The sequence below is a fragment of the Oncorhynchus nerka genome, linkage group LG23, assembly GCF_034236695.1.
Source record: "Oncorhynchus nerka isolate Pitt River linkage group LG23, Oner_Uvic_2.0, whole genome shotgun sequence".
Classification (NCBI taxonomy): Eukaryota; Metazoa; Chordata; class Actinopteri; order Salmoniformes; family Salmonidae; genus Oncorhynchus; species Oncorhynchus nerka.
The window spans coordinates 58,476,981-58,537,928 of NC_088418.1; the positions used below are offsets into that span (position 1 = coordinate 58,476,981).

General features: G+C 41.9%; 2 protein-coding genes and 1 long non-coding RNA gene across 4 annotated transcripts; 2 read left to right on the forward strand and 1 right to left on the reverse strand.

Moving 5' to 3' along the window:
- The first annotated feature begins 10,398 nt into the window (after positions 1–10,398).
- Positions 10,399–11,425, forward strand: LOC115106283 (uncharacterized). Its single transcript, XR_003860020.2, has 3 exons — positions 10,399–10,722; positions 10,900–11,020; positions 11,128–11,425. It is a non-coding gene; the product is annotated as an uncharacterized LOC115106283 (long non-coding RNA).
- Positions 11,426–20,283: 8,858 nt separating this feature from the next.
- On the forward strand, positions 20,284–28,177 carry LOC115107126 (zinc finger protein 558-like). Of its 2 annotated transcripts, XM_029630542.2 has the most exons (8): positions 20,284–20,637; positions 20,829–21,025; positions 21,832–21,936; positions 22,047–22,142; positions 22,476–22,586; positions 22,764–22,884; positions 22,992–23,273; positions 23,896–28,177. In XM_029630542.2, exons 1-8 carry the CDS (start codon positions 20,604–20,606, stop codon positions 24,954–24,956), a joined length of 2,007 nt encoding a protein of 668 aa, XP_029486402.2. In that variant the 5' UTR covers positions 20,284–20,603; the 3' UTR covers positions 24,957–28,177. The 2 variants fall into 2 exon arrangements, with proteins under 2 accessions (XP_029486402.2, XP_029486403.2); XM_029630543.2 differs by lacking the exon at positions 22,992–23,273.
- Positions 27,277–60,575, reverse strand: LOC115107127 (ras association domain-containing protein 8-like). Its single transcript, XM_029630545.2, has 5 exons — positions 60,335–60,575; positions 43,379–43,552; positions 38,588–39,525; positions 31,470–31,599; positions 27,277–31,185 (listed from the first exon to the last, which is right to left on the reverse strand). Exons 2-5 carry the CDS (start codon positions 43,512–43,514, stop codon positions 31,070–31,072), a joined length of 1,320 nt encoding a protein of 439 aa, XP_029486405.1. The 5' UTR covers positions 43,515–43,552; positions 60,335–60,575; the 3' UTR covers positions 27,277–31,069.
- Positions 60,576–60,948: the final 373 nt, after the last annotated feature.

A 60,948-nucleotide genomic window follows, 5' to 3' on the forward strand; every position in this document is an offset into this window, starting at 1 on the left:
CCCAACATCAGGGATTAGAGACAATCCCAACATCAGGGATTAGAGACAATCCCAACATCAGGGATTAGAGACTATCCCAACACCAAGGATTAGAGAATATGCCAACACCAGGGTTTAGAGACTATCCCAACACCAGGAGTTAGGGACCATCCCAACACCAGGAATTAGAGACTAGCCCAACACCAGGGATTAGGGGCTATCCCAACACCAGTGTTTAGAGACCATCCCAACACCAGGAATTAGAGACTATCCCAACATCAGGGATTAGAGACAATCCCAACATCAGGGATTAGAGACAATCCCAACATCAGGGATTAGAGACAATCCCAACATCAGGGATTAGAGACTATCCCAACACCAAGGATTAGAGAATATGCCAACACCAGGGTTTAGAGACTATCCCAACACCAGGAGTTAGGGACCATCCCAACACCAGGAATTAGAGACTAGCCCAACACCAGGGATTAGGGGCTATCCCAACACCAGTGTTTAGGGACCATCTCAACACCAGGAATTAGAGACTATCCAAACACCAGGGATTAGAGACTATCCCAACACCAGGGTATAGAGACTATTCCAACACCAGGGGTTAGAGACTATCCCAACACCAGAGTTTGGAGATGTGACAATGTGTTCCTGTTTGGGCTATTAACTTCAGGTAGAGAAAGTCAACCTTGAAGCAAAAATTGTGGTACAGTTTATGTATATGGTGTTGGGATAGTAAATTGTGTGTGCCTATGCTGGGCCAGCCTGCCACCTAGAGGATGAACTAGGTAGGACCAGAAATCTGGATCTCTTCCAGCTCCCTATGAGGCAATATTCTCACAAAATGGGTTGACTGGGTTTGTGGGGTATGATAGCATTCCTGTTGTACTGCAAGAGTGCATGTTTGTATTCATGTAATCACTTAAACCATGTCTATTGACTCTAAAAATACTAACTTGTCACAGTATGACAGTGCTCACTTCCCTTCCTAGAATAATGCCCAAATACCAATCCTGTATTGTTAAAACAAATAATATAGATCTATTTTCTATTGGTATATTTTCACTTTCACTCTTTTTGTGTTAAGAAGTGTTGTCAATTCTTCACTGTCACAGGATTCTTACTTAAAGCCGAAACAAATTTTGTGACTAAAACTCACAGCCTATAGTGCCTAATGCTATTTCCAGCTATGCATGGTACTACTAAATGCACAGTATATCATCCCTCCAATCAAGTAGTGAGATGAAGATAACAGCCAGGCTGTTGTTCCACTCTGTTCCCCTGAGGTGTGCGGGATCATTAGATTTGAGACCTCTATTAGAGAAGCAGTAGACTCATTAGATGGAAAGGAAGACTGCCATCATATATAAATGACAAGCAATTACACATGCAGCTCACACACATATACATGCCCACACACACACACACACACACACACACACACACACACACACACACACACACACACACACACACACACACACACACACACACACACACACACACACACACACACACACACACTTGCTAACTCAGTTTCTCTTTCACACAAAAAGCACATTCCCACCTAGACACGCAAGCACCAAATAATCCCATTCTAATGTAATGTGTTCACAGGCACAGTTCTGTCAATGTAAACTATCTAAAACACATACAAACACTTTCTCACAAGCTCTCTCTCCCTCATACACACACCCACCCACTCTCTCTCCCTCATACACACACCCACCCACTCTCTCTCCCTCATACACACACCCACCCACTCTCTCTCCCTCATACACACACCCACCCACTCTCTCTCCCTCATACACACACCCACCCACTCTCTCTCCCTCATACACCCACCCACCCACTCTCTCTCCCTCATACACACACCCACCCACTCTCTCTCCCTCATACACACACCCACCCACTCTCTCTCCCTCATACACCCACCCACCCACTCTCTCTCCCTCATACACACACCCACCCACTCTCTCTCCCTCATACACACACCCACCCACCCACTCACAGAAAGCTCATTATAACTTGACAGGGGATTGGCTTGACGTCCACATCTCCAGTTGATTAATTTGCCTATTATTAAAGATCCTTTAATAAAACACTCACTCTAAAGAAAGATGACCGGCAGCTCCTCCCCCACCCCCCAACTGTGGACATAATTGTAAAACTTCAAACACTTAGAAGGGAAACTTCCTCCAGTGTGAACAGTGTGCTACAAGGATAGTTAATATTTTATTAACATTTATTCCCACACTTTTTCCAACTCTGGCCGTTTAGCCTATCCATCCAGATTTACAATGGCTTTGGCAGTTGTCAAGGCCACAGACAGTCCCTGAGCAAAGTGAGGAGTTCACTTGAGGAGATCTACTCAGCAAGCTTGAGGAAGAGGACTGTGTCGGGTTATCTGTAGTCTAGTGAGATGGACACCTTGGACCGCATTTTCTATTAGAAAGTCGTTTCACATCCAATTGTCACGCCGACGGCCATTCAACTCTCCTGAGGAAACAATTTCTTCGGCGAGAGGGTAGCCCTGTATCCATGGTTACCGGCGTGTCCCATTCAAAAGAACTGGGCAGGATCGATAACATCTTATTTAAGAGATCCCCCTCAACTCCAGGGAACCAGACACTATTATCCTACCTGCCTCCTGTCCTCTGCAAATTGCAATCCGGGAAACATGATTTAACTTTGCGAACTGCAAACCGCCAAGATTTTTTTTTAAAGATGCAGTGACAAGCTGTCAATTAGGACCTCTCTATCTCCATCTCCATCTCTCGACCCTCTTTCTGTCTTTCTATCCGTCCCTCTTCCCCTGTCTTTCTGTCTCTCTGTGTGATTCATCAGCAAGCAGTTTTCACTCTCAGAACAAATATAGAAACCTTTAATAACGGAATAGTTGACCAAAGCTCCACTCTGCTCCACAGTTGAATCCAAACAGGTGACCTATGGTATGGAGGAAGTGGTTAGGGGGTCAAAACATGGCAGACAGATTATTAATTGATAGACCAAGATTTATTTTTTAACTCCCGACTTTCTTTATGGGGTTTCCAAGAAAATACAAATTAAGTAATAGTTTGAATTCATGGAGATCAAAATGTTTTATTGTGGGAAAAGGCCTGCTGACTCAAACATGTCTATGGAGGATAAAAATACACTTTAGTAATCAGATTTAACCAGTAGCTGGATACCAGTTTTTATTGACTAAGGCCTTGACGTTAGTCAAACTTTCTAATTGTTGATTAGAATATGCAGAGATACTGTGTGGGTTATGGGCACATCAATGAGCAGAGGAATACTTTGATATTCAAATGTCCAGATGTCTTGCCAGAGGCTGTCCTTCTTGGTGTTGACAACTCACACACCCTTTTCATAGAGCCTGAAATGTATTTCACTGTACTGAGTTCTGAGGCATGTTTTGAATAAAGCCCAAAAATATCAATACCCAAGAAAAATAACTTGAAATATATCAACTGCAGCGGGGAAGCTTGTAAAGCATCAGTCAGAAGAGGACAATACCAACCATACTCATGTCTATATGTGTAAACACTGGCAGCTTTTGATCCTCAGTTCCGTCCAATAGTGCATGTTTGATTGAATACTAGCCTTAGATTTCACTTAAGTTGTTAATACTTACAGTACGACATTTACATTAAGACAGAGTTAAGAGACAGAGTTAAGAGACAGAGTTAAGAGACAGAGTTAAGAGGTCTGCTGCGGGTACCCTAAAAATGCTTGAGCTGTGGCCAAATCTAGCAGAGACTTTACCGGGGGATCAGTGTGATCCGTAGTTTTCCATCTATCTCCTGCAATTGTGTGTGTGTGTGTGTGTGTGTGTGTGTGTGTGGGAGGGGAGGGGGGGGCTCAGTTGATGAGTTTTTGGCTTCCCTGTAGGGACTTGATTAAAGTCACTGCCCTTTGAAAGGAAGGGGGTTGATTTCACTGAGATTCATTCTAAACCCAATTTTTTCATTAGATGATCAATATATCCTGACAGCAGATGGTGGTGGTAGCAGCTGCACTGGGCCTAAACGGCCAATCAGAGACCAGGCCAGCAGCAACCAGCTTCCCTTCTGCTAAACCCAATAACCACCTGGACATGGTTCCATAGGTCTGTCATAGCTCTCAGTCGAAAACTGTATTAGGCAGGTCAAAATGGAAAGATGGAGCCATTGATTTAGTAGGTTAAAGGAAAATAATAAGGAAAACCACAAGTTGCAGAGAGGAAAGACCTGGATGACTTACACAGGCTTGGGTTTGGATTGAACATGGTTTTGTTTGGTAGACCCACCACACACATAAAATCTCTAATTCTCTCTCTCTCTCTCTCTCTCTCTCTCTCTCTCTCGCTCTCGCTCTCTTTTTCTCACACACGCACGCAAACGTGAACACATACACACACACGTGCACGCAAGCGCAAGTGCAAACACATACACACACACCCATCACCTCCTCCTCTCTGAGACTCACAGGGTCCCTCCCCACTCCAACAGAAGAGGCTATAGGGATGGTGGGCTGCCAGTCCAGCTGTCTCCATCTGGCCAGCTCACTTGGCAGCATGTGACACCACACAACTCCTGCCAAACTGTGTCCCAGCAGCTGGAGGGCCACAGCAAAAACCAATCAACAAACGGAACAGCATCGGTCTCACTGTTGCTGGGCCAGCTCCTATACGCTCTGAGAAAATGTTCACTCTACAGTATACTGTAGGCCTATCCTACCAAAGCTAAAGTCCCTGTTCCATTCAATTATTTCCCTATCCACTACAGGGATGCTCCCAAGTAGCAGACATTGGCTGGGACATTATGTGCTATTTATCAGTGTTGATTACAGCACATACCTGGGCTTGGGTGTGCAGGGAAGAGCACATCTATGGTGGCTTGTTGCCTCAATAGAACCATTAGTGTGTATCATTCATTTAGATAATAATACATTGCTTGTATGCCTAGCTAGGTTATTGAATATTTCCATTGTGGCAAGTTACAACATACTATTTTTTTTTAATTGCTCGGAAGTTGCATACCCACTCACATGTGTGCCCACTGTTCATTATTCATTTGCGTATCAGACTGCTGCATGATCATTCTCCATTTGCCAAGAGACTGCATATCTAAATGTCATTGAGAACATTAATCAGCTGCTGAAATATGAGGGACCCTGTTTTCTCTCGGCTTGAGGGTGTAATAGGCAGATGTCGCCGCAGGTCAGACATTATCATCCCTATTAATTAATGTTGATGGTTGAGAGACAGCTCCCCTATTGTGTCCCCAAAAAACTGCAAATGACTTTGACCTCCGTCTGACAAGGTAAGCAGGTTGGACAAGCCTATAGCACAATGATGAGCGCTCTAACTGCAACAATTCTCGTCCTCACCTGATGAGGAATATGACGGATCGGACCAAAATGCAGCCTGGTACGTGTCCATGTTAACTTTATTCATCTGAACACAAAATAACAAAGGTGAAACAACGAAAAAACAAAACAGTCCTATCAGGTGACAAAACAGGAAACAACTACCCACAAACAAAGGTGGGAACAGACTACCTAAGTATGGTTCTCAATCAGAGACAACGATAGACAGCTGCCTCTGATTGGGTACCATACCAGGCCAAACACAGAAATACAAAACATAGAACAAGAAAATAGAATGCCCATCCCAACTCACGCCCTGACCAAACCAAAAATAGAGACATAAAAAAGGAACTACGGTCAGGATGTGACAGTACCCCCCCCAAAGGTGCGGACTCCGGCTGCAAAGCCTGAACCTGTAGGGGAGGGTCTGGGTGGGCATTTCACCACGGTGGCGACTCTGGTGAGGGACAAAGACCGCGGGCCCCGAACAGGTGGGAGACTCTGACAGCGCTGGACAGGCGGGAGACTCTGGCGGGGCCGGACAGGCGGGAGACTCTGACGGCTCCGGACAGGCGGGCGGCTTTGGCGGCTCCGGACAGGCGGGCGGCTCTGGCGGCGCCGGACAGGCGGGAAAACCAAACACAGAAATACAAAACATAGAACAAAAACCTGCCCACGCCAACTCACGCCCTGACCAAACCAAAAAAAAGGAACTAAAGTCAGGACGTGACACTAACTTTCTTAGTAAGATGGCAGGATGAGAGTAATGGTACTTTTGTTGACATTTGAAATATTAACATGAATAATATTTAATTTGTTATAATTATTTTTGAACTACTGAAGTAGAGCTGTCCAACAGTTAGGAAATTACTACTTGTCTGTTACATTTCTTATGTCTGTAATGTGGCATTTTTTGTTGTGATTTTAGTGGGCAATATTATAAGCCCTCAATTAAACTAAATTATATATTGTAATGACTAGATACAAAAATATTCATATTTGAGGTTCGCATCTTTCTCTTTATTGTGAACAAATTACTTTTTTCCTTTATCCGTAACGGAATTGACCTTTTTTGTATATTTATTTCACCCCCGTCCAATTGGTGGCTCCAATACAGCATCAGTTGTGGTAGGCCATAAAAGCGTCTGACAAAACACATTTCAGTGTATCCTCACTTATTTCCAAGTCAACCTCTGCAGTTACATGCTAGTTGTCATAGAGCTTACGATTTCCTCATCCAATAAACCACTACCGTAACTTTCTGTCTCTAAGTGGTAGTATTCATTACCAATATCTTGGGTGTCTGAGATTTGATTGAGCTGCACCACTGACACTTCCTCATATGAACTCTTGGCTTCATCAGGATGAAAATTAGAACCATGCTCTTTATCCTCAAAAGTATGTCTGAGGGTCTTTGCTGAGCAGTTGATATTCCCTCATTTAAACTCTCCAGAGGCCAGAGGTTTTGAACCTGAGCCTCATTTACATTCTCTATTTGTACCATTTTGTTTCATTTCACCTTGTTGTCACTAGCAATACAATGTATAAATGTGTCAGTCATACAGGTATGACACTCCATCGTTGTTGCAGTCGGCTTCTTAACTAATCATCTGCTAATAATTGGTATTTGGAAAATCCATTAGTGCAAAGCAAGAGTGCATGAAAGTCATGTATGGAATTATTGTATTTCACACCAGGGTAAGCAAAAACAAATTGTTGAGGTGTTTTGGTTTTCCAACTGATATTCAACACAATAACAGTGAATTAATGTATTGCTTTGGAATTAATATAGCATGCAGCATTACAAGAAAGACTGAGAAATAACCAGCAGGCTGTTTGACCCCCCTGAAAAACTGAACATATTTGGTTAGTAGAAACCGGACTGAGAATTTTCCACCCCAGTTTATTTGACACCAGTCCATATTAAATTATATTCATATGCTTTTGGGACACATTTTTGCCACATGTTTGGCGCGGGACTGACAATGACAACATAGCAGTCTAAAAGGGTAGCTATCCATGATGCTGAAATGTGTATCACTACTCAAATATCAACATAAAGCTTCCTATGACCTAGCTTTTTGTTCAAACTCACCTGTTTTGTATTCTAGGGACTCTAGTGAGTAGACTGGACCCTGGTTGTGCGGACACAATAAATCGTTTTTCCTGTACAGTGCTATATTTGTACAGTATATATTGTCCAGACAACCCACTTTAAGCTGTTTGACCAAAATAAAAGGCCAGAAACATATATTATTCAGAGCCTCATGAAATACACTATACAGGCCCTACTGAGTATTCCCCACAATACTTTTACTGAGGCTCCCAGAATAGTTTTTGCTTTATAAGCCAATATGTATTCCATATATAGTGATTCACATTGTGGACATTTATTTGAACTTGGAATATATGTTTTAAAACCCACATTTAATCCAAATGTCACTTAATTATGATTTTTAAAAAAATCATTGTTCATGTTTAGACAATTATTTTTCATATATCATTAATAATCACAGGTTATTGATGCATTTCTACTATTATGTAACGTGAGAGACTTTTATTTGGACGATTTTCGAAATCTTTTTTAGTGTTGCTGATGAGACGTTGGATCTAGCAACCTCTTTAAAAAACTGTTTTATTTAACTTAGCTGATTCGGGTATTGTTAGCTTGAATACACATATCAACCTTTTTAGTTACGTTGCAAGCGCTTTAATATATTATGTGTATACTAGGCTTGGTCGCACTATCTAACGTTAACATCGAAATCTGTAGCTAGCTTGTTTCAGGTGTCTTTTTGCTTTGCAAACTAGCTATGGATAACATTATTGATCCAGCATCAGAACAAGGTTAGTTTGCTGTTTTGTGTTGATAAAAGGATATTAGAAGGGTGAGCCGGTTAAGGATCGATTCAGACCAGGTGTTAAAATTGTACGACAAGCGACAGTTTATTTCAGAGGGAGAATATCTGGTACACGTAAATACGGCTCTTCCGTTAGTTCGTGTTGGAACAGCAGGCAGAGAGAGCGTAAACAGTCAGCACAGCCCTTATATACGTCACAGAAAGTAGGTTGACCCTAGGAAGATCGGATCTCCGGATTGGTTCAGCTGGTTGTAGTCTGTAGTCTTCCGCCATTGGCTCAGTTGTCTGTCCGTCATCGTAGGATCTTCTTCGGGCACACAGTGTTCGGTTACATAGGAGATTATGTGTGTAATGTGGGAGCTATCCTGTAGGGGACCCCACAGGCTTTACTGTGAGTTGTAGCCATGTAATTAGCAGTAAGTTAGTCACCTGCATACGAAATAGCAATTCCTTACATTTGTCATGCATTGCTTATCACATAGCAGTAGCTAAATGTAGAAAAATGATATGGCATGACTCATTTTGTTTTTACATGGATCATTGAAATATGTCCTATAGTCTACCTACACATAGCTTGTAATATTACTAACTAGCTGAGTTATGGGATTAGTCGATTTTGCATGTATTATTTGTTTATCTGTTTAATTGTTAATTTCTCTCTTCAGGTCTCCCTCTGTTCTCCTTGCGTCTCCTGGTTCCACCTCTACGCCTGATGTGGCTTTCATGTGGCAAGTGACACAACGGCGTAATGTGATGCAGTATGGGAAGCTGGAGGAGTTTGTGACTTTGTTGACAGAGATGGTTCCAGAGCTGCTGAGCTCCAGGCAGAGGACCCAACTCATCCTAGGACTGAGAGCAAGTGTGAGAGAGGTGGAAATGTTGAGGGTTGGGATGGGAAGAGTCTTAAGATGGAACAAACTATGGGCAGCTACTAGCTGCAATTACTGTACGTCTGTCCTGGTCTGATTAATCAGGCTGTAATACACAATTCATTGGTACATACAGCCTGCAAAATCATGTAAATGTTCATTACAAGCCAGAATGTTGAATAAAATTCTCTGGGGGATTGTCCTGCTATTGCGCCAAAAGTTTCCACAGGAAATCATTGTTTACCCAACCTTTTAGAGATATGGTTCAGCGCCTTGGTAAAATTAGTTTTACATTGGATATTTGTCATTCTCTCGTCAATAGCTATAGAACCAACCGTTCCAATGTCATGGGAAAATGTATAATCTGAATCAGGGGAGGATGGAGAACAATCCACACCTTTTTGTGTGAATATTTTCATTATTTCTTTCCCCTACAATTCCACACAAAATTCTCCATCCTCCCGATTCAGAATATACAATTTTCATTGTCATGGCAAGATTGGAGAGAAAAAAAATCCAATGTACAATTAACTTTACCTTAGTAGACCCTAGACAATACTTTCCTGTGGATATTTTATCTAACATTTCAAGCATCTGAAGGACAAACCACACAGACAACTGGTAGAGTAAGTAAGAACACTTACACAATTTTGCAGGCATTCATTTCAGGCTGTATGTACCAATACATTGTGTATTACAGCCTGATTAATCAGACTACCCTGGCCCTAGTCCTGCCTTTCACATATCCACCTCTGTTCCAGATGGTTTTAGAGTTGTGTTGCAGTGCGGGCAGAGCTGACCTCCTGACCATCCAGGCCCACCTGGACATAATCCACACTTTGACAGAACAATCCTTACACAAAGAAGTAGGTTAAATAGACAACATTTATGAATGAGACACTGGAGAACTTTATTTCTGAGGGATACACTCCTGTACATTTGTCAGATGTTTTGTTTGCTTGAGAGGGAGCATTTCTTCCATGTCAGGAACTTTCTCTCTAGACTTCTTTATGATCATTTTGCTTGAATATATTTCTTAAATAGGCTACTAGTTGAAAATCATCTACGTAGATTTAAAGGTTATAAGTATCCTTCGTCTGCATTCAGAATACCCTAAAGATCTTGTTAAAGTGGCACTCCAGTCTCCTTTTCACATAATTTATCACCAAATTTACTTAACAAAAGGCACATCTCAACAGGTGGTCCAGGTATAACATAGTACAAGTGTGTGTGTGTGTGTGGGGGGGGGTCAGGGCCTTTTGATTTGATGTTTTTGCTCCTCTTGTTCACACAAGCAAGGGAGGAGGTTGACCACATCAGACCAACTCAACTGCTCGAATGGCCTCCATGAAGTTTGTAGTTGTCTAAAAAACACTATTTTGCTCAAAAGGTTGTTTTTTTTTACCCTTAAATGTGTATACATTACTGTACTTATACTTGGGATATTGTTTCTCAACAGGAGAAGTTCCAAAAAAGCGGGAGTTAATTTTTAATGGAGACATTTGGCACTAGATCCATTTCATACTAAATGGTCTATTTCACAGTAGGTGTTCCCAGTCCACTATGGCCCTCGGTATGACACAGCGCTGCAGACACTGGTGTGGGAGTTCCTCTACAGACTGGAGGAGCTGCTGCCTGTACCAGACCTCACGCAGGTACTGAGGAAAACATCTCTGTTCTAAAAGATTGACGGAACATGGCGTAATGTGGCTCTACAGATGAATTTAATGGTGTATCTGGTCATTTCAAAATGTGTCTAAAACCTCAAGTGGCTGGTACAATGTATTTGAACTCTTTATTATGCTGTATTCCCATTGCCCTGCTCCTCTTAGACAACAGCATGGCTCAGTGCTGCCCCCTCTGTCCTGGAGGAATGTGGACAGACTGTCTTTGACCCTGAACAACTGAAGACAGTGCTGCAGCACCATCAGCGTCATGGAAACCTGAACAAGAGTAAGTCTCCTTCCAGATAATGGCTATGAAGTAAATCGTCCAATTGGACACCTCTTGTATTTTTTACTTGACAATATAGGTGAGTATAACTGATCTCTCCTACCCAGGTCATGTCTCTAAATACACTGCAGATACCATCCTGTCCACACTGTCCCTCCCTCCAAAAATGAGAGTTGTTATTAACTATGAGCCAGACAACTCTGACAATGGGAGGCAATACTCAGATGAATGCATAGATAATGGGGTCTGTGAAAATGAAGACCACAATGAAATCCTGGATGAAAGCACTGATAGATGTTGGGAGGATCTAGGACTGTCAACATCAGAGCAACAGGAGGGTCTGCCACCTGCAGAGACCTCAGTGTTGGTTACTCCAGTACCCTGTGATGGTAAGGAAAATAAAAAAGGTCAAACACTCATCCATTGTTTGACTAATATAGCATCTACATTCGAATTTATATACTGAACAAAAATATTAACCCAACATGCAATAATTTCAACGATTTTACTGAGTTACAGTTCATATAAGGAAATCAGTCAATTTAAATAAATAAATTAGGCCCTAATCAATGGACTTCACATGACTGGGCATGGGCGCAGCCATGCCTGGGAAGCGGTCCCATGGGAGCCAGGCCCAGCCAATCAGAATGAGTTTTTCCCCACAAACAGGATTCATTACAGACAGAAATACTCTTCAGTTTCATCAGCTGTCTGGGTAGCTGGTCTCAGACGACCCCGCAGGTGAAGAAGCCGGATGTGGAGGTTCTGGGCTGGCGTGGTTAGTTGGACATACTGGCAAATTCTCTAAAACGATGTTCGAGAGGTGGCTTATGGTAGAGACATGAACACAATACACCCCTCTCCCCTCTGGCAATAGCTCTGGTGGACATTCCTGCAGTCAACATGCCAATTTCACGCTCCCTCAACATGAGACATCTTTGGCATTATGTTGTGTGACAAAACTGCACATTTTAGAGTGGCATTTTATTTTCCTCTGCATAAGGTGCACCTGTGTAATGATCATGCTGTTTAATCAGCTTCTTGATATGCCACACCTTTCAGGTGGATGGATGATCTTGGCAAAGGAGAAATGCTCACTAACAGGGATGTAAACAAATTTGTGCACGAAATTTGAGAGAAATAAGCTTTTTGTGTACATGGAACATTTCTGGGATCTTTTATTTCAGCTCATGAAACATGGGACCAACACTTTACATGTTGTGTTTATATTTTTGTTCAGCATATATATATACAGTGGGGAGAACAAGTATTTGATACACTGCCGATTTTGCAGGTTTTCCTACTTACAAAGCATGTAGAGGTCTGTAATTTTTTTATCATAGGTACACTTCAACTGTGAGAGACGGAATCTAAAACAAAAATCCAGAAAATCACATTGTATGATTTTTAAGTAATTAATTTGCATTTTATTGCATGACATAAGTATTTGATCACCTACCAACCAGTAAGAATTCCGGCTCTCACAGACCTGTTAGTTTTTCTTTAAGAAGCCCTCCTGTTCTCCACTCATTACCTGTATTAACTGCACCTGTTTGAACTCGTTACCTGTATAAAAGACACCTGTCCACACACTCAATCAAACAGACTACAACCTCTCCACAATGGCCAAGACCAGAGAGCTGTGTAAGGACATCAGGGTTAAAATTGTAGACATGCACAAGGCTGGGATGGGCTACAGGACAATAGTCAAGCAGCTTGGTGAGAAGGCAACAACTGTTGGAGCAATTATTAGAAAATAGAAGAAGTTCACCCTCGGTCAATCACGGTCAATCACCCTCGGTCTGGGGCCCCATGCATGATCTCACCTCGTGGGGCATCAATGATCACGAGGAAGGTGAGGGATCAGCACAGAACTACACGGCAGGACCTGGTCAATGACCTGAAGAGAGCTGGGACCACAGTCTCAAAGAAAACCATTAGGAACACACTACGCCTTTATGGATTAAAATCCTGCAGCGCACGCAAGGTCCCCCTGCTCAAGCCAGCGCATGACCAGGCCCGTCTGAAGTTTGCCAATGACCATCTGGATGATCCAGAGGAGGAATGGGAGAAGGTCATGTGGTCTGATGAGACAAAAATAGAGCTTTTTGGTCTAAACTCCACTCGCCGTGTTTGGAGGAAGAAGAAGGATGAGTACAACCCCAAGAACACCATCCCAACCGTGAAGCATGGAGGTGGAACATCATTCTTTGGGGATGCTTTTCTGTAAAGGGGACAGGACGACTGCACCGTATTGAGGGGATGATGGATGGGGCCATGTATCGCGAGATCTTGGCCAACAACCTCCTTCCCTCAGTAAGAGCATTGAAGATGGGTCGTGGCTGGGTCTTCCAGCATAGCAATGACCCGAAACACACAGCCAGGGCAACTAAGGAGTGGCTCCGTAAGAAGCATCTCAAGGTCCTGGAGTGGCCTAGCCAGTCTCCAGACCTGAACCCAATAGAAAATCTTTGGAGGGAGCTGAAAGTCCGTATTTCCCAGCGACAGCCCCGAAACCTGAAGGATCTGGAGAAGGTCTGTATGGAGGAGTGGGCCAAAATCCCTGCTGCAGTGTGTGCAAACCTGGTCAAGAACTACAGGAAACGTATGATCTCTGTAATTGCAAAAAAAGGTTTCTGTACCAAATATTAAGTTTTGCTTTTCTGATGTATCAAATACTTATGTCATGCAATAAAAATGCAAATGAATTACTTAAAAATCATACAGTGTGATTTTTGGGATTTTTGTTTTAGATTCCATCTCTCACAGTTGAAGTGTACCTATGATAAAAATGACAGACCTCTACATGCTTTGTAAGTAGGAAAACCTGCAAAATCGGCAGTCTATCAAATACTTGTTCTCCCCACTGTATGCACAGTCGTGAAGAGGGCATGGCAGCGCCTCTTCTCCTTCAGGAAGCTGGAAAGATGTGGCATAGGCCCTTGGATCCTCAAAAAGTTATACAGCTGCACCATCGAAGCATCTTGACTGGCTGCATCTCCGCTTGGTATTGCAAATGCACCGCCCTTGACTGCAAAGCACTATAGAGGGTGGTCCGGACAACCCAGTACATCACTGGGGCCGAGCTCCCTGCCATCCAGGACCTCTATATCAGGCGAGGCCAGAGGAAGGCTGGAAAATTGCCAAAGACTCCAGGCCACCCAAGCCACAGACTGTTCACTCTGCTCCCGTCCGACAAATGGTACCGGAGCATCGGCTTTCGGACCAACAGGCTCCGAAACAGCTTCTACCCCCAAGCGATAAGACTGTTAATTAGCCAGACTGCTAAATAGTCCATTAAGTGTACCCAAACTATCTGCACTAACTCTGTCTTGCACTGACTCTATGTACACTCACTAGGCTATACAGTGCCTTCGGGAAGTATTCAGATCCCTTGACTTTTTCCACATTTCCACATCCACAAATAGCCTATAACGACAAAGTGAAAACAGGTTTAGACATTTTTGCAAAAGTATTAAAAATAGAAAACAAATACCTTATTTACATAAGTATTCAGACCCTTTGCTACAAGACTTTAAATTGAACTCGGGTGCATCCTATTGTAAGGGATTTCCTCCTCTTCTTCCGAAGAGGAGAGGCGAGAAGGATCGGAGGACCAATATGCAGCGTGGTAAGTGTCCATGGTTCTTTTAATAAGAAATACTACACATGAACATGACTGAAATACAAAAACAATAAACGTGGAACGAACAAAACCCAAAACAGTACCGTGTGGTGAAAAAACACAGACACAGAAACAAACACCCACAAACAAACAGTGAAACCCAGGCTACCTAAGTATGATTCTCAATCAGAGACAACTAATGACACCTGCCTCTGATTGAGAACCATACTAGGCCGAAACATAGACATCCCCAAATCATAGAAAAACAAACATAGACTGCCCACCCCAACTCACGCCCTGACCATACTAAATAAAGACAAAAACAAAGGAAATAAAGGTCAGAACGTGACACCTATTTCTATTAATCATTCTTGAGATATGTCTACAACTTGATTGGAGTCCACCTGTGGTAAATTCAATTGATTGGACATGATTTGGAAAGGCACACACCTGTCTATATCAGGTCCCACAGTTGGCGGTGCATGTCAGAGCAAAAAACAAGCCATGAGCTTGAAGAAATTGTCCCCTAGAGCTCCGAGAGGGGATTGTGTCAAGGCACATATCTGGTGAAGGGTACCAAATATGTCTGCAGCATTGAAAGTCCCCAAGAACACAATGGCCCCCAACATTCTTAAATGGAAACTGAAATTGTCCACTCACACAGACAGTGTGGTGAAGAAGGCGCAACAGCGCCTCTTCAACCTCAGGAGGCTGAAGAAATTTGGCTTGTCACCCAAAACCCTACCAAACTTTTACAGATGCACAACGCATCACCGGGAGCAAACTACCAGCCCTCCATGACACCTACAGCACCCAATGTCACAGGAAGCCAAAAAGATCATCAAGGACATCAACCACCCGAGCCACTGCCTGTTCACACCGCTACCATCCAGAAGGCGAGGTCAGTATAGATGCATCAAAGCTGGGACCGAGAGACTGAAAATCAGCTCATGGCCATCAGACTGCTAAACAGCAATCATTAACTCAGAGAGGCTGCTGCCTACATTGAGACCCAATCACTGGCCACTTTAATAAATGGATCACTAGTCACTTTACATTGCAATGCCACTCTAAATAATGCCACTTTAATAATGTTTACATATCTTACATTTCTCATATCACATGTATATTCCATATTTTATACCATCTCTTGCACCTTGCCTTTGTGGTTTTTCTTGTTTTTCTCACATGTACATATTCTCATTCACCCCTTTAGATTTGTGTGTATTAGGTAGTTGTTGGGGAATTGTTAGATTACTTGTTAGATATTACTGCACTGTCGGAAATGGAAGAACCAGCATTTCGCTACACTCGCATTAATATCTGCTAACCGCGTGTAAGTGACAAATACAATTTGATTTGATTTGAAGAAGTTTGAAACCACCAAGACTCTTCCCGGAGCTAGCCGCCCGGCCAGACTGCGCAATCCGGGGAGAATGGCCTTAGTTAGGGAGGTGACTAAGAACCCAATGGTCACTCTGGCAGAGCTCTAGAGTTCGTCTGTGGAGATAGGAGAACCTTCCAGAAGGACAACCATCTCTGCAGCACTCCACCAATCAGGCCTTTATGGTAGAGTGGCCAGACGGAAGCCACTCCTCAGTAAAAGGCACATGACAGCCCACTTGGAGTTTGCCAAAGGGCACCTAAAGACTCTCAGACCATGAGAATTCTCTGGTCTGATGAAACTAAGATTGAACTCTTTGGCCTGAATGGCAAGCATGACGTTTGGAGGAAAACTGGCACCATCCCAACAGTGAAGCATCATGCTGTGGGGATGGTTTTTCAGCGGCAGGGACTGGGAGACATGTCAGGATCGAAGGAAAGATGAACGGAGCAAAGGTCAGAGAGATCCTTGATGAAAACCTGCCCCAGAGCACTCAGGACCTCAGACTGGGGCGAAGGTTCACCTTCCAACAGGACAACGACTTTAAGCACACAGCCAACACAATGCAGGAGTGACTTCTGGACAAGTCTCTGAATGTCCTTGAGTGACTTGAATCTGGTTGAACATCTTTAGAGAAACCTGAAAATAGCTGTGCAGCAACGCGCCCATTCAACCCGACAGAGCTTGAGAGGATCTGCAGAGAAGAATGGGAGAAACTCCCCAAATACAGATGTGCCAAGCTTGTAGCGTCATACCCAAGAAGACTCGAGGCTGTAATCGCTGCCGAAGGTGCTTCAACAAAGTACTGAGTTAAGGGTCTGAATACTTATGTAAATGTGATATTTCCTTTATTTATTTATTTTATAAATTAGCAAAAATTTCTACAAACCTCTTTTTGCTTTGTCATTATGGGATAATGTGTGTAGATTGATGAGGGGAAAAACCAATTCAATCAATTTTTTGAATAAAGCTGTAACTTAACAAAATCTTGCAAAAGTCAAAGGGTCTGAATACTTTCCGAAGGCACTGTATATACAAACCATATACACACTCCCACATACATTCACATACATTAAAAATGCACACACACACACACACACAGACCGACACAACGCAAACACACATACATACACATTGCACACACATGCACATTCACACACACTTTTACACTCATCATTTGCTGCTGCTCTGTTATTTATTTTACTCGTGTTATTATCTATCCTGATACCTAGTCCTTGTCTTCTTATCTTGTATTGGGTTATTGAGATACACGATGACTCAACAAATCTGCCAATGCTCAAGTGGCATAGTACAGTAGGATTGTTCAAGATACAAAATTATGTGTGGACAGAAAAGATTGTAGCTTAATCTGATCCTGTCAGTTCCTAATTTCTTTACATTAGGTAATATCATTCATTGAATGAGTCAGCTATGTCTTAATATTATTGCTGCAGGTCAACAAAATGACTTCTTGCAGTCCAAAAGTTCAAATATTGTCTTTTCAAATATTGTCTTTTCATATTTTATTTTTTTCTAGAACAGAGACAAACACAAGAAAGGACAAACTTTCAACACTGGACTAAATGTATTAATTAAGCATTTCATATAATAACATCAGCTTATTACAATGATGCCATAGACGTGGAAAAGCAATTTCTCTCAGATGTTTGTGGGGAAAATTAAGTAGATCATGTCATTCTCATTCACGACAGCTCCGTCCGACATAGAGAGCAACAGTAATGGTGCCTTTTTGTAGGCACTAACTCCGCCATGGTTCGTTGGACAAAGCCTATGGGGAAATTAGTGGAGTTTTTGGAGGGTTTTTGGATAAACGCCTAAATGTTTTGTTCTATGAGATCATCTTCATCAGCTAACGTTACTTTTTGTGAATTTTGAAGTAATTATGTAATCAGAAAAAGGACTAAGCACATAAAGGCTTCATAACTCATAAAGGTCATGTTAAATGACTGATATTATCTCAAAGAACGAAACGTTCAAGATCTCCTAAGCCTGTGTTAACCTCTGACCTTATTTCTGGCATTTATTCCAAAACCCTGTTTTTCCCTATCAATTTTCCCCATGGGAATGGCTGAACGTATGAGAGGTACAGTTGAAGTCGGAAGTTTACACACACCGTAGCCAAATACATTTAAACTCGGTTTTTCACAATTCCTGACATTTAATACATGTAAAAATTCCCTGTTTTGGGTCATTTAGGATCACCGCTTTATTTTAGGAATGTGAAATGTCAGAATAATAGTAGAGAGAATTATTTATTTCAGCTTTTATTTCTTTCATCACATTCCCAGTGGGTCAAAAGTTTATATACACTCAATTAGTATTTGGTAGCATTGCCTTTAAATTCTTTAACTTGGGTCAAACGTTTCGGGTAGCCTTCTACAAGCTTCCCACAATAAGTTGGGTGAATTTTGGACCATTCCTCCTGACAGAGCTGGTGTAACTGAGTCGGGTTTGTAGGCCTCCTTGATGGCACACACTTTTTCAGTTCTGCCCACAAATTTTCTATTGTATTGAGATCAGGGCTTTGTGATGGCCACTCCAATAACTTGACTTTGTTGTCCTTAAGCCATTTTGCCACAACTTTGGAAGTATGCTTGGGATCATTGTCCACTTGGAAGACCCATTTGCGACCAAGCTTTAACTTCCTGACTGATGTCTTGAGATGTTGCTTCAATATATCCACATAGTTTTCCTGCTTCATGATGTATTCTACTTTGTGAAGTGCACCACTCCCTCCTGCAGTAAAGCACCCGCACAACATGATGCTGCCACCCCCCGTGCCTGACAGTTGGGATGGTGTTCTTCGGCTTGCAAGCCCCCCCCACACACACTTTTCATCCTAACATAATGATGGTCATTATAGCCAAACATATCTATTTTTGTTTCATCGGACCAGAGGACATTTCTCCAAAAAGTATGATCTTTGTCCCCAAGTATAGTTGCAAACCGTAGTCTGGCTTTTTTATGGCGGTTTTGGAGCAGTGGCGTCTTCCTGGCTGAGAGGGCTTTCAGGTTATGTCGTTATAGGACTCATTTTACTGTGGAAGTAGATACTTTTGTACCTGTTTCCTCCAGCATCTTCCCAGGTTCCTTTGCTGTTGTTCTGGGATTGATTTGCACTTTTCACACCAAAGTACATTCATCTCTAGGACACAGAACACGTCTCATTCCTTAGCAGTAGGACAGCTGCGTGGCCCCATGGTGTTTATACTTGCGTACTATTGTTTGTACAGATGAACATGGTACCTTCAGGTGTTTGTAAATTGCTCTCAAGGATGAACCAGACTTGTGGAGGTCTACAAAAAAAAATTCTGAGGTCATGGCTGATTTCTTTTGATTTTCCCATGATGTCAAGCAAAGAGGCACTGAGTTGGAAGGTAGGCCTTGAAATACATCCACAGGTACACCTCCAATTGACTCAAATGATGTCAATTAGCCTATCATAAGCTTCTAAAGCCATGACATAATTTTCTGGAATTTTACAAGCTATTTAAAGGCACAGTCAACTTAGTGTATGTAAACTTCTGACCCACTGGAATTGTGATACCGTGAATTATAAGTGAAATAATCTGTCTGCAAACAATTGTTGGAAAAATGACTTGTGTCATACACAAAGTAGATGTCCTAACCGACTTGCCAAAACTATAGTTTGTTAACAAGAAATTAACAAGATATTTGTGGAGTGGTTGAAAAACTAGTTTTAATGACTCCAACCTAAGTGTATGTAAACTTCCAACTTGAACTGTAACTCATTTCCGTCTTTTAGGGCTACAAGCTGGCGAGCTCTATTGTCATCCATATTAATTAATGTTGATGGATAAGAGGCAGTTCCCCAGAAAACTGCAGATGACTTTGACATCTGTCTGACAAGGTAAGCAGGTTGGACAAGCCTTTTCCACAATGATGAGCTGTCTAATTTTCTTGGTAAGATGGCAGGAGGACAGTAACAGCAATTTTGTTGACATTTGAAACAAAAATATATACCATTAATAATATTTCGTTATAATACATTTTAATTACGGAAGTGGAGCTGTCTCAGTCAGGGTTTGGACTAGGTGGTATACAGGAACAGTTTTGTAGCAGGTTGGGAGAATTAGGCTATTTTAGTGGGCAATATTATAAACCCTCAATTAAACTAAATTATATATTGCAATGACTAAATACAAATAGAATAATATTTGTGGTATGCATCTTTCTTTTTTAAATGAGGACCTTTATTCTGAAGGATTGTTTTTAAACATCACCCGGAAGTACAGTACTTCGTCGATGTCAATTATTTGTTTGTTGTCAGTAAAATCACCGATAGATGAGTAGAATATCTTTGGTAAAAGTAATTGCATGTGTAAATGTTGGCTATCTATAGAAAACGGGTTTAGTTTGCTAGCTAACTAGTATAGTATTAGCTAGCTTGCATGCAGATATCAACCTTTTTAGCCACGTTGTAAGCGCTTAGTGTATATTCTAGGCTTGGTCACTATCTAACCTTACCATCAAACTCTTTAGCTATCTAACAGTAGCTTGTTCCAGTGGCTATTCTTCTTTGCAAACTAGCTATGGATAACATTATTGATCCAGCATCAGAACAAGGTTAGTTTGTGTTAAATGTAGCCAAGTAGCTAAATGTAGAAAAATTATGTCATGACTCATTACATTTTTGTTTTGTTTTTACATGGACCATTCATATATGTCCTATAGCCTACACATCGCTTGTAATATTAACTAGCTGAGTTATGGAATTTATTTGTTTATCTGTTAATTCCTCTTCTCTTCGGTGACAGATCTCCCTTCTTTCTCCTTGCGTCTCCTGGTTCCACCTCTACGCCTGATGTCTGCTTTCATGTGGCAAGTGGCTCAACAACGTAATGTGATGCAATATGGGAAGCTGGAGGAGTTTGTGACTTTTGTGACAGAGATGGTTCCAGAGCTGCTGAGCTCCAGGCAGAGGACCCAACTCATTATAGGACTGAGAGCAAGGGTGAGAGAGGTGGAAATGTTGAGGGTTGGGATGGGAAGAGTCTTAAGATGGAACAAACTATGGGCAGCTACTAGCTGCAACTACTGTACGTCTGTCCTGGTCTGATTAATCAGGCTGTAATACACAATTCATTGGTACATACAGCCTGCAAAATCATGTAAATGTTCATTACAAGCCAGAATGTTGAATAAAATTCTCTGGGGGATTGTCCTTCTGCTATTGCGCCAAAAATGTCTACAGGAAATCATTGTTTACCCAACCTTTTAGAGATATGGTTCAGCACCTTGGTAAAATTTGTTTTACATTGGATATTTGTCATTCTCTCGTCAATAGCTATAGAACCAACCGTTCCAATGTCATGGGAAAATGTATATTCTGAATCAGGGGAGGATGGAGAACAATCCACACCTTTTTGTGTGAATATTTTCATTATTTCTTTCCCCTACAATTCCACACAAAATTCTCCATCCTCCCGATTCAGAATATACAATTTTCATTGTCATGGCAAGATTGGAGAGAAAAAAAATCCAATGTACAATTAACTTTACCTTAGTAGGCCCTAGACAATACTTTCCTGTGGATATTTTATCTAACATTTCAAGCATCTGAAGGACAAACCACACAGACAACTGGTAGAGTAAGTTTACATTTAACTTTATTCAACATTCTGGCTTGTAAGGAACACTTACACAATTTTGCAGGCATTCATTTCAGGCTGTATGTACCAATACATTGTGTATTACAGCCTGATTAATCAGACTGCCCTGGCCCTAGTCCTGCTTTTCACATATCCACCTCTGTTCCAGATGGTTTTAGAGTTGTGTTGCAGTGCGGGCAGAGCTGACCTCCTGACCATCCAGGCCCACCTGGACATAATCCACACTTTGACAGAAAAATCCTTACACAAAGAAGTACGTTAAATAGACAACACTTTATGAATGAGACACTGGAGAACTTTATTTCTGAGGGATACACTCCTGTACATTTGTCAGATGTTTTGTTTGCTTGCACCTAATGACAGAGTCATGGTGATGAATTGGAGGCTTCAGATTCTAACTTTGTGGAGCTAGTCCAAACTCTGCTGGGAGACCCTTCTGAGAGGGAGCATTTCTTCCAGGTGAGGAACTTTTTCTCTAGACTTCTTTATGATCCTTTTGCCTGAATATATTTCTGAAGTAGGCTACCAGTTAAACATCTACTTAGATCAACTGCTCCTCCATTGTTCCCACAATTAAGGGAGGAGGCTGACGACATCAGACCAACTCCTTGAATGGCCTACGCTTGAAGTTTGCACTATTGTGCTTAATGTTTTGAATGTACACACCCTTACATGTGTGTACATTACTCTACTTATACTTGGGATATTGTTTCTCAACAGGTATGCAAGTTTCCAAATAGCTGGAGTGCATCTTTAATGGACCCATTTCATACTAAATTGTCTATTTTACAGGAGGTGTTCCCAGTCCACTATGGCCCTCTGTATGACACAGCGCTGCAGACACTGGTGTGGGAGTTCCTCTCCAGACTGGGGGAGCTGCTGCCTGTACCAGACCTCACGCAGGTACTGAGGAAAACATCTCCGCTCTAAAAGATTGACGGAACATGGCGTAATGTGGCTCTACAGATGAATTTAATGGTGAATCTGGTCATTTCAAAATGTGTCTAAAACCTCAAGTGGCTGGTACAATGTATTTGAACTCTTTATTATGCTGTATTCCCCTTGCCCTGCTCCTCTTAGACAACAGCATGGCTCAGTGCTGCCCCCTCTGTCCTGGAGGAATGTGGACAGACTGTCTTTGACCCTGAACAACTGAAGACAGTGCTGCAGCACCATCAGCGTCATGGAAACATGAACAAGAGTAAGTCTCCTTCCAGATAATGGCTATGAAGTAAATCGTCCAATTGGACACCTCTTGTATTTTTTACTTGGCAATATAGGTGAGTATAACTGATCTCTCCTACCCAGGTCATGCCTCTAAATACACTGCAGATACCATCCTGTCCACACTGTCCCTCCCTCCAAAAATGAGAGTTGTTATTAACTATGAGCCAGACAACTCTGACAATGGGAGGCAATACTCAGATGAATGCATAGATAATGGGGTCTGTGAAAATGAAGACCACAATGAAATCCTGGATGAAAGCACTGATAGATGTTGGGAGGATCTAGGACTGTCAACATCAGAGCAACAGGAGGGTCTGCCACCTGCAGAGACCTCAGTGTTGGTTACTCCAGTACCCTGTGATGGTAAGGAAAATAAAAAAGGTCACTCAACCATTGTTTGACTTATAAAGTATATGAATTACAATGTAACTGCCAAAATAATATAAACACTTCAGTAAATGAGGGATATGAAGTATATTGAAAGCAGGTGCTTCCACACAGGTGTGGTTCTTGATTTAATTAAACAATTAAAGTCACATCATGCTTAGGGTCATGTATAAAAATGCTGGGCAGGCCACTATGGCTATTATGGCCTTCCATGGCTATGCTCCCATCCACAATGCACGAATGGTAACTGAATGGTTTGAGCATGAAAACGATGTTAACTGTGCCATGGCCGTTGGTCACAGATCTCAACCCAATTGAACACTTATGGAATATTATGGTGCCTGAGACAGCATTTTCCACCACCATCAACAAAGGACAAAACTATGGAATTTATTGTGGAAGAATGGTGTCGCATCCCTCCAATAGAGTTCCAGATACTTGTAGAATCTATGCCAAGGTGCCTAACTCGTGGTGGCCCAAAGCCCTTTAAAAAATGTTTATATTGGTGTTTCCTTTAGTTTGTCAGTTACCTGTGTAAAGTAAATATATATATATATGGTGGTTATGTAATCTTATCTCCTGTATTTTCTCCTTACAGAATTTAACTTGGATCATTCTCTCAACGTAATGGTGAATGCTGACGAGCCATCCCAGGTTCTTAACTGCACTCTACCTCCATTCTCTCACGGTGAAGTGGCCAACCTCTGCAAGGACATCAAGACCGACCAAGTAGAAAAGGACAGAAAGCAGGTTGACAAGAATACAAAGGTGGTCAGAAAGGGGGACAAAAAGAATGAGATCAAACAGGTTGACAAGAAAACAAAGGTGGTCAGAAAGGGGGACAAAAATAATGAGATGAAACAGGTTGACAAGAAAACAAAGGTGGTCAGAAAGGGGGACAAAAAGGTTGACACGAAACAAGAGGGATCCCCTGTACCCCAAAACAGGACTCATACATGTGAGTGTGGGAAGGTTTTCAAAAAACCATCACTGCTGACGCTACATATGGGAGTTCACACGATGCCATATCATTGTGACCAGTGTCCCAAACGATATGCTACTCCTGGGGCTCTGAAAAAACACCAGTTACTTCACACAGAAGAAAGACCATTCGCATGTGAACACTGTGACCGGAGGTACAGGAGTGCATATGATCTCAAAGTGCACGTACGCATTCACTCTGGGGAGCGCCGTCACATGTGTACCATCTGTGGTAAGAGGTTTACCCAGCAGTGTGCACTAGTGAGACACATGCGAATGCATGCTGGGGAGAAGAATTACTTATGTAGCATATGTGGTAAGGCATTCCTTAGCTCAGGAGAACTGCGTCTGCATACACGAACGCACACAGGAGAAAACCCCCACACCTGTAAACATTGTGGAAAGGGTTTCAAAGCATCTTGCCATCTTATGGTTCATCTGCGATCTCATACAGGCGAGCGTCCTTACACCTGCACCCAATGCCCCAAGTCTTTCACTACTTCAGACGCTCTTAGAAAGCATGTATATACTCACACTGGGGAGAAACCTCACCGGTGCTCAGAGTGTGGGAAAACATTTACTCAAAGGGGTAATATGGTAAATCATATGAGAAGAGTTCATCGACCGGTTAAGATTCTCCAAAAGCAGTCCAACAGAAAGACAGACAAAGTCTCATAAAAAGATCGAAGAGATCGAAAGAAACCATGTAGGAGTTAATTCCAATGTAAATACTAGTACTATACACATGATTTTTTGTATATCAGATTATCATACTAATAATCATTTCAATAAATTTCTTCAGATTTGTCATGTCTACACATGATATTTGAGACTACAAATAATGATAATGATTTTAGAAGCGGGATTATGATTGACCCAATTTAAACGGTTTAAAAACTTCTTAGGGCTGAGATCCTGTTAATGGGATCGATATGACAACAGCCAGTGAAAGTGCAGGGAGCCAAATTCAAACAGAAATCTCAGTTAAAAATCCTCAAACATACAAGTATCTTATACCATTTTAAAGGTAATCTTCTTGTTAATCCCACCACAGTGTCCGATTTCAAATAGGCTTTACAGCGAAAGCACCACAAACGATTATGTTAGGTCATAATCAAGTCACAGAAAAACAGCCATTTTTCCAGCCAAAGAGTGGAGTCACAAAAATCATAAAGAGAGAATTAATCATTAACCTTTGATGATCTTCATCAGATGACACTCATAGGACTTCATGTTACACAATACATGTATGTTTTGTTTGATAAAGTTCATATTTATATAAAAAAAATCTCAGTATACATTGTTCAGTAGTTCCAAAAACATCCAATGATTTTGCAGAGAGCCACATCAATTTACAGAAATACTCATTATAAATGTTGATGAAAATACAAGTGTTATACATGGAACTTTAGATAAACTTCTCCTTAATGCAACCGCTGTGTCAGATTTCAAAAAAGCTTTACGGAAAAAGCAAACCATGCAATAATCTGAGTACGGCACTCAGAGACCCAACATGCCAAAAAGACATCCGCCATATTGTGCAGTCAACAGAAGTCAGAAATAACATTATAAATATTCACTTATCTGATGATCTTCATCAGAATGCACTCCCAGGAATCCCAGTTCCACAATAAATGTTTGTTTTGTTCGATAATGTCCATCTATGTTAAAATAGCTACTTTTGTTAGCGTGTTTTGTAAACAAATCCAAAGTCACGAAGCGCATTCACTAGGGGCAGACGAAATGTCAAAAAGTTCCGTTACAGTCCGTAGAAACATGTCAAACGATGTATAGAATCAATCTTTAGGATGTTTTTAATATAAATCTTCAATAATGTTCCATCCGGAGAATCCTTTGTCTGTAGAAAAGCAATGGAACGGGAACTACCTCTCACATGAACAAGCGTCACGAGTTTGTGGCACTCTGCCAGACCACTGACTCAAAGAGCCCTTATGAACCCCTCCTTTACAGTAGAAGCCTCAAATAAGTTTCTAAAGACGGTTGACATCTAGTGGACGCCTTAGGAAGTGCAACAGGACCAATATCCCACTGTATCTTCAATTGGGAATGAGTTGAAAATCAACCAACCTCACATTTCCCACTTACTGGTTGGATTTTTCTCTCAGTTTTCTTGCCTGCCATATGAGTTCTGTTATACTCACAGACATCATTCAAACAGTTTTAGAAACTTCAGAGTGTTTTCTATCCAAATATACTAATAATATGCATATATTAGCAACTGGGACTGAGTAGCAGGCACTTTACTCTGGACACCTTATTCATCCAAGCTACTCAATACTGTCCCCAGCCATAAGAATTTAAACCTCCAGATTCCTTTACATTTGTAAAATATGGAGAAACAATGCATCCCCAACTACCTCCAGAGGTTTTCAGGAAGATTTGATCGCATTCGGTTCATGATGTCTTTTTAATTGCCTACACTTCTAAAAATGTGGGCACAATCAGAATGTTGAAAATCAGAACGTATGTTAGAGCAAGGTATAAACGGGCTTGATTCAATCTGTATTGCAGAATGATCACAGAAGATTTGCATTATAGCTCGATTAAAATTTAAAGGCAAAGTTACTGTGTTTGCGGAGACTGCTTTCACGGAAAATGCTGCATATGTCGACTCAATCGGAAATAACCTTTAAATTTGAGCACAGATCTTCTGTGATACAGATTGAATCCAGCCAGTCTATACATTTCTCTCCCAGATTTGCAAAACCAGTGGTGCAAAGTTTGAGGTCCAGGGTTCAAATCCATCTTTTCTTGTTTGTTGGGTTATAGAGATATACAATGACTCAACAAATCTACCAATCCAAGTGGTGCATTAGGATTGTTCCAAGACACAAAATCATGTTTGGACAGACAAAATTGTAGCTTCTAATCCTCTGTTCCTTATTTCTTTACATTAGGTAATATCATTCATTGAATGAGTCAGCTGTGCCATAATATTAGTGCTGCAGGACAACAAAACAATTTCTTGCAGTCAAAGTTCAAATATTGTCTTTTTATTTGAGTTGAAATCCGCTACAACAGAAAACAACACAAGGACAAACTTTCAACACTGGTTTAAATGTATTAAGCATTTCATATTACAATGATGTCATAGACGTGGCAAAGGCATTTCTCTCGGATGTTTGTGGGGAAAAGTAGAACATGACATTCTCATACATGACAGCTCCGTCTGACATGTTGGCAAAGTTTCCTCCCAATCATTTACACTTTGGGCTGGTTTCCCGGACTCATCGTCAGCCTAGTCTTAGACTAAAAACTGTTCACGGGAGATTCTCTCCATTGAACGTTCTTCTCAATCCAAAACTAGGTTTAAGGCTGGATTTAATCCGTATCGCTGAAGAGCTGCGCCACAGAGTTTCTAAACCCAGAGACTTCTGGGAATGCTTGTGAAACAGACCAAGCAAACCAGGCTGGGGTTTGAGAAGTCAATGCGAGAAGTGAAAAATTATGAATTAGTTGTTCTCAATTTAAAGGCAAAACATAGCTTCGAGACAATATCTTAAGTAGTTGAACATGTTATTACTCCAACATCGTGAAAGTGTCAAACTAACACGTTTACATTTTTGTGCCTTTGATTTGAGGCCTGCACATGCGCAGTACGGTGCGAGACGACCGTTAGACCTGATGACGTGTTTCTGCACAGAGCATAGCTAGCCAATGTCGCCATGACATCGCCAACAAGTATGGTCAGGGATTTCTTTTGGAGAAGCAGTTTGCACCTACGTTACTGTCTTTGGCTGCACAATAGAGATGTAAAGGCAATGTTCCCGAGTTTGTGGAGACCACATTCATGGTAAACGCTGCATATGTCGGCCCAATCAGAAATGATAAACATTTAAACTGCACTAGAGCGCTACAGAATGAATCCAGCCCTTAATCTGCGTCTGAAAAACCGTTGATTTCAGATATGTTTACAAAGATGGGCCCTTAAAAGACTTAAGAAAACCATACTCCGTTGGTGCAACATTTAAGAACTGTCCTAATAGATGCGTAGATTAGATTTATTTTTACCCCAAGAGATTTCAGTGCAGAGTCATTCTAGCGAGCAATGACACCCACCATCGCAGATTGTTCAGAAATAGTTTTTTTAGAAACAGTTAAGTTCGGCATTCCTCAAACATTATTTTGTTGAAATTTAATTTTATCTCTGAAAAATTAAGCTAATTGATTGCACCCAAATTGGCCATTTAAATGTATAGGATTCCGATAAAATTCAATAAACAAAGTACCCAACATCCAATTTGGACCAAAAATATGAATTGGTAGGAAGAAGTTTGGTCCAGACGTTGGGTACTTTGTTTATTGAATATTATCTGAATCTTATGAATTCAAATGGACAATTGGAGTAATTCTTAATTTCTCAGATTATATTCTATTTCAACAAAATAATGTTTCAGGAATGCTAATCGTATCAGTTACTCACTACTGAAACGATTTCAGAAAAATCTTGAGATTGGTGTCGAAATCCTCTTGCGCTTTTTGTGGTGGAACGACCCTGCATCTTTGGGCATTTAGTGGTAAGTTGTGTCTAATAACCACCAAAAGATGGGGCACTTTTTAGGGTTTAAAACCCCTATTTGTTTACGGTTTGCATTTCGATGTCCTCTGACCTATTCTGACGTGTGAATGCACTGGTCTGGGACCAAGACATGCCACTAGAAGACAGCCATGCAGTCAGTAACATACACTGTGATAAACATTATACTTCCATACTTATAACTCCACTATCATCGTAAGCCTCTGGTCATTTCAACAATACAAAAACATCAATGAAACCAAGCCATCAGTGCATGCACCAAGCTGTCCACAGAGTAGCAGGATAAAACCAAAGTTAATTCATTTTACGTACAACTATTGTCTTTGTCAGCATTATGCATTCTTTTAAATATTGTAAAAATATTCCAATACTATGTACCGTAGTGATTATTTACAATTCAGTAAGGCATGCTAGTCTCTGCTGTGTAAGTTGTTAAGAGCCATTATTCTTGTGTTAGTGGTTTACATTTCGGCGACACAGCTCAACCCTTCTTCATGATCCAAACTAGGACATCAATAATACTGAATGGAACAAGCTTTAGGTCAGCCTGTTGACCTTGACGTGCGTCCACCAGCTTTGCTGTTGGTGGGTTCCCTGGTATCGACTAGTCCACAACCAAATAACAACCTCTTATCTCACACAGTCCTCTCCACGAGGCTGAAGAGCCACAGAGTGGAGTTTGATCTATTGACAGATACAGTCCAATAACAATTCTCACCATTACAAATGCATCACTTTTAAAGTGGAGGCAGATAGTGGCCCCTGTAAAGGTATTTACAGAGCATGTTCTGTTTTAACAAATTAAGTACATTCAGGTTGACCACTACCAATCACATTGTCTAACTTGCTTTGGTTCATGTGAGACATCTTTTTAACTTCATAAAAATGATTAGCCATGTAAGACAATAGACAAACCCACAATTCTTCAAGAGGTTACAAATGAGAAAAGAAAACCATAGAACACAAACAAGACATTATCTATAAAAACTATGTGGTAAGTACAAATTCTACAGGCCCTTCCAAAGTAAAAGTGCAACGGTAAACTTACAGCATACTAAAAGATTCCAATGATGAAAGTGAGTAACCACATAAATTGCATAATGTAACATTTTTGCATGTATAATCAATATGAAATGACCAACATTAAGATCCTAGCTAAATGTTTTGTGAGATGTATTCTGCCACCCAGTGGCAGACCAGATTCTACAGCTATTGACATCAGTCACACAAAAAAACATAATCACAAAACTTATCAACAATTAGTCACTAGACTGCTGTGTTGACAATAAATGGTGCATCAGATCTCTGGAGCATAGCTGCCATGTCTATAAGTATCTGTTATAACAGCCTTTACTGTTCTTAAAGTCTTAAACAGAAAAATTGTTCTAATAAGGCAGTCAGATATGGCTCTGCTACACACCACAGGTCTCACACAAGGTGGCCTATCTGTGTAAAATATGGTTTTCTGACCCATTCTGTTTCTGTAACAAATGGCCATTAGACTTTTGAGACCTCTGTCTTTGTAAATCATGGTTGTCGGAAGATATTTTAATTTCCTCTATATCGCCTGATCTCCAAGGGACTTTCTACAGTCTCAACCCCTACAAACATCTGGATTTCCTCATGGTTGGCCAGGGCCAGGGGCAGCAGTGGACTCTTTAGTTAAGTCATCACATGACTGTGATTGTGCACCATTCGCTTGCTATATGATGGTAACAGGGTGCTAGGTGGTGTTAATACCATATTTCTCACATCTACTCAGGAGATGGAGAAGTGCACAGAGGTGAGGCTAAAACTTTGTTTGAAATTGGGCCTTCTGTACCTCAAAAGATGCTATGATTTTCAAACAGTCATGCAAGGACATGGTCGAGCTCTCCACCAGTGGCAGAACAGCCAAAACGAGGCAAACATTCTAAATCCTATAGTCTTGACAAAACTGTTGGGGGTCTCTGTTCTTGTGGAAGATGGAGAAAACTCAGCAGAGAGAAGGAAGGATGGCATTGTGGGAGGACAGAGGAGGCTAGTGGGATGAGCTGCCGGCGCAAGTGCTCATTGTAATGGTTGGTACCATTCCAGCCATTACATTGAGCCTGTCCTCCTATAGCTCCTCCCACCAGCCTCCTCTGGTGGAGCTACAATGGAGATGATAAGAGATGGATCCTCCAGGGGAGAAGCTGACTGAACTCCAGCAGAGGGTCACTGATAGTAGCCAGCAGAAGGTAAAGGTCAGGGGTCAGACGTAGATGCCTTCAGGGTTGAGGCCTGAAGACACTGGACTCTGCAGAGTCCGGAGGTCACTGGGGAGGAGGCGGGAGGAGCCCAGCCGTTTCAGTGAGCCTGATTGGAGGTCTGGAGAGAGGGGAGGAGGAATTCATCAAAGTCTACATTAAGTAGTATTTTTTATTTTAAATTATACCTCTTTACTTTCAGGTTGAGCAGTTAGTGTGTAGATTGGACTGTGGCGTGACAAAACGTAACATTACTAGCCAAATAAAGAGCTTTACAAAAACCTGACATGGTGTACTAACTTCCACTAGGGGGTAGTGTTGGATAATACAGTAATGTTTGAAATGTCTGAGCCAAGATTGGGCAAAAACATTCTGACTAGGATGCTTTGTAATGCTTGTGTGTACCGGTCTTATTCTTCGGGTCTTTGGGCTGGGCTGGTAGAACGGTGACCTTGGTGCCCGTCTGATGGATGAACTGCTGAAGGTTCACCTGTCTCAGCTCCCTGGTCAACTGCTCCAACTCCTGCTCCTTCTCCTGCAACAAACAACCACTCAACTAGTCATTTACTTGCCCTGCAGTTTCTACTGTCAGTTCCACTTCCCTGTATACTTGGTTTGTCCACTGATGGGGGCCCGCCTGGCCACTCGTGCCTAACAAGCAACTTTATAGATTCATACGATGTTTAAAATATTATACTTTTCTCTTGTGGAATGTTATTCCTTTACATTTAAGGCTATTTGCAGGTGGAATTGTTGCATTGAGAAGAACATTTAAAATCAGGCAGTTTACCGTTACATACATGTTGCAGGTTGTTAAACCCACTAATAAAGGATCAGTTTTCTAGGGCCCAGAAAGGAAGAGTTGGTTCAAGGGAACGAGTCATGTAAGTCTGGTCGAGTAGATCTGCAGTTCTTTTCAGGCCTCAACATCACCAGTTGTATATAAAACTCACCACCCGTATCCTTAAAAATACATTTTTACCTCACGCCCACACTGGGTGCATTTAGACAGGCAGTCCAATTCTGAGATTTTTTCAGGGTGGAGTACATATAGGCTGGGTTTAGACAGGCAGCCAATACTGATCTTATTTTCACTCATTGGTCTTTTGACAAATCAGATCAGCCATGATAAAGAGCTGATGTGAAAAGATCAGTTTTAATTGGTCAAAAGACCAATAAGTGAAAAGAAGATCAGTATTGGCTGCCTGTCAAAACACAGCCTATATGGTGTACTCCACCCTGTAAGTAAACATTACATCATGAGGACTAATAAGAGGCCTCCAAAATGTTCCTACTAAAAACACAGGGCCCTTTTCAATCAAACACAGTAACTTCAAAAACATTTGTCCCAAGCAGTGATAAACGATGCTTGAAGTAATAAAACAGTTCTGTTTCATTGTAAACATGGTTTTGTCAAGTCGGAAGTTTACATACACTTGGGTTGGAGTCATTATAACTCGTTTTTCAACCACTCCACAAATTTCTTGTAAAGAAACTATAGTTTTGGCAAATTGGTTAGGACATCTACTTTGTGCATGACACAAGTAATTATTCCAACAGGTGATTACAGACAGATTATTTATTAAGTATCACAATTCCAGTGGGTCAGAAGTTTACATACAATAAGTTGACTGTGCCTTTAAACAGCTTGGAAAATTCCAGAAAATGTCATGGCTTTAGAAGCTTCTGTTAGGCTAATTGACATCATTTGAGTCAATTGGAGGTGTACCTGTGGATGTATTTCAAGGCCTACCTTCCAACTCAGTGCCTCTTTGCTTGACATCATGGGAAAATCAAAAGAAATCAGCCAAGACCTCAGAAAAAAAATTGTAGATGGAGACCTCCACAAGTCTGGTTCATCCTTGGGAGCAATTTCCAAACGCCTGAAGGTACCACGTTCATCTGTACAAATAATAGTACGTAAGTATAAACACCATGGGACCATGCAGCCATCATACCACTCAGGAAGGAGACGCGTTCTGTCTCCTAGAGACAAATGTACTTTGGTGCAAAAACTGCAAATCAATCCCAGAACAACAGCAAAGGACCTTGTGAAGATGCTGGAGGAAACAGGTACAAAAGTATCTATATCCACAGTAAAACGAGTCCTATAAATTGACATAACCTGAAAGGACGGTCAGCAAGGAAGAAGGCACTGCTCCAAAACTACTATAAAAAAGACAGACTACGGTTTGCAGCTGTACATGGGGACAAAGATCGTATTTTTGGAGAAATGTCCTCTGGTCTGATGAAACAAAAATAGAACTGTTTGGCCATAATGATCATCGTTATGTTTGGAGGAAAAAGGGGGAGGCTTGCAAGCCGAAGAACACCATCCCAACCGTGAAGCACGGGGATGGCAGCATCATGTTGTGGGGGTGCTTTGCTGCAGGAGGGAGTGGTGCACTTCACAAAATAGATGGCATCATGAGGCAGGAAAATTATGTGGATATATTGAAGCAACATCTCAAGACATCAGTCAGGAAGTTAAAGCTTGGTCGCAATTGGGTCTTCCAAATGGACAATGACCCCAAGCATACTTTCAAAGTTGTGGCAAAATGGCTTTAAGGAAACAAAGTCAAGGTATTGGAGTGGCCATCACAAGGCTCTGACCTCAATCCCATAGAAAATTTGTGGGCAGAACTGAAAAAGAGTGTGCGAGCAAGGAGGCCTACAAACCTGACTCAGTTACACCAGCTCTGTCAGGAGGAATGGTCCAAAATTCTCCCAACTTATTTTGGGAAGCTTGTGGAAGGCTACCTGAAACGTTTCACCAAGGTTAAACAATTTAAAGGCAATGCTACCAAATACTAATTGAGTGTATGTAAACTTCTGACCCACTGGGAATGTAATGAAAGAAATAAAAGCTGAAATAAATAATTCTCTCTACTATTATTCTGACATTTCACATTCTTAAAATAAAGTGTCGATCCTAACTGGCCTAACACAGGGAATTTTTACGTGGATTAACTTCTTCGAGATAGGGGGCGCTCTTTTAATTTTTGGATAAAAAACATTCCCGTTTTAAACAAGATATTTTGTCATGAAAAGATGCTCGACTATGCATGTAATTGACAGCTTTGGAAATAAAAAACTCTGACGTTTCCAAAACTGCAAAGATATTATCTGTGAGTGCCCCAGAACTAATGCTACAGGCGAAACCAAGATGAAATGTCATACAGGAAATGGTCCAGATTTTGAATGCCCTGTGTTCCAATGTCTCCTTATATGGCTGTGAATGAGCCTGCACTTTCTGTCGTTTCCCCAAGGTGTCTGCAGCATTGTGACGTATTTGTAGGCATTTACATTTACCAGGTGTCCGCCCGGTGTCCTCCGTCAAAATTATTGCGTAATCTCCAGGTCCATGCGCGTTCCATTTTCTTCAGAAGAGAAACCAAACTGCCACGAATGATTTATCGTCGATAGATATGTGAAAAACACCTTGAGGATTGATTCTAAACAACGTTTGCCATGTTTCTGTCGATATTATGGAGTTCATTTGGAAAAAAGTTTGCGTTGTAATGACTTAATTTTCGGGGTTTTTCTTACCCAAACGTGATGAACAAAACGGAGCGATTTGTCCTACACAAATAATATTTTTGGAAAAACTGAACATTTGCTATCTAACTGAGAGTCTCCTCATTGAAAACATCTTCAAAGGTAAATTATTTTATTTGAATGCTTTTCTTGTTTTTGTGAAAATGTTGCACGCTGAATGCTAGGATTAATGCTATGCTAGGCTATCAATACTCTTACACAAATGCTTGTTTAACTATGGTTCAAAGGCATATTTTGAAAATCTGAGATGACAGTGTTGTTAACAAAAGGCTAAGCTTGAGAGCTAATATATTTATTTCATTTCATTTGCGATTTTCATGAATAGTTAACGTTCCGTTATGCTAATGAGCTTGCAGCGATAATTACACTCCTGGATACAGGTTTTTTTCGTAGCCAAACGTGATGAACAAAACGGAGCGATTTGCCCTACACAAATCATCTTTTTGGAAAAACTGAACATTTGCTATCTAACTGAGAGTCTCCTCATTGAAAACATCTGAAGTTCTTCAAAGGTAAATGATTTTATTTGAATGCTTTTCTTGTTTTTGTGAAAATGTTGCATGCTGAATGCTAGGCTTAATGCTATGCTAGGCTATCAATACTCTTACACAAATGCTTGTTTAGCTATGGTTCAAAAGCATATTTTGAAAATCTGAGATGACAGTGTTGTTAACAAAAGGCTAAGCTTGAGAGCAAATATATTTATTTCATTTCATTTGCGATTTTCATGAATAGTTAACGTTGCGTTATGGTAATGAGCTTGAGGCTATAAATAGGATCCCGGATACGGGATTGCTCGTCGCAACAGGTTAAATGTCAGGAATTGTTAAACTCTTCAGTCGACCCTCTACTTTTTTGAACATTTTGTTAAAAATCGCGCAACATTTCAGCGCCCTGCTACTCATGCCAGGAATATAGTACGTTCATATGGTTAGAATGTGTGGATAGGAAACCCTCGGACGTTTTTAAAACTGGTTAAATCACGACTGTGGCTATTACATAACGTGCGTTACATCGGAAAGCGCAGGAAAACCTGATCACAGAAAATGGAAATAAATATCCTTGCGCCACTTCCAGCAATTGTTAACAGTGAGCCGAATTAGATAAGACCGAGCATTCAACTCCCACAGCATCCCCATGTTGTCGAGAGTCTTGTGAATTTAATCATCTTTGATTCTTGGTTGAACCGAAAGAGGGGCACCGCTTACATCCGGTCTCCGCCCAGATCATTCCGGAAGAGCTCTCTCCTGAAATTTTTTCCAAGACGACAGCTAATGATATTTACATCGCCTACGGATGATTTTTATCGCTTATTAACGTTTACTAATACCTAAAGTAGCATTACAAACGTATTTCGAAGTGTTTTGTGAAAGTTTATCGTCTACTTTTTGAATTTTAAAAAATTACGTTACGTTGTGAAATCGCTGTTTTTTTCGTTTATCACACAGTCTACATATAACGATATCTTGGCTTTATATGGCCCGATTTAATCGAAATAAAGACCCAATAGTGTTTATGGGACATCTAGGAGTGCCAACAAAGAAGATGGTGAAAGGTAATGACTGTTTTCTATTTTATTGTGCGGTTTGTGTAACGCCGAAATGCTAATTATTTTGTTTACGTCCCCTGCTGTGCTTTTCTGTTGTAGTGTATTGGTGCATGCTATCAGATAATAGCTTCTCATGCTGTCGCCGAAAAGCGTTTTAAAAATCGGACTTGTTGCCTGGATTCACAACGAGTGTAGCTTTAATTTGATACCCTGCATGTGTATTTTAATGAACTTTTGAGTTTTAACTAATACTTTTAGCATTTAGCGTAGCGCATTTGCATTTCCAGAGCTCTAGTTGGGACGCAAGCGTCCCAAGTAGAGGCAACAGGTTAAACTGAGTATAAATCTATTTGGCTAAGGTATGTAAACTTGTGACTTCAACTGTGTGTATTTACACTGTTCAAAAAAATAAAGGGAACACTTAAACAACACAATGTAACTCCAAGTCAATTACACTTCTGTGAAATCAAACTCTCCACTTAGGAAGCAACACTGATTGACAATCAATTTCACAAGCTGTTGTCCAAATGGAATAGACAACAGGTGGAAATTATAGGCAATTAGCAAGACACCCCCAATAAAGGAGTGGTTCTGCAGGTGGGGACCACAGACCACTTCTCAGTTCCTATGCTTCCTGGCTGATGTTTTGGTCACTTTTAAATGCTTGCGGTGCTTTCACTTTAGTGGTAGCATGAGATGGAGTCTACAACCCACACAAGTGGCTCAGGTAGTGCAGCTCATCCAGGATTGCACATCAATGCGAGCTATGGCAAGAAGGTTTGCTGTGTCTGTCAGCGTAGTGTCCAGAGCATGGAGGTGCTACCAGGAGACAGCACAGTACATCAGGAGACGTGGAGGAGGCCGTAGGAGGGCAACAACCCAGCAGCAGGACCGCTACCTCCACCTTTGTGCAAGGAGGAGCAGGAGGAGCACTGCCAGAGCCCTGCAAAATGACCTCCAGCAGGCCACAAATGTGCATATGTCTGCTCAAACGGTCAGAAACAGGCTCCATGAGGGTGGTATGCGGGCCCGACGTCCACAGGTGGGGGTTGTGCTTACAGTCCAACACCGTGCAGGACGTTTTTCATTTGCCAGAGAACACCAAGATTGGCAAATTCGCCACTGGCGCCCTGTGCTCTTCACAAATGAAAGCAGGTTCACACTGAGCACATGTGACAGAGAGTCTGGAGACGCCGTGGAGAACGTTCTGCTGCCTGCAACATCCTCCAGCATGACCGGTTTGGCGGGGGTCATTCATGGTGTGGGGTGGCATTTCTTTGGGGAGCCGCACAGCCCTCCATGTGCTCGCCAGAGGTAGCCTGACTGCCATTAGGTACCGAGATGAGATCCTCAGACCCCTTGTGAGACCACATGCTGGTGCGGTTGGCCCTGGGTTCCTCATAATGCAAGACAATGATAGACCTCATGTGGCTGGAGTGTGTCAGCAGTTCCTGCAAGAGGAAGGCATTGATGCTATGGACTGGCCCGCCCATTCCCCAGACCTGAATCCAATTGAGCATATCTGGGACATCATGTCTCGCTCCATCCACCAACGCCACGTTTTACCACAGACTGTCCAGGAGTTGGCGGATGCTTTAGTCCAGGTCTGGGAGGAGATCCCTCAGGAGACCATCCGCCACCATGCCCAGGCGTTGTAGGGAGGTCATACAGGCACGTGGAGGCCACACACACTACTGAGCCTCATTTTGACTTGTTTTAAGGACATTACATCAAAGTTGGATCAGCCTGTTGTGTGGTTTTCCACTTTAATTTTGAGTGTGACTCCAAATCCAGACCTCCATGGGTTGATAAATTTGATTTCCATTGATAATTTTTATGTGATTTTGTTGTCAGCACATTCAACTATGTAAAGAAAAAAGTATTAAATAAGAATATTTCATTCATTCAGATCTAGGATGTGTTATTTTAGTGTTCCCTTTATTTTTTTGAGCAGTGTATATATGGTACCAGTCAAAAGTTTGGAACACCAACTCATTCCTGTGTATTTCTTTATTTTTACTATTTTCTACATTGTAGAATAATAGTGAAGACATCAAAACTATGACATAACACATATGGAATAATGTAGTAACCAAAAAAAGTGTTTAATAAATGTATATTTGAGATTCTTCAAAGTAGCCACCCTTCTTCGCCTTGATAACAGCTTTGCACACTCTGGTACTGTATATGTTCCAGATGGTCTTACTTCATTATAATTTTTTTCTGCAAAAGGTATCATCACAGTATAATCCCCATCATCCATTTTATATAAGGTGTTTGTGTGTCTTCCAATCAATGATAAATGTTGTTTTCAAACCCATTTTGATAAATGTTGTTTTCAACCCTATTTTGCAGAATTTGTGGTGTATGTACAATCACTGTTTTCCTATACATTTTTCCTTATACCAAAGCTCACCTGTAGTTTCTTGCTGGACTGTCCAAGTGAGCGGTCCACAGCCCTGCAGCTGCTCTCTAGCTGCACGCTGTGTTGAACCTGCTGCTCCAGCTCCGCCCTGACCTTCCCCAGCTGGGCCCGGGCCTCCTCCTCGTCCACCTGCCTGCTCTGCTCAGTCTCCTGCTCCAGGCCAGCCTCCATGCCCTGGATACGGGTCAGGTACTCCCCCATCCGGGCTTCACACTCCCGCACCCGTCCAATCAGCTCCTGGAGCTGCTCTCTCAGCTGCCGCTCGCTCTCCTGCTCGATCTGCAGCTCGTTCTGCCAGAACTCCTCCTCGGACATCTCCACCTCGTTCCTCCGCAGCTGCTGCTCCAGACGCGCCAGCTCCTCCTCCAGCACGCCAATGCCCTCCTGACCCTCGATGCACACACTACCATCACCGCTTTCCCAGCCGTGTAGCTCCGCCTCACAGCCCTGCAACCGGCTCTCTAGTAGTTGGAGCTTGTCCTTCTGCAGCTGGACCAGGCGCACCAGCTCCCGGGCTGGACGGAGGGGCACAGACACCACCCCCCTGCCCTGGTTCAGTGCTCTCTGCTGCTGCTTGGCCTCGGCATCTCTGCCCTTCCCAAAAATATCCCTCAAGCCCTTGGCCCCAGCCGTGAAGGTGAGGGACTTACGTTTGGGATCCCGACGCTTGAGTGAGCGGTCATTGGCCGACGGGCGCAGCTTGGCCAGAGGAGGCAGGCTCTGGCGGTAGAGGCCGCGCACGGGCACACGGGATGTGCCGTCGGAGTTGGGACGTTCGCTGAGGGAGGGGCCGGTGCGCTGGAGAACCAACTGCACGTCGCTGGCATACTGGCCCCACATGTTGAGGGACACCACAGGGTTCTCATGAGGAGCCAAGTGGCGTTCCGTCTCCCGCCATCTCTCGATCAACGTGTACCTGCCAGTGCGCCCTGCAAAAGAGTGAAATAATGATTTGATCAGATTAATTCATTGGAGCTTTACTAAGTAACTGGGCTTAGATGACCAATGTACAGTAGTCACACGGCAACGTTGTTTGCTATTTCTTGCCAAATACCAGCCGGTGACCAGTTACATACAGAACAGTAGCTAGACTACACTCTGCAGTAGCAGCAGATTAGAGATCATCTACCATTGACTGTGTCATTGTTATCCCCTCCTGCATTCAGAAACACAGCCACAACCCTAATCTGAACTCTTTACCTCCGCTAAGAACAGGGAAACTATGGAAGAACCATTCACAATTACCCCACTTGCTTTCAGACACAGTTTAGTGGGTGAGTTTTCAGAGTAATGGGCTGTTTTTTCTAGGAAGAACAGGGATTTCTCTATTCAAATATAGGAGCAGTTGTTCAGTTCCCATTCATACTAGGGTTGGAGTAAGGTTCAATAAAAATTCCTCCAGACCCAAATCTGTGTGTGTGTGTGTGTGTGTGTGTGTGTGTGTGTGTGTGTGTGTGTGTGTGTGTGTGTTCTGCTGCAGATAAGAGCACAAGCCACAGTCTTTCCCCTCTCAACAGCAGAACCCCTATGAAAGGAACACAGTTGTCACTACAGCTGAATCTGGCTGAAGACCTTTCACATCAAAGTACCCTGGGCCAGACAAAAGACTGAACACATACAAAAGAGGCCCTGGGCCATAACTCCTGTACTGTTGATGAAGACACAGCATTTAGCTGTTAGTCCTACAATGATGTATCTGTGCATGGATCACAATGGAATAGCATGTACAAATCTAATGGATTCATTTAACATGCTACCTCTAGGACCTCCAAGTATTTTCTCTAAGAGCAAATGACCTATGTAAACCATGACATCTCCACATCATTTTGCTTCTAAGCAGCACAAAGTGCAAGTGCAAAACTGTGCCAGTATGAACTGAAAACAGTATGAAATGACAACAGTATTTAAAAAAAAAATGTTTTAATCTTTATTTAACCAGGTAGGCCAGTTGAGAACAAGTTCTCATTTACAACTGCGACCTGGCCAAGACAAAGCAAAGCAGTGCGACACAAACAACAGAGTTACACATGGGATAAACAAACGTACAGTCAATAACACAATATAAAAAAATCTATATACAGTGTGTGCAAATGTAGTAAGATTTGGGAGGTAAGGCAATAATTAGGCCATAGTGGCAAAATAATTACAATTAGGCAATTAAGCACTGGAGTGATAGATGTGCAGAAGATGAATGTGCAAGTAGAGATACTGTAGTCCAAAGGAGAAAAAAAAAATCACAATATGGGGATGAGGTAGTTGGCTGGGCTATTTATAGATGGGCTGTGTACAGATGCAATGATCGGAAAGCTGCTCCAACAGCTGATGCTTAAAGTTAGTGAGGGAGATAAGACTCCAGCTTCAGTGATTTTTGCAATTCATTCCAGTCATTGGCAGCAGAGAACTGGAAGGAAAGGCGGCCAACATTGGAGTTGGCCTTGGGGATGACCAGTGAAATATACCTGCTGAGGCGCGTGCTATGGGTGGGTGCTGCTATGGTGACAAGTGAGCTGAGATAAGGCGGGGCTTTACCTAGCAAGGACTTATAGATGACCTGGAGCCAGCGGGTTTGACAATGAATATGAAGCAAGGGCCAACCAACGAGAGCATACAGGTCGCAGTGGTGGGTAGTACATGGGGCTTTGGTGACAAAACGGATGGCACTGTGATAGATTACATCCAATTTGCTGAGTAGAGTGTTGGAGGCTATTTTGTAAATGACATCGCCGAAGCCAAGGATCGGTAGGATAGTCAGTTTTACGAGGGTATGTTTGACAGCATGAGTGAAGGATGCTTTATTGCGAAATCGGAAGCCGATTCTAGATTTAATTTTGGATTGGAGATGCTTAATGTGAGTCTGGAAGGAGAGTTTACAGTCTAACCAGATACCTTGGTATCTGTAGTTGTCCACTTATTCTAAGTCAGAACCATCCAGAGTAGTGATGCTAGACAGGCGGGCGGGTGCAGGCAGCGATCGGTTGAAGAGCATGCATTTAGTTTTATTTGCATTTAAGAGCAGTTGGAGGCCACGGAAGGAGTGTTGTATGGCATTGAAGCTCGTCTGGAGGTTTAACACAGTGTCCAAAGAAGGGCCAGAAGTATACAGAATGGTGTCGTCTGCGTAGAGGTGGATCAGAGAAATACCAGCAGCAAGAGCGACATCATTGATGTATACAGAGAAAAGAGTCGGCCCGAGAATTTAACCCTGTGGCACCCCCATAGAGACTGCCAGAGGTCCGGACAACAGGCCCTCCAATTTGACACACTGAACTCTATCTGATAAGTAGTTGGTGAACCAGGTGAGGCAGTCATTTGAGAAACCAAGGCTGTTGAGTCTGCTGAATGCGGTGATTGAGAGTCGAAAGCCTTTGCCAGGTCGATGAAGACGGCTGCACAGTATGGTCTTTTATCGATGGCGGTTATGATATCGTTTAGGACCTTGAGCGTGGCTGTGGTGCACCCATGACCAGCTCGGAAACCACATTGCATTGTGGAGAAGGTACGGTGGGATTCGAAATGGTCGGTGATCTGTTTGTTAACTTGGCTTTCAAAGACCTTAGAAAGGCAGGGTAGGATAGATATAGGTCTGTAGCAGTTTGGGTCTAGAGTGTCTCCCCCTTTGAAGAGGGGGATGGCCGCGGCAGCTTTCCAATCTTTCGGGATCTCAGACGATACGAAAGAGAGGTTGAATAGGCTAGTAATAGGGGTTGCAATAATTGCGGCGGATAATTTTAGAAAGAGAGGGTCCAGATTGTCTAGCCCAGCTGATTTGTAGGGGTACAGTTTTTGCAGCTCTTGAAATGAAATGACAGTAGTATGAAATGAAAACAGTATTGTCGGGCTGAGCCATACTCACACAGACAGTTCAATACATCTCCATAATGCAAAAGAGGTGAACCTTTAAAAGTGGCTCCATGCTGGTTCTACAGCTATTTCTCCCTAGAAGCGGTGGGAACAGACAGCTTCTTTTAATCTTATTTTGTTGTCTCTACATGTGGGCTGGGGTAATAGCTTCTCATACATAAATACGGTATCATTATGGGAATACAATAGTCATCATGTAGTTCTCTCTTCTCCTCAGCGAGCATCTCAATGACATCTACGAATCATCCCAACACAGTTCATCTTGATTCTCACAATATCTGTTCACTCCGTCAACTCTAATCTTGATTCTCACATTCTCGTGATCAACTCCCAGTCATCTCGCATCTTGATTCTCACAATCTCCGTTCACTCCCAGTCAACTCTCATCTTGATTCTCACAATCTCCGTTCACTCCCAGTCAACTCTCATCTTGATTCTCACAATCTCCGTTCACTCCCAGTCAACTCTCATCTTGATTCTCACAATCTCCGTTCACTCCCAGTCAACTTTAATCTTGATTCTCACAATCTCCCTTCACTCCCAGTCAACTCTAATCTTGATTCTCACAATCTCCCTTCACTCCCAGTCAACTCTAATCTTGATTCTCACAATCTCCCTTCACTCCCAGTCAACTCTAATCTTGATTCTCACAATCTCCCTTCACTCCCAGTCAACTCTAATCTTGGTGCACTCCACCATCTTTAGCATCTCTCAGAAACGGACTGTCAAATATGCTGCATGCTCTGTGGATGTGTGTCCTGCAAAAGGATCCATTCTCACACGAAGTGTGGTAAGGCTTAATTCAAAGGGGTACAGTAGTTCACTTTAGTTTAATCTTATTTTCAATTTATCCCTTGAACTCTCTTTAATTATATATTTTTTGTTGAGTTTTGGACAATATTGCAGGATGGATTGACTCACCAATGGCCTGGGCCAGGGCGATGACCACCTCCTGGCATGTGGTGAGCTCTGTGACGCCACATACGATCCGCTGCACTCCATCCACCCACACTTTCAGCTCCATGGCTCTCATCGAAGGGGCGTCGTCATTCCTCATCCACACAAGGGGGCGCTACACAGGATCTCTCCAGCATTCTATAGAACAGAGAGACTGTCAAATGCTGGGTTTACTACAGTATATAGCTCTGTGAGTTCACTGTATTCCAAAATGCACACACACAAACACTGAAATACAGACACTCACAAACAATGCTAAATTATCCATCTTGCTCAGTAAGCTTAAAAATGTACAAATCAGAGGTTCTGGGAAATTGCAACTTTCTTGATGACTACAACTGAGATGAGACAGCAAAGAAGATGCCAGTTCATTGATGTGAATTAAACCACTCAACATCGCTTTGTATCTTTGACCACATTGCAGCTGTGCCAATAATCCCAATAACAAACCTACTCTGGTGCAGGGTTTCCCAAACTTGGTCCTGGGGCCCCCTCCACCTGGGTGCACATTTGAATTTTTACACTTGCACTTCACAACTGATTCCAATAATCAAAGCTTGATGATGAGTTGTTATTGAATCAGCTGTGTAGTGCTGGGGAAAAAAACAAAACCTGCACCCAGGGTTGGGCCCCAGGACCAAGTTTGAGTGTCTTATTTATTTGTCATATTCCTCTCCCATTACTGCTACAGTCAATAGTGGCAGCCAGCCAATCCCATAGAATCAGAGCATTGAATTTCCAAACCGATGGGGGTTACATGGATAGAAAAAAAGCTTAGAAACCGAAGTCTCTCAACAATTAGGAATCTGTTGCTGCACTACATGCACTTTAAAGCTAGTTCAGGAGTCCCTCTGTAGCTACTACCAAGGACGACGAAGAAAATACAGCAGAAGTTCAGTTGCAGTTTCTGGTTTCAAGATACACATTTAATCATTGGAATAATGGGTTTAATGCAGTGTCTGTCGGTCTGTCTCGAAGGCCCTATCTGAAGATGGCGGTTATATTTGGTAATGCCTACGGGAAAGCTTTCTCTGGTCGCTTGCATGAGGAACCCTTTAAACTGCTGACACAATCACCTTAGCTGAAAGGCACTCATTACAGACCTGGCAAGGCATCAGGCAGATGCAACAGTGCAGCTCTGAACCACCAGCCTCCCGGGCCAGGGAAAACACAGATGCCCGGAGTTTAAGCGTCATTTTTTATCCCTCTCTCGGAACGGCCATACGTTTTCCCGTTTCGTCCCATTATCTACTTTCTGATCCTTAACTCCCTAATGACACGTGAGGCGGCAACAGCTCCCTTGCCTCTTTAAGCATCTTCATCACACCTGCTGCCAGCCTCACAACAATTCCCTGTCACGTTCCCTCTGGTTCGACACCATCCTGCCGCGGGTATCCCTCCGAGACACCTCTGGTTACTGAGGCCTTCCCTGAATGAGCTAGCCATTCAGGGGCACCACGCTACGTATACAGGCCTTTGGACTCCCTGTAGACAATTACTGCAGAATCCCCAGGCCAGAGCCGCCTGGTAACTGGCTGTTAATAGGGCCATTCCCATGCTGCACACAGCCCAAGGGTAGGAGAGTGAAGTGCAGACTACCAGGTATTAAACATTCACATGGAAATTATATTTTGGGTGGCAGAGGTGTAAATATATGGGATTATATGATACAATGTAGAGGTTTGGTGGTTTTCCAATCTAATAAATTCCATTCCTCAAGCATTTGATAAGATCATAAAAAAATACCCTTTGTGGAATACTGAGAAATATGGATTGGGGTATAGAATCTTGACCACAGGACCTCTGAAGGCAGGGGCTGGGTGTCAGACTGAAGAGCTCCCTGTGAGATTCTCTCTCCATCCTCCATTCTCAACATCTGTCACGTGTTAAATTGAACTGAAACCACCCTTCTTCGACTGAGAGCCTTGATGGAAAAAGAAGTTTGACTACTAAGGATGAAAGATGTCATTACTTCACAAGGGCGAAATTGTGGTGTACATATTGGCGAGGAAGGGGGGGGGGACATGTTGGGGGACATTTTTAAAATCCAAAACAAAGAGCAAATGTATCCAACAAATGTGTAGTCACACGTTTGATGCAGTCATTGTGTGCTATGAATATGGGAACAAATACTTAACTTTCTACTACTTTAATACACATAAGTGAATGTCACAATACTTTTGCTCCCCTAAAATGGGACTATGTACAAAAAGTGCTGTCATTTCATGGATTCAAATGCTCTCAAATTAAAGCTGACAGTCTGCACATATGGAATTCCATGTGTTATTTCACAGTTTTGGTGTCTTCACTATTATTCTACAATGTAGAAAATAGTACAAATAAAGAAAAACCCTTGAATGAGTAGGTGTCCAAACTTTTGATTGGTGCTGTATATATATTTTTTGTATATGCTCTGATTCTATGGAATTGGCTGACTGCCAATATTGACTGTAGCAGTAATAGGAGAGGAATATGACAAAGTAATATAACACTAGAGCAGGATTTTTGGGGCCCCCTCTGGGTGCAGATTTTGGTCCCCTTTGGTCATTTTGGCTGTTACTTCATCCTGTAAGGCTCACACTCACATCAGCACCCATACACAGTGTGAGGGCCCTGAATTTTTCTGAACCATCTCAGTGCTTCTCCTTCCAATAGGGCGCTTCCCCTTCAATCCCCAATTAAATAGTGCTTCTCCTTCCAATAGGGCGCTTCCCCTGTAATTCCCAATTAAATAGCCAGCATCAGCTGCGCAAAAGTGGGGTTGTGATGGAGACGTGAATGAGGATGTGTTCAACCCTCAGTTCCGAAGCGTCTCTATTCCGTTTGTTTTGTTGCCTTTAAAACGTGTGTTTTGTAGCCTAATAGAGTTTTACCCAGGATCGGATCTACTCTTTGCGTCCGTGGACTACACCTCTGTTCTTCGTGGCCTTTCTCCGCTGGAGATCTGTTAGCGGATTGGATTGTCTGATTTACCGACTACAATCTTTTTGTATACGGTATTTCATTTGTTTTGATGTGATGTATACTGTGATGAGTTATGTAGTTAGTTGTAGTTGAGGACTTAGTAAGAGTTGATATGCTTTAAAGTTCTGTGGTAAAATAATTGTTATATTGATTGTATGATTTAATACTGGGTTTACGCTACACTTGAATGAACGGACAAACATTGCGTGACAAAGGTCACTTGAGTTCCCTGAACTCCTTTACCGGGCTGGACTCTTTTTAGGCCCGAGGTACAGGACATTTCTGGAGGAACCAGAACTCATTTTGTTATATTATATGTGTGTGTAATCATTTATGTTGGTAATACAACCCACGCAAAATAATCTAGTTGTTTTTGAAGTTCTTTCCAATGTTCTAAGGGTTTATGAAAAGTTTATTTCCATCCTGACTTTTACATAAGTCCTTTGTATTGGTGTAGACTTGACGGACCAGATGGGACTCATTCCCTCCCAAACCAAAAGGATAAACCAATGTTTTCTCTGGTAGGCACAACCTACCTGGCACCCCTATAAATAATAACCTCAAGTCAAAACCGTTACAACAGGGACTACAAAATGTATGAATTAGCACTTAGATCAAAGTTTTATTTATTTAATGCCAAAGTATTTGCTTGGGATGAATATCAACAGTCATGGTTCTTTGGTGGATCATGTATAAATGTCATCTGACTCAGAACTCTTCAATTTGGCTTTGTAGAAAACATCTGTCTTTCATCAGAATATTGATGTGACTTTGGATGGCTAATGCCTTAATAGATGTTATGAAATACATAATCAATTATCATCAATGTGGAAAATACGCTGTAATGGATGACACATTGCTAATCAAACACAGTACTACTGTTACTGTCTTAATGCCAACTGACACTCCATCATAGTTTTGACCCGAGTTGAACTAACAAAGACCACATACACACAATATTGTGTGTTCCTAATTACCAAGAGGACATGGTACGGACACATCTATGAGAATATTTGTGCTGAAGTCATTCGCCCCTCCATCGTAAGATTATCACTTAGTGCTGGGCATTAGGCAACCAGATGCAAGCACAGCCTCAGAATTGGCAGTGGAGAAACTTGAGCCCTTGAGCGTCATTTAGCCTACTTGCAGTGTTTGAATGCTTCACAGACAAATTAGTATACCTACATGCATAAAACATTTGATAGTGTGTTTTCCTTAATACCTCAATTCTGGTGGTACCAAATTCCCTTTCAGTCTGGAGTGGGAAATCTGGACTTTTCTTCTGTACAGACCTACCTTGACTATAGCTAAATCATGTGGCCAGTTTAGGCAGGAGATTGTGAAGCACGATGACCTAAATATGGCAGGTCTCCTTGGTCTTTGGTGGATCCCTGCTCAGGGTCTGAGCACATGGCTGAAGCCTGCTTTCCCTGACAGCTGAGGGGCTACAGTATCTACAGTTTACCCAAGAAGGGTGGCCGTCTGGCCTGGCCTCCACTGAAAACCTGGAGCTAAACTTAGGGTTCCCTTTAGCCTGGCCCTCTATTCAACCTGCATTCTCTCCATGCCTCAAAGGCAGGGGGAGGGGAAGGACTCTACTGCACAGTAAGCTCACAGAAGAGTAAAAGGTTGGCTGTTTTTGCAAAGCTTCGCAGGAGAGAAAATGTGAGAATAGAAGTTGGTGTGGTTGAGCTACATAATAAATTGCTCTTTGATATCATGATGTTGCCTGTTATTAAGTGGAGTTATTTCTTTAGTAAATAGGAAATCCAAATACTAATCCATTGAAAGTACAGTTGATAAAATACAGATATTGATCCAGATTTTCCACTGGTAAAACTAAAGATGAACCTGAGTGATAGACCAATGCACTACGGAGAGAACTTTAAAGGGTCCAAGGATTTGTTCACAGAGGAGGTTGGTTGTTCTAACAAGTGGTACACAAACAAAGAAGCATGCTGACGAGGGGACCGCCCACATGGGCAGTGCTGGCATGACTGGATGAAAACAATATCTCGCCATGGCAACTGGCCCCTAGATTTGTAAGGCCCCAACAACGCTGACCGGATTGGTTGGCTCAGCCCTGGGAAAGAACAAACATTCACTGGCAATTAGGAAATAATCCATGTTTTTCTGTCACTTCACATTTTTTCTACAATATGGTCAGAGTGGAGTGGACTAGACTGTGGATAAGCATAAACTCTATCAAAGCTCGAGGTAAGAGAGTTCCTCAGTGCAGGTTTTGTCTGGGTAATATATTTTTTTTTAAACAATACAGGAGAGGAAAAGTGGTGCAGTGGATGACATTGAACACAATGACATCATTCAGCATTTTTACCCCACGTCAGCAATTGATGACCGTCACAGTTACATACTCATTACACACACTGACTCTGGCCTACATCACAGACATATTTGCAGAATCATAGACAAAAACACAGTCACAGCAACAGACAATAAAAACAGAAGCCATGTTAATGATGCCTGGGCTGGCTTGGTGGGGTCTTGGTGCGAGTATTTTTTTTAAGGGGGCCAAACAGAGCCCTCTTAAAGCTGGAATTCGCAGTTGAAACAAAGTGACACACCGCCTCGGTTTTGGTAAAAAGCTGAGGGATGGGCCTGGACAAATGTAACCACTCTCAAATTCATAGAGTTAAGGATGCAAGGACTGACTACCTGTCCTTAACGATTACAAGCAACCCATAACATGATGCAGTCACCACTATGCTTGAAAATATGGAGAGTGGTACTCCGTAATGTGTTGTATTGGATTTGCCCCAAACATAACACTTTGTATTCAGGACATATAGTTAATTGCAGTATAAATGTACTGCCTTTTTTTCCAAACAGGATGCATGTTTTGGAATATTTCCTTCTTTTCAATGTCAATTAAGTTAGTATTGTGGACAGTGGCATGTATTCATGGATGCCAAGGGAAGTCAGGATTCCCCCAAAAATGTACCTAGAAAAGAACATAAAATGTATATTTTGTCTCTCTATTTTATACATTTCCTACAATTCGCAAGAGGCTGAATGTATCTCACCAGAGAAAAGATTAGAGCAAGCGAAACAGCACCCCTCTACATGTGTAGGCAATCTGTCTGGTCAAAAATAGTATGACATTGTTGCTGCTCATAGCATTGAATGCAAGGGAAGCCTGTGAGCATTTGGCCTCCCTTGATAGAATAAAATAATAAAATAATAGCCAATTAGCGTTGAGCTAAACTAAGTGAGCTCAAATATGAAATGGTCCTGGCGCACCAAAAAAAAGTGTGAAGGGCAGCCAGTTTGGATTTGACTTCACGCCTACACTCTTAGAAAAAAAAGGTGCTATCTAGAACCAAAAAAGGGTTCTTCGGCTGTCCCCTTTGAAGAACCCCTTTTGGGTCCAGGTATATGTAGGAGAAAACATATACAGTGGGGAGAACAAGCATTTGATACACTGCCGATTTTGCAGGATTTCCAACTTACAAAGCATGTAGAGGTAAATTATTTTTAATCATAGGTACACTTCAACTGTGAGAGACTGAATCTAAAACAAAAATCCAGAAAATCACTGTATGATTTTTAAGTAATTAATTTGCATTTGATCACCTACCAACCAGTAAGAATTCTGGCTCTCACAGACCTGTTAGTTTTTCTTTAAGAAGCCCTCCTGTTCTCCACTCATTACCTGTATTAACTGCACCTGTTTGAAACTCATTACCTGTCCACACACTCAAACAGACTACAACCTCTCCACAATGGCCAAGACCAGAGAGCTGTGTAAGGACATCAGGGTTAAAATTGTAGACATGCACAAGGCTGGGATGGGCTACAGGACAATAGTCAAGCAGCTTGGTGAGAAGGCAACAACTGTTGGCGCAATTATTAGAAAATGGAAGAAGTTCAAGATGACGGTCAATCACCCTCGGTCTGGGGCTCCATGCAAGATCCCACCTGGGGCATCAATGATCATGAGGAAGGTGAGGGATCAGCCCAGAACTACACGGCAGGACCTGGTCAATGACCTGAAGAGAGCTGGGACCACAGTCTCAAAGAAAACCATTAGTAAAGCACTACGCCTTCATGGATTAAAATCCTGCAGCGCATGTAAGGTCCCCCTGCTCAAGCCAGGGCATGTCCAGGCCCGTCTGAAGTTTGCCAATGACCATCTGGATGATCCAGAGGAGGAATGGGAGAAGGTCATGTGGTCTGATGAGACAAAAATAGAGCTTTTTGGTCTAAACTCCACTCGCCGTGTTTGGAGGAAGAAGAAGGATGAGTACAACCCCAAGAACACCATCCCACCCGTGAAGCATGGAGGTGGAAACATCATTCTTTGGGGATGCTTTTCTGCAAAGGGGACAGGACGACTGCACCGTATTGAGGGGAGGATGAATGGGGCCATGTATCGTGAGATCTTGGACAACAACCTCCTTTCCCTCAGTAAGAGCATTGAAGATGGGTCGTGGCTGGGTCTTCCAGCATGACAACGACCCAAAACACACAGCCAGGGCAACTAAGGAGTGGCTAAGTAAGAAGCATATCAAGGTCCTGGAGTGGCCTAGCCAGTCTCCAGACCTGAACCCAATAGAGAATCTTTGGAGGGAGCTGAAAGTCCGTAGTGCCCAGCTACAGCCCCGAAACCTGAAGGATCTGGAGAAGGTCTGTATGGAGGAGTGGGCCAAAATCCCTGCTGCAGTGTGTGCAAACCTGGTCTAGAACTACAGGAAACATATGGTCTCTGTAATTGAAAACAAAGGTTTCCGTACCAAATATTAAGTTCTGCTTTTCTGATGTATCAAATACTTATGTCATGCAATAAAATGCAAATGAATTACTTAAAAATCATACAATGTGATTTTCTGGATTTTCTGGATTCCATCTCTCACAGTTGAAGTGTACCTATGATAATCATTACAGACCTCTACATGCTTTGTAAGTAGGAAAACCTGCAAAATCGGCAGTGTATCAAATACTTATTCTCCCCACTGTATATATGTAGGAGAACCCTTTGAAGAACTCCTTTTGGGTCCAGGTATAACCATGTTTGTTCCAGGTAGAACCCTTTTGGGTTTCACATAGAACCTTTTCCACAGAGGGTGGAAAAGGGTTCTATGTGAAAGAGTATCACATCGAGAGAAATTTGTCATTGACAGAAACAACTTTAATTGTTGCATCTTGCGTTATTTTCCTAAATTAGCCATGGATGGAGGTAGGAATTTGGGCTTGTGGTTTTACTTAATTCTCCATACTGGCCAGTGATTATAATGGCGATTCTGATCCAACCATAAATGTATACATTGTGCCCCTGGACTGAGAGGATGGAAGTTCAATATGAAACTAGATGTAGAAGGCTAATGTTAACAAGCTAACATTGCCCATGAAAGGAAGTTAGTCTAGCGAGCAAGCATTTTAGCAAGGTAGCCTAGGACAACAAAAAATAAAAGCATGTACTGTATGACAGAGCCATAGACGGGATGGCATTGGTGTTTCTCTACAAGTAGGGCGAGTCATGTTTTTTTCTATTTGCATGCTTGCACACACAAAAAAATCTGAACCATGGACAACCACATCATATTTATCTTATGTTGATTGGACTAAATAGTTTTTAGTATCTTTTAGTTGTCACTGTATTAGAATAAGCAGAGGTGATTTGATGATGTTGAAATGTTGAAGTTGAAATGGTGCTGGAATAGTGGCTCCTGTTTTCTTTGTAACTTGCGGTAACTCTCCATGGTTCTAAATCAATAGTCTGAAAATTTCAGAAACAACTTGCTTGACCATGCAACTGTTTTTTTACATGCAATATGCTTTGTGGACTTCACCAGACAGAGGTTGCTCCCCGGTTTTATGATGAAACGAAGGTGAGGTTTAATTTATTCTACCCGTGTCTTCTTATTGTCTGGGCCTTAGTTCATATGCCTTGCGACCGTGATATAGGCCGAACAGATTTAAAAGCAAACAAATGACTTAAATGTAAATGTAAATGTAAACACAATTATTGGCTTCCCCAGTGATTTGGGGCGGCAGGTAGCCTAGTGGTTAGAGCGTTGGACTAGTAACCGAAAGGTTGCAAGATCGTATCCCCGAGCTGACAAGGTAAAAATCTGTTGTTCTTCCCCTGAACAAGGCAGATAACCCACTGTTCCTAGGCCATCATTGAAAATAAGAATGTGTTCTTAACTGACTTGCCTAGTTAAATAAAAGGCTAGAAAAAATGTTTTACCCACACACCACTACTGACTGCGGAGTAACTACAATGTTTTGATCCATCCTCAATTTTTTCTGATCACACTCCTTAAACTCTGTAGCTGTATTAAAGAAAACATTGCCCTCATGGTGAAATCCCTGAGCGGTTTCCTTCCTCTCCAGCAACTGAGTTAGAAAGGACACCTGTATCTTTGTAGTGACTGGGTGTATTTATGCACCATCCAAAGTGTAATTAGTAACTTCACCATTATATGTAGGCCAGTGACACAAAATCTAAATTGAATAAATGTTAAATTCAGGCTGTAACACAACAAAATGTGGAAAAAGTCAAAGGGTGTGAATACTTTCTGAAGGCACTGTATATCTTTCATTTAGAAGTCCAAAAATGGCTGTAGCAACTAAGTATTCTAGATTTACAAGCTCTCCATTGCAGAGAGTTTATCAGCCTAATTGTGCTGACATTTTTTGCCTGTATTTTATACTAATTGTTGGTATGGTGACGATGCCTTCATGCTTCAGAAACCAAGCCAGGGGAACTATGTCCTTTGAAACAGCTAATAGAAATGTCAAAGTGGGCGGCTAGTCTTTCAAGTGTGAAAAACTGGAAATGTCAAGATTTTACCTCAACATATCCCTTGGATAAAGTGATATTTCATTTTGAAGGAAAGATGGTTTGGAATTGAAACGTGTAAAATGCCTTACTCATTCCACCATAGTGAGAAGAAGGCCTAAACAGACAATTGATGTTAGGGTGCTGTACTGGAAATAAAATGGATAGTATTGCTGATTGGCAGTCGGCATCATCAGTTATTTGTCCAATATCTCCATCCCCAACCATTGCATTCTTCACAAGACATGCCATATTCAACAGGTGAGATTTCCACAGGTAAGCCCCTCAGCACGAGGACCACAGACTTGTCCCACTCTCTGCAGAGGAGTTCCTAGGATGGTCTTGCCTGGAATTATATCACAAAGATTTCCCAAAATGTCTCAAACTGGGTGTTTTCAACACTTGTTACAACACGTGACTGACATTTCTTATTCACAATACCTCAAACTTGAGCCTAGACTTACCTTTCCAGCAGTGAATTTTGTTTTTACTTATATAAACAGGGAGCTTCAGCTTAGTCAGTCACCAAACAGACAGTTGTGGTCTCTCTGGTGCCCTTTAAGACCGATGGGAGAAAGGGAGAAAGGAATTCAGCTCCTTTGGACCGAATCAGCCAGTCTGATCAGTATTTCCAAATGCCTCACTGTCATCAGAGTTTAAAGAGGTTCAGTTTATAATGAAGGCAGGCAAGAATTCATAGAGAGAGGAGAAAAAAAAGGAAACAATATGCACTTTGCCATACAGAGAGATGTCAGTTTTGTTAGAATCAAGGGATATTATTATTACTAGTAGATTGGTAGCCTTGCACTCAGTTCAGAGAAGTTCATTTAAATTCACAGAGTGAGGTTAATGAGGCAATAATTTACTGCGCCGTTGTGGTGACTCACTGGGCACAGCGAGAATCTATTTCTTGATCTCATTCAGTGCTGGAAATGACTGAGCAAATGCTGCTCCTAGAAAAATTCTAGCACTTGGCTGTTAATCTGTAGTTGGACAATATTAACTTTCAAATCAATTCCATTATATAGGCTTTAAGAGTTCCAAAAATAAATGACCTTTCCTATTAGGCCTTTTCTTGAAAGGTCACAGGATGCGTGAATGAGCTCACTCAAGTGTTGCGTAGTTGGACTGACAGGGTGGTACTGGCTAGTCTTGCTTGGCCAGATTTACTAGATGACTTTACCTGAATAATGGAAGATTTGCCTCAAATTATAACCACATGCTTAGAACCTTGTGTTTTGGAAGGGTTCAGTACATGCTTAGAACCTTGTGTTTTGGAAGGGTTCAGTACAAAAGAAGAGACACATGGTAGAGTCCCACATGACCAAGTGTGGCTGTCAAGATCTAACTTAGTCTGCTCTGAAGGGGGGTTGCAGGATTAGTGCCTCATCGAGTAATTGAAGGGAAAGACTGCAGCTTCGAATGAATCTCAAATTTCAGGAGGCCAGGGGTAGTTCAACAGGACACGATATGAAGTATCTTCAAATTAAAAGACAAAATGTGCCTTCAACTGATGCTGCTACTTCTACAACAGTCTGGTGGTCTACTGTAGTCGGCAGACATTATCAAACCCATATCTTCCACTACTGATGACAATACCAGCGTAAAAACAAAATAGATGTTTGAATCTGCATGTTTGGTTCATAAGTTTTTTTTATAAATGCACAGCCGCCTTTTCCAGTTCTAAGGCCAACCTTAACGAATAGTGAACTAAGACACATGACTAAATCTGCTCACTCTGTTGGTCACATGCTTAAACTCCCATCACTCAGGATGGCGCACCTAATCATCTTCCACGGCATCGCTCCTAGTGAGAAAATGTGGAGACTCAAAAGGTTGAACGTAAGCAGCTTGGGGAGAGCAATAAGCTGATAACATAAGCTCCTCTTACAGGGTTAACAACAGGGACGGAGAAAGCCAAGTAGTAGTAAACAAGCCACAGCGTGCAATCTGTCATGTGTTTTCACAAGTTCATCCGGGTTCTCAATAGTCCTTTCAGTAACTGGTATAACAAGGCGCTCAATAGTTAATGGAATGTACGAAACATTAGGAACACCTGCTCTTTCCATGACATAGACTGACCAGGTGAATACAGGTGAAAGCTATGATCCCTTATTGATGTCACTTGTTAAATCTACTTAAATCTACCTTTAAAAATAAATAGTTTCATCCAAAAACAATGAGCCCTAAACATGTGCAACCTTCCAAACCCCCCCAGGTATGCTCGACAGAGTAGAGTTTTAGCCCATGTGCAACCTTCCAAACCCCCCCAGGTATGCTCGACAGAGTAGAGTTTTAGCCCATGTGCAACCTTCCAAACCCCCCCAGGTATGCTCGACAGAGTAGAGTTTTAGCCCATGTGCAACCTTCCAACACTCCCCCAGGTATGCTCGACAGAGTAGAGTTTTAGCTCATGTGCAACCTTCCAACACTCCCCCAGCTATGCTCGACAGAGTAGAGTTTTAGCCCATGTGCAACCTTCCAACACTCCCCCAGCTATGCTCGACAGAGTAGTTTTAGCCCATGTGCAACCTTCCAACACTCCCCCAGCTATGCTCGACAGAGTAGAGTTTTAGCCCATGTGCAACCTTCCAAAACCCCCCCAGGTATGCTCGACAGAGTAGAGTTTTAGCCCATGTGCAATTTTCACTTTAAAATGTATGCCAAACAAAAGCCAATGATTGCAAAGTTAAACAAAGGACTACTTTTAACAATTTCCACGGAACATTTTACAAAAACACATTTACTTGAAGAACAGTGCAGATGCCATGTTTGGTAACAGAATGACGGCACAGACAGACAGCACAGACAGACAGCACAAACAGTCATTCTGTTACCAAACTTTGCATCTGCACTGTACTTCAAGTAAATGTGTTTTTGTCACATTTTCCATGTATGTGGTTAAAAAGTAGTCCTCATTTCTTTGGTTTATTTCAAGGATGAACTTTAATTCCAAATGTGGGTCCTGGTAGGCCACCTGTAATTACAGCCCAGTGTATATACTCTAGCAATGAAATAAGATCCACGACTCTGGAGAAACATGCTCAGTCTCCCCACAGGGGGAAGAGGAGGTCTACAGTGCAGGGGAGTAAATACTGGTCTCTCTTGATGTCTGAAGCTGCCTGAAAACAACAGTTTCTGCCCCACCCACTGTACAACCCTAGTAATCCCTCAAAGATGCTTGACCCTCTGATAATTCAAATTTGTTTTAGCTAAAAGACAGTATAAAAAGTACTTCATCCCCAAAGCTGGTCTGCTCTTTTAGGTTTAGCAAAGGATGTTTTCTAGTGTTGTTTCATTCCAGCGGTACTGTATGCCTCCGTTCACCTCTTCCCAGTATTTTAATGGCAAACTGGAATATTTAATCACTGCTGATAACATTCAGCAAATCCACCTTTATAACACGAACAATGCCTCATTTCCTGTGATGCCACTCATCAGGTGTCACCATTAACAGGGATTCCATAAAACCTGTGTTTGTGTTGTTCACCGGCTGTGCTACAAGCAGTTTCACAGTCCTTTACCTCACAGATTAGCACCAATCCTAAAAGAGCTTTGGACCATTACACAATGTAAATTCACGACTAACACAGCCCCATACACAGACAGTGTATTGATGTGAAGAGAAAAGTGCATGGAAGTTTGTCAGTGACAGTACAAACACGTGTTGGTACTTACAGTAGTCTGCTTGAGTTCAGTGGATTGTCTGTGTTTGATTACACATTGTCATACCATGTAAATCATCCAGTAGCTGGTTGTTCACTTGAAGGGCAAAATAACCAAACCAAAATATATTGGAGTATTTTATGACATTTTTTGATTTATTTATTTGATTAACTTTTACTCATTTTCCTCCTCAATTTCGTGATATCCAATTGGTAGTTACAGTCTTGTCTCATCGCTGCAACTCCCATACGGACTCAGGAGAGGCAAAGGTCGAGAGCCGTGCATCCTCTGAAACACAACCCAACCAAGCCTCACTGCTTCTTGACACAATGCCCACATAACCCGGAAGCCAGCCGCACCAATGTGTCGGAGGAAACACCGTGCATCTGGCGACCGTGTCAGCGTACACTGCGCCTGGCCCGCAACAGGAGTCGCTAGTGTGCGATGGGACAAGGACATCCCTGCCGGGCAAACCCTCCTCTAATCTGAACGACCCTGGGCCAATTGTGCGCATGGGTCTGCCAGTCGCGGCTGGCTGCGACAGAGCCTGGACTCGAACCCAGAATCTCTTGTGGCACAGCTAGCAGTGTGATGCAGTGCCTTAGATCACTGTGCTACTCAGGAGGCCCTGTGGACTGTTTTATATCGTAAGAGCAAACAGCAACAATTTGAAAAGATGTGAGTGTTTGCTTTTTCTGAAACTTCTGCTGTCCCTTTTACAACTTGTAGTTCTATTTTCAGTGGTTCTTTATTTTACGATAGGCCTACTATTTCCACTGCTTTAATAGGAAATGACCGGTATGTATATATGTAGTAACAATGTGTACTTTTTGGTAAATAACTGGTAACAACATGGCATGGTATCTAATGGTGCCTAGTGTTACCTGTTCAAATGAATTCCAAAGAAACAAACAATTAATTGGTGATTGCATTGTGTGATTACCATGGTACCCTGTAACTTTTCAGTAAATACCTGGTAACTTATGTACCATGTAATAAAGTGCTACTCTAAATGTCCTTGGCAAGAAGCTCAATAGGGACAGACTCCAACTTGTTAGATAAACAGTCAGCAGAAAACATAACTGCCACATCAAACAAATAAATGAGACGGAAGGTTCAATTCAAACAAGCACTTATGCTTGTGTTTTTTCACCACTGTAACATAAAATAGGTGCCTTCAGAAGTATTCATACCAATTGACTTATTCCACACTTTGATGTGATACAGCCTGAATTCAAAATGGATGAAATAGATTTTTCCCCCTCACCTTCTTCTACACTATTATGTTTGCAAATTCATTGAAAATGAAATACAGGAATATCTCATTTACATAAGTATTCACACCCCTGAGTCAATTGGCCCAGCGTCGTCTGAGGTAGGCCGTCATTGTAAATAAGAATCGAAAGAATCAATAGATCTATAAAATAGGTTCAGAATATTAGGGGTCAAAGACAGAAAGGCATCTACAGTGCCTCCAGAAAGTATTCACACCCCTTGACTTATTCCACATTTTGTTGTGTTACAAACTGAGTTCAAAATTTATTAAATTGTTGTTCACCCATCTACACACAATACCCCAGAATGACAAAGTGAAAACATGTTTTTAGACATTTTTGCAAATGTATTGAAAATGAAATAAAACATTGATGTAAGTATTCACAGCAGAGTCAATACTTTTAGAATCACCTTTGGCAGCGATTACAATTTAGTCTTTCTCTAAGAGCTTTGCAAACCTCAATTGTACAATATTCTTCAAGTTCTGTCAAGTTGGTTGTTGATCATTGCTAGACAGCAATTTTCAAGTCTTCCCATAGACTTTCAATACGATTTATGTCAAATCTGTAACTAGGCCACGCAGGAACATTCAATGTCATCTTAGTAAACAACCATTGTTTATTTGGCGTTGTGTTTTAGGTTATTGTCCTGCTGATACGTGAATTTGTCCCACAGTGTCTGGTAGAAAGCAGACTTAGGCAAAATCCTAGAGGAAAACCTGGTTGAGCTTAGCTCTATTCCGTTATTTATTTTTATATCCTAAAAAACTCCCTATTCCTTGTCGATGACAAGCATACCCATAACATGATGCAGCCATCACCATGCTTGAAAATATGAAGAGTGGTACTCCCTGATGTGTTGGATTTGCCCAAAACATAATACTTTCTATTCAGAACATAAAGTTAAGTTATTTTCCACATTTTTTGCAGTTTTACTTTAGTACTTTATTGCAAACAGGATGCATGTTTTTGAATATTTGTATTCTGTAGAGGCTTCCTTTTGTCCACTCTGTCATTTAGGTTAATATTGTGGAGTAATGTTGAACCATCCTCCGTTTTCTATCACAGGCCTCAGGGTTTCCTTCCTCTCCAGCAGCTGAGTTAGGAAGGACACCTGCATCTTTGTAGTGACTGGGTGTATTGATAAACCATCCAAAAAGTTTAAATAAAAACTTCACCAAATAATTGTATGTGTGGGGTACAGAGGTGAGGTAATCATTCAAAAATCATGATAACCACTATTATCACACACAGTGAGTCCACGCAACACATTTTTACTGCTGACTCAAGACATTTCAGCTTTGCATTTTTTTAATTTCTAAAAACATAATTCCCCTGACATTATGGGGTATTGCGCATAGGCCAGTGACACACAATCTCAAATTAATCCATTTAAAATTCAGGCTGTCACAACAAAATGTGGACATGTCAAGGGGGTGTGAATACTTTGTGAAGGCACTGTAGATTATTTTCAACACAGATGCTTCCAGTTATGGCACAGTACAGTCATTGAAAAAGCCTATTGCATGAACATGATGACAGGTTTGATTGAATCCAGCCCCTTGTGTCACACAACTTTCACATGGGATGGAGCATTACACAATATTTCTAGTTGTTGGATACATTTATTAAGAAATTGCTCACCAATGTATAATATATATTTGTAGTCATTTTCAGATCCTGTTGACAAGTTGAAGCGAGTTACAGTAGTGACAACACACGCACACACTTTTTCTTATTAATCCAAATTCTATTGACATTCAAATTGGCAAGGTATTCTCTCTGCAACCAGTCCAGATAGTCCAGAGATTTGTTTAGGTCACATAGCCTACTCAAGGGGGCCCTACATCCATAGGCTATTAAATTAGGGAAAATGTCCCTAATCACATCTGGCAGTATTTTTTTAATATGATCACTCTTTTTTTTGGAACCCAAACTTAATATTTGAGGCCAAACAAAATGTATCTGGGTGTATTTCTCTTGGTAGAAATAACATCGATGAATTAATTTAGTGAGAATGAAAATGCATTGGCTGTACCACAGGTCATTTTACATTTCCAGCTATAAGCACCATCATACTTGAGTTATGGTGGGCTCTTTTTTTGCTCTTAATGCTGTACTGCGAAGTAGCCTTCGCAGGAGCTGGAATCAGGAGCGGTCTTCGCAGTACAGTGTTAAGTATTGGCTGCGCCTATTGCAAAATCCATTTACCTCTTTCCAGCCGCAGTCCTCCGGCTAAAAGTGTATGAGAAGCTCCCCTCTTTCTCTGGTCCCACTCTGAATTCCCTCAGACATTCAATCCGGTGATATATAATTGTTCTCGGCGGCTTATTTTATTGCATAATCCAAAGGTTTATATATTGTGCAAATAGGCTACCTAATTAAAGTTTGCGCTCTGCATATCCACGCGTGTTTACTGTGCAATCCGTGGTAGGACATCTGATTCCAACTCCTTTTTGTGTAATGTTGGCAACTGTAAGGGGACCGCGGAGTATGTATCCCTTCCGGGTAAATTCCTTCAGCCTTCACAATAAAGATCCCTCGTATAATAAAAATAAAAAAACATTATAAAGGGAAAGGGGAATACCTTGTCAGTTGTTCAACTGAATGTCTTCAACTGAAATGTGTCTTCTGCATTTAGCCCAACCCCTCTGAATCAGAGAGGTGGGTGGGGCTGCCTTAATTGACATCCACGTCTTAGGGAACAGTGGGTGACCACCTTGCTCAGGGGAAGAACAACAGATTTTCAGCTCAGGGATTCGATCTAGCAACCTTTCGTTACTGGCCCAACGCTCTAATAGAATATTAAGCTATATTTAGTCAAC

Coding starts and splice junctions, on each gene's coding strand:
- LOC115107126 (XM_029630542.2), top strand. CDS start 20,604: ATGGATAACATTATTGATCCAGCATCAGAACAAG. Junction 22,587..22,763: donor CTGTACCAGACCTCACGCAG/GTACTGAGGAAA, acceptor TGCTCCTCTTAG/ACAACAGCATGGCTCAGTGC. Junction 23,274..23,895: donor TACTCCAGTACCCTGTGATG/GTAAGGAAAATA, acceptor TTCTCCTTACAG/AATTTAACTTGGATCATTCT.
- LOC115107127 (XM_029630545.2), bottom strand. CDS start 43,514: ATGAGGAATGACGACGCCCCTTCGATGAGAGCCATGGAGCTGAAAGTG. Junction 39,526..43,378: donor CGCCCTGGCCCAGGCCATTG/GTGAGTCAATCC, acceptor ACTCTTTTGCAG/GGCGCACTGGCAGGTACACG. Junction 31,186..31,469: donor AGACCCGAAGAATAAGACCG/GTACACACAAGC, acceptor CCCTCTCTCCAG/ACCTCCAATCAGGCTCACTG.